The sequence below is a fragment of the Solanum stenotomum genome, chromosome 9 (genome assembly GCF_019186545.1).
Source record: "Solanum stenotomum isolate F172 chromosome 9, ASM1918654v1, whole genome shotgun sequence".
Taxonomy (NCBI): domain Eukaryota; kingdom Viridiplantae; phylum Streptophyta; class Magnoliopsida; order Solanales; family Solanaceae; genus Solanum; species Solanum stenotomum.
The window spans coordinates 38,164,457-38,230,018 of record NC_064290.1 but is presented as its reverse complement, the minus strand read 5'-3'; the positions used below and the strand labels follow the sequence as shown (position 1 = coordinate 38,230,018).

At 36.2% G+C, this 65,562-nt stretch overlaps 1 protein-coding gene and 1 long non-coding RNA gene across 4 annotated transcripts; one reads left to right on the top strand and one right to left on the bottom strand.

The window, feature by feature from the left end:
* Positions 1-17,494: 17,494 nt before the first annotated feature.
* Positions 17,495-21,456, bottom strand: LOC125875504 (pheophytinase, chloroplastic-like). 3 transcript variants are annotated; one of them, XR_007447425.1, is made up of 5 exons: positions 20,747-21,349; positions 19,528-20,104; positions 18,597-18,669; positions 18,341-18,497; positions 17,495-17,694 (listed from the first exon to the last, which is right to left on the bottom strand). XR_007447425.1 is itself a non-coding variant. In XM_049556483.1 (4 exons), exons 2-4 carry the CDS (start codon positions 18,599-18,601, stop codon positions 17,617-17,619), a joined length of 240 nt encoding a protein of 79 aa, XP_049412440.1. In that variant the 5' UTR covers positions 18,602-18,669; positions 21,379-21,456; the 3' UTR covers positions 17,495-17,616. The 3 variants fall into 3 exon arrangements, 1 of the variants encoding a protein (XP_049412440.1); XR_007447424.1 differs by having other exon boundaries at positions 19,553-20,104; XM_049556483.1 differs by lacking the exons at positions 19,528-20,104; positions 20,747-21,349 and adding an exon at positions 21,379-21,456.
* A 6,497-nt stretch (positions 21,457-27,953) lies between these two features.
* On the top strand, positions 27,954-28,993 carry LOC125877998 (uncharacterized). The gene is made up of 2 exons (XR_007447666.1): positions 27,954-28,127; positions 28,562-28,993. It is a non-coding gene; the product is annotated as an uncharacterized LOC125877998 (long non-coding RNA).
* Positions 28,994-65,562: the final 36,569 nt, after the last annotated feature.

Below are 65,562 nucleotides of genomic sequence, written 5' to 3'. Positions count from 1 at the left end.
TTTAATTTAAAATTTAATTACCTTTTATAAAATTCAAGAATGGGGTAAATGTTTTAATTGAATACCTAAAAGAAGTTGCTTATAGAGACATTAAACAAGCTTTTATTGTATTGTTAGAATTTTTTGTAAAAATAATAATAATGTGACATGTCATCTTATTAGGAGAGTTGCGTATATTTTGAGGAAAATAGGAATAGGAATAGTAATTGGGTGATATTGTGGTCCTAAAAGAAACAAAAGAGTGATATTACAGAAAAATTTCCAAACATGAATGACTATCTAAGATATTTACTCAAAAACTGAATGCAACACTAGTTTAAAGGAAGCCCCAATAAGAAAAGAAAAGTTGTTATGCTTCGTAACAACCTGAATTTCAATTGTGAGTATTTGTACTCCATTAAATTCGTGTTTTGAATAGAAGCCCGAGTGTGTAGGAAAATAAAGAGAATTGGGAAAATTTTCCCGTTGTTTTAGCTCTGTACAAAACTATGTAAAAATACAGTCTAATAAAAGTAAAAAGAGTGTTATATCGTAACTAACTGTCAGTTGTTCTTTTTCTTATTGGTTGTGATGCTAACAATCTTTTATTTCCTATATAAGAAATGAAATTATCACGATCCAATCCTCCGTGAGAGACACTTACACTAAACCCTTGGTGAGAGAATCAATTATTCGTTGAAATTGTTATGGAAAACACTTCATCAAGAATATATGTTAGGAATTTTCACAGCTTGAGGCATGTAAAAAAAAACTGTCCTTAAGGACATTTCACCTGATATAGGTGTATGCCCAAGATTCAACAAGCTCTACTAATATAAAACTAGGAGCCAAAAATTAACAAAGGTTCAATAGAAAAAAAAGTATACCTAAATCTCATAATGTAAGACCCTAAATTACATTCTATTCCTACTTTTTTCTATTTTACAAAAATCCCTTAAAAAATCAGCCATCCGGATACGTAAGTTTCATCCAGATATATCATATATGATACATTATAAACTTGTCGGTTGCTCTTAACATGGAATATTAACATAAAATTGATTTCTTTCCCACAAATCATGCAAAACTAATTTTCTTTTCCCACAAATCAGAACTATTTTTCTTTTCCCACAAATCACGCAAACTGATTAATATCATTCCATTCCAATTTGTAACAGCTTCACAAAATTCAAAAATCAAATTTTCATCTTCTCCATCAATTCAAAATCTTGAATCTCAAATTTGTCATTGTAGATGATTGGACAAATGCTTCAGGATTTCAAATCATCAATTCAAAATCGTCAAGTAATTTGAATTCAATGTATTACGCAAAAATGATTGGACAACCTACTAACATTGCTAACAAGATCCCTTTGTAAACTAGTAAGTTTCTATTCCCCCTTTTCATCATTCGTTTATTAAATTTTAGTCTGATTTCAGAAAAAAGTTATTTCATTTCTTGTTAAGAGAAAATTAAAGAATCCGAGAAGAAAACATTGATGAAATCAAGAAACAAAACTAGAAAACAATCAGCATTGATTGATATAATGAATGATTTCTCCATTGTTGGTCTTGCTATGGGGAATTTAGAGACCCCATCTTCAGAAATATCCAAAAAGGGATTACCAGTCAAGCCAAATACTTGGTTACTCCTGGATCTGACGAGGATTTATTGAGGTGACAAGTTAAGACTTTGTTGCAAAAGGTTGAAGAAGATGTTTTGTTTTATCATTTTGATGTGAATATGTAAGTCACGATACATTAGTAGTAAACGACGCGCGTGTATAGTAATTTTGTATCTATGGATTATGATGTGGTCATTATTTTGTATCTGGATGTGATTTGTATAAAAATGTATCAACATAATATATTATATATGATACATATAATTGAGATGGATCAAATATGTTTTGAATATTGAGTGTGTGTATCACAAATTTGTATAAATGTATCAGACAAGTATTGTGTATATTGTACACATAAATAGTGTAACAATCAAGAGATGTAAATTACTTGTTTTGATCAAGAAAAAATGTGGATGATACATTAATATATATCAATCTTGGATTTTTGTGAATGGTTGTATCATTGGTTATTGTAATGTATCTGGTACATGTTATAAGATGGCTACAAAATTATGTCGTCGTGTGTTACTTTGATGCTGGAAGAAGATACATTGTTTGCCTTAAGCGAAAACTATGTAATTGTGCTAGATTTCATCTAGACGAGAAACCTTGTGGACGTTGTGGACAAGAAGGATATATTGCTCATGATACATTATTATTTCTAAAATATTTAGTAAATTGCTAAGTATTGTAATCCTATCAGATACATTAGAGAAGTAAAGATTGTCCGTAAAATGTTTGATTTTAGATTGATACATTACTGTGTGGTACTTATTAAGTATCAGATACATATAGTTTTAGTTTGCCAAATAATGGATATGTATCATATACCTATTGTTGGATCTGATACACAGTGCTCCATTTATAGAACATTATGATTTATGTATCAAGATTATTATTGGGTAATATGTACATTTACATCGCATTCTAAGTTGTGTCAAACTGAACAAATATTAAAAAGTGCAGGTACATAACACACAACTGATTTGTTACTGTCTATATAGCCTTTTAAATTTGAATAAAATTGATGATACATTAAAGAACTTGATACATGTAAATGTAAATGATACATTATGTAGTGTTTATGTATCAACAACATTTATATTGAACATGATAAACTAATAGAATATTCAATAATATTAGGGTTATGTATCAACACCTTAAATATGAATATGATACATTGCATAAAACAAAGGCTACTTGTAACACCCGAAAAGTTTTTGAGCTAAGACTCGAACCATTCTTCATTGTGAGTAAGATTTTATCGAGAAATTTAAATTTTCTTGAGTGTTAAGGTCTTTAGATGTATCACCTTAAGTTCCAAAAAGAACTAAAGAGAATTCAAATCCTTCCTAAGTTCTTTTATGTTTTAGGTCAACTTCAAACGACCATAGCTTTTAGCACATGATGAGTTAGAATACCCATAAGATATCAAATGAAAGGTCTTCGAATCCTCTTTCCAATGCCACAAGTTTTGCTAAAATCTGAGGTCTGAGTAAAAAGTTATGACTGATTTACTAATGACGCTCAAACCTGACAGCAGCTCCGCGATGACTCCACGTTACAGAGCCAATACGGACCTCACTGCCTTCTGGAAAATTATTCTGACTCCCATCTCGTTTTAGTTATTTCTTAAAGGTTATTTTATTCCTAAAACCCTTAGGAGGTCATCTAAATTACCCTAAACGTATAGAAAAATCAGTTTTCATAAATCAAACCCTCTCATTCACTCCTAAAATTTTACGCTCAAGAAACTTCAAGAAACGCTAAGGCTTGGATTCATTTTCCAAGATTTTTCCTTCAAGTTTCTTTGAGACAATTGTTCTTTCAGGTATGTAAGCTTTCATAGTGTAGGGTTTGTTCGCCCTCACGTCAATTATGTATAATTCTATCGTTGAATTCATTTTTTAAATTGAATTATTGAGTTCTTGAGAAGTTCTTGAGTTTAGCCATTATTGAAGGTCTTTTAGTTCTTGAGGTGTGAGTTTTGCAAAGGAGTTGAGTTCCATGATAGATTTTTATATGTGTTTTATTGAAATCATTCTGTTTTTTTTTTAATTTTCGTGAATTTGGTCGATGAAACTGCTTTGGGTGCTAGTTGAGTCGAGTTTGGGAGAGGAAGAAAAGATCGGGCAAATAATTGCGCTCAGGTCTGCGTCGCGGAGGCGCTTAAGATTTTTAGCATCCAGTCGATCACCCCCTCTCCGTGTCGCGGAGAGGATACGGAGTCCTCTGTCTCAAAAATTATTTCGCGACCAAAAATTTAATTCATCATCTGTGTCGCGCCAGTTACCTCCAGTTTGTGTCTTCGCTCATTTTTTATTATCAACTATCTAAACTTCATTTAATCATTGAGAGATCCTATATCCTAATCATAATCCTTGAATTCATACTTCAAATTCGAGGTAGAGTTAAGAGTAAAGTTGGAGAAAGTCCTTTTGAGTCTTTTTCGAAGAGTCTCCTACAATTACTTATAATTTGTTTCAAGACTCGAGTAAGTGAGCATAAGAATGAAAATAATGTATTCATGAGTCTACATTATCATTGAGATCCTTGAGTGGAGTTGTTCATGCCCATAATTCTGCATGAACTCCATAAATTGAGTATCTTTGAGAAAAGTAGTATCTTCGAGTTCTAAGTTCTTGAGTATTGAGTTCCTCATCCTTTTGAGATTTTATTCCTAATTATGTGACTACTACATGTTACCCATGAAGGTCCTTGAGTTGAGTTGTTCATGCCCATAATTTTGCATGAAGCCTACGAGCATTCCTGAGATGAGTAGTATCATTGAGTCCTTGAGTTCTGAGTATTTTGGTTCCTTATTTCTATTAAGATCCCTGAGTTGAGTCGTTCATGTTCATAATTCCATATGAACCCTATGATTTGAGTTATAAATTTTGAAAAGCTTTTTAAAGCCAACACTTAAGTTCTTAAACTGAGTTTTGAGAAAGTAAAGATGAGCACTCAAGCTCATCACATCTCCTTCATCACTTATTCTCTAGAAAATTACTCCCAAGGAAAGCCATAGAAGCTCCAAGAGTTCTACTCTACAGCTTCACCATTAAAATCTGAAGGAAACATGTGTTTTTAAAGTACAAGTTGGTAGAACATCTCCCATCTTAAGGAATTCAAGTGAATAATCTGATTTAATATCAAGGTAAGGGGGAAAGGACAACCTAAACCTTGAAGAATCCAAGTCTTACCAAGTGAGGTTTCTTTCCAGCGAGATAAATAATTTGAAAGGAAGACGGTTAACTCATTGTAATATCCAATGTTGTGCAACAAGGTATGTAAGGCTATTCGATTTCCTATTTCTTTGGCATGAATCCAACACTTGTATTACAAAGTGAGCTTTCTAAGTGCCCTTGGTAGTGATTGATCCATAGTTGCAGCTCCTACTCCCTAGAGCATTAAAGTGAGTACTCTAATATGAGTTTATTACTAAATGTACGTGCTTACTCTACCAAGTATTAGCATGCAAGGTTTAAACTTATTTCATCGTCAAAGTACCCTTGTCACGTATTCCCCTTATATAAATCAAAATGATCCTAGATTACACATGGTACATATGTTTATATGTTGGATATACAATCTGCCCATATCTTGCCAACCTGCTTCAATTGTCTATTGCATCATATATGTCTTCTTTTCACATGTTCATATATTTCCTTTATTAGTTATTACTCCCATTGTGTAAGACTATAATGTTACCTCAGAAGATCCCTACTTGCTCTATTGTACATTTTATATGTACTTACTTGGAATATGTATCCGTCCTTAAGTTGAATTTGTTCACATTCTCCCTTGGTTCCACGTTCATGTATACCTTGTATTTGATATTAGTTAGTGAGTATTTGGCTATCATATAGAGTTCAAATCTCTTGGCTGAATGTTAAATGTGTTCACTAGATATGTGCTTTAATTTGAGATGTCAAAATGCTTATTGAGTCATATAAGCTTCTAAGTATTCGTTGGTGTCACATTTGCTTCCCACATCATTGTCATTATCGTAAATCCATATTTGTATGTCTTCTACTACTGGTCCATAGTGCCAAATCTCAACAATGATTATGACCACCAAAACAACAATCTCAAAAGAGTTATGATCATCAAAAGAACTATCTCAAAAGAGTTATGCACATCAAAACAACAATCTCAAAGATAAAAGAATTTAAGTGAAGTAATCTATATAATTATGGGTGGCAGCCTAGGGGAAAATGCCTAGCATGGGTCGATCCCAACTGGTATAGAAGGGCGGCAACTCAAGGTCGAAAGCCTAGCATGGGTCGATCCCAATTGGTATAGAAGGGTGGCAGCTCAGGGGCGAAAGCCTAACATGGGCCGATCCCAATTTGTGGAATTATGAGGACAATATCCTAGGGGTTAAAATGCCTAGCATGGGTCATCCTCTTCTACCACTGATAAGCTGGTCATTTGTATCATAAGTCTTTTCTCCATATTTATAGGATTTGTTCCTATATAGGACACTCATTCTTAGTTTGTGATATACATAGAATTTTCAGCATTACACATGTACTCAAAATTGATGTTGTTGAACCAGTTTCTTTTAGTTGGAATAAGGAAGTGGCACAATTCAAAATGTGAATGTATCAGTGCAATAGTGTTACTAGAGAGGTAGCTAATTGGCTGGCAAGGCCCAAATTCTCACCATATATCATCCCGAATATGTTAATAGTTGGCTTTTTATATGGTATGTGCCAACCACCACGAATAAGTACTAATAACATTTGTATTCTTTTCATGGGTATAATTAAAACTTAGGGATAATTGTGCTAATTGCTGCATATGATATATGTATTGTAGTTCCTACTATAATCTATGTTTTGGCTATAGAGTATTAGTATGTGACTAAAGGGTAAGGTTAACAAAAGGAAAATTGATTAGTTAGACTTAACTTGTGATTAGTTAGGTTGTACATAGTGGGATTGGAGTATATGAAACTACTAATTTTGATTAAAGGTCCTTGTTAGATATGAAGCATGTGAGAATGAAGGTTGAATTACACGGACCGAATATGTACGTAAATCTTCTAGTTAGAAAGAGATGGGACATGTCAAATCCCCTGAACATAGGAGTAGGGATGATATGAGGATGCTATAGAGGAGTGAGATAGGTGGCTATGAAATAGTGATTGCTAAGTGTAAGAGGCAAGAATAAGGTATCAACTCTTCAACCCTAACGAGTTATAAAGGCGCACCCGGGAACAACTTTGTGAACCTTTGTTAGACAGAAAAGTCATTTTAGTATTGATTCAAGTCTTGATATTTGGTCTTGATAACAACAAGAAAAAGAGGGAAATAGAAATGTTACCTAGATAGAAGATGCATGGACCTAGTTCATATACATAATTAGTACAAAAAAGAAGTAGAAAATTACACACATGTATAGAGTTCATATACATAATTAGTACAAAAAAGAAGTAGAAAATTACACACATGTATAGACTTCCATCAAATTGAATAGAGCTACTACAAGATTCATTTAATATATGCCTGCAGTAATTCATCAATCATAGTCCAGTTAGGGGAGAGGAAAAATTGATCATATACTAGTTATTCTTATTCGCTACCTTGCTTGGGAAAAGAGTCGGATCACCCTCACATGTTATAAAAAAAATCTATTAATATGGTCAGACCTATATAGTTAAGCCCAAAGCGGCAAACTCTCAAACGTTATGAATAATGATATAACTTTATAGGTACCTGACATTTACTTGTTATTAGAGGTCATGTTTTATGTTGTGTTCAAGCTTCACTATTATTTTCTATTTCGACCTTAAAAGAGCACCAGACATTGAGTGTGATATAACACAAGCTAGTAATGAAGGCAAAGTTGACATCGGCCTCCTACTCCAAAAGATGAGCTATTGAGGATTTTCTATTTCTATCTTAACTGTAGTATTTATATTGAACCTAGATGGAAGCCTAGTCCCAATATCAAAACACCTATAAGAATTATTAGGGGATTGAAGAGAGTAGATGGGGAAATCAATTGTATGTGCTTTGAGGTGATTAAGGAATATGAGAAGAACTATCCCACCTGTGACTTAATGCTTAAGACAATGTGTTTGTCGTTAATATGGTAGAGTGGTTCTATAGGATATCTTGTAGTTTCCAAAGATGGTATGTTATATAATTATACATGTTGCATATTCTATAACTTATCTATTTGTATATGATTTGCCCTTTGCGGATTACTTTCTCACATGTTACCTAATGCCATAGAATGTTTGCATGTAAGTGTTATCCGCTTCAGAGCACCCTTGTTTATTGCTATATATTTTCGTAGGACCTTTTCCTTACATGTTATTTAATGCACTGGTTACTTTCCACATGTCACTTGTCCATATTATGTGGGTACTGCATGCTAATTGAGCATATGCTATGGGTAAAATTAGCGCTCGTGGATTATACGACTCGCATATCACTTGTTTACATGTCATATGCATCATAAACCATTTCTATATATATTACATGCCTCATAGCCTATTTTCTTAAACAATACAGACATTATAGCTTTTCTAGCCATGTGTCATGTGCTAACTTGCTCATATTTTATATGCGTACTTATTGACATGTTAGTCCACCTATCCATGCGATATAATGTACTTGCTCAATGTGATTTGTATTCCGTTTATAGTCTACTTACTTACGTATTATATATTTCATAGCTTTAGTACTAATGCATCATGTGCTCATCTAGTCCACTTCATAGATTCCTTACAGTTCATTCGCTCACACGCTACCATATGAACCATATGCGCGCATACACCACATATTTCTATAGCTTAATGCCAGTATATTATGCACTCCCTTTTGTGCTAGTCTGCTTGTGTGTCATACCCAATGTGACTTATTTATCCGTATAGTATGCCCTTCTGTGCTTATCGACTTGAGTTTTGAACATCTTGGGAAAATATTTCCTTGTATCATTAGGTAGTGAAGATTTTGACCAGAAAAGGTTGGGCATATATGTAGGTTTTATCACAACCATAGATAAATAACTTAGCATAATGCCTTATCCGAATGTGCGGCGTAAAACTTTAGAGTTTATATTAACAGCTATGCGTTCTTATAAGACTCATCTCTGAAAAGCGTTATAAGATAAAAGAGAAGGAAAAGTAGAGCCCCGATAGGTTAGGCCTATGATTTTATGTGTCCATTCCATATAAAAAAATTGGGAGATACTATAGTTATTCTTGATTGTTAGGCCCGGAAGCTAAGCACAAAAGGTGTAACCTTCATTGAAGTATTGTGGAAGGACTAGAATATAACATAAGATACTTGGAAATAGATGATGATCGAGATCCTAAATACCCCTCCTCATTCTAAACATCAGCATAAAGATCTGAGATCATGTGGTCCCCTTATATGATCATAAGTCCTACTAGCATATGTTCATTTGATATGTCATTTGCATGTCTTGTGTTTAGGTATATTAAATTCCTTATTAGTATGAGTTCTACTTGTGTGTCTTCAGTGTATTACATGGTCAAGAAAGGGGTTTAATTTGTCATATTCTTAATCATGAACCGTATCTATTGAGACGTCCCACGAGACTTGTCTATACGTGTTTTAGGTTAGTCTATAGATTTTGGATAGTCCTACTTACAAAGAAACTCTCGCAAATCTCCAAATGAAATTCCAGGAACCAACTATCAACTACACTTATCATTCGAGGACGAATGATCATAAGAGGGGGAGGATGTAACACCTCATATTCGACGTGTACTAGTTCTATTTATATAACACTTATAAATTGCCTTGTGATATAGCTATGGACTCAGTTTTCTATGCAACTATTGACAATAGAATAGATTTAAAGTTGTAATACCCCATGCCTTCCAACACATATACGACTAAGTGAACTCAAAAACAATTCCAATTCGGGATAGTAAAAGGTGGTATTCGATGTAAAAGTCAAAGTGGTCAAGTGTGTATTAGTGTTACCGTCTTGTAAAGAAACTAAGATTGGGAAAATGGTGTAAAATAAGTGAGGTGCTTGCTTGACTAAACTATGCTACTAGGTGACAAGTAGGTGATGCACCTACTAAGAATTAGTGGACTGAATTTTAAGTTAAAAGGGTCAAGTAGGTAATGCACCTACTTAGAATTAGTGGACTGAATTTTAAGTTAAAAGGGGCAAGTAGGTGATGCACCTACTTAGAATAAGTGAGTTGCATTTAAGTGAAAAGAGAGGGTAGTGATGCACTTACTTAAAAACTTGTGGCAGAAATTAAGGAGGTGATGCACCTGCTTGCTTAAAGTAAAGGACCGTATTATTTCTCCATTTTATGAAGTAAAACGTCCAGAAGGTACCTGTAAAGCACTCAAGCTCATCACATCTCCTTCATCACTTATTCTCCAGAAAATTACTCCCAAGAAGCTCCAAGAGTTCTGGTCTACAACTTCACCATTAAAATCTGAAGGAAACAAGTGTTTTTAAAGTACAAGTTGGTAGAACATCTCCCATCTTAAGGAATTCAAGTGAATAATCTGATTTAACATCAAGGTAAGGGGGAGAGGACAACCTAAACCTTGAAGAATCCAAGTCTTAGCAAGTGATGTTTCTTTCTAGCAAGATAAATAATCTGAAAGAAAGACGGTTAACTCATTGTAATATCCAATGTTGTGCAACAATGTATGTAAGGTTATTTGATTTCCTATTTCTTTGGCATAAATCCAACACTTGTATTACAAAGTAAGCTTTTTAAGTGCCCTTGGTAGTGACTGATCCATAGTTGCAGTTCCTAATCCCTAGAGCATTAAAGTGAGTACTCTAATATGAGTTTATTACTAAATGTACGTGCTTACTCTACCAAGTATTAGCATGCAAGGTTTAAACTTATTTCATCGTCAAAGTACCCTTGTCACGTATTCCCCTTATATAAATCAAAATGATCCTAGATTACACATGGTACATATGTTTATATGTTGGATATACAATCTGCCCATATCTTGCCAACTTGCTTCAATTGTCTATTCCATCATATATGTCTTCTTTTCACATGTTCATATATTTCCTTTATTAGTTATTACTCCCATTGTGTAAGACTATAATGTTACCTCAGAAGATCCCTACTTGCTTTATTGTACATTTTATATGTACTTACTTGGAATATGTATCCGTCCTTAAGTTGAATCTGTCCACATTCTCCCTTTGTTCCATATTTATGTATACCTTGTATTTGATATTAGTTAGTGAGTATTTGGCTATCATATAGAGTTCAAATGTCTTGGATAAATGTTAAATGTATTCACTTGATATGTACTTCCATTTGAGATGTCAAAATGCTTACTGAGTCATATAAGTTCCCAAGTATTACGTTGATGTCACATTTACTTCCCACGTCACTGTCATTATCGTAAGTCCATATTCGTATGTCTTCTACTACTGGTCCATAGTTTTAAATCTCAACAATGATTATGACCACCAAAACAACAATCTCAAAAGAGTTATGATCATCAAAAGAACAATCTCAAAAGAGTTATGCACATCAAAACAACAATCTCAAAGATAAAAGAATCTAAGTGAAGCAATCTGTATAGTTATGGGTGGCAGCCTAGGGGAAAATGCCTAGCATGGGTCGATCCTAACTAGTATAGAAGGGTGGCAACTCAGGGGCGAAAGACTAGCATGGGCCGATCCCAATTGGTATAGAAGGGTGGCAGCTCAGAGGTGAAAGCCTAGCATGGGCCGATCCTAATTCGTGAAATTATGAGGACAGCATCCCAGGGGTTAAAATGCCTAGCATGGGTCATCCTCTTCTACCACTGATCAGCTGGTCATTTGTATCATATGACTTATAAAGATTATAACATACAACAAAGTAAAGAAAAAAATGTAACATACACGATTCCACAAGTTTAAGCAAAGGTGGTCTTTAATCCTTATTATCTATTGGTATTTGGTTTCACTTGATCTCTTATTTTACTTATGGTTGTATTATCCCTTACATATTTAGTACATTATTTCATACTAACGTCCCTTATTGGGGACATTGCATTTCATGCTGCAGGTACAGGTACTTAACTAATAGATCTCCCCAATAGAAGCGCATTATACTCAGCGATTGCTGGTGAGCTCCAGGTTTATTCGGGGCTTTGCCAAGTCTTTACTATGCGTATTTTCCTAGTGGTACAATCATGGATTCTAGTAGAGGCTTTGTAGACATTGTAAAGATATCATCTGTATTCATAGTTTCACTTGTCACATGATCGGTTCAGCTAGTCGACATGTATTGTATACGAAACTTCTCATTAGAAAATCTATTTGCATAGTAGTTTACTTTCTCATCATAGGTCACTTGTAAAGCATGTGTTCATATAGTACTTGTCTGCCTCACCTAGGGTTGGGGTGTGACAAAAGTGGTATCATTCAGAAAAGAGTTTCTAAAACATGATTAGTATGGGAATCGAGTATGCCATCAATGTATGAGCAGTATGGTTTCTATATCTACCATCAATGTTTATGCAGTATGACTTCCCGAGTCATCAATAATCGTATTATAATATGATTTTAAAATATTTTGGGAAAGAGTTTTCAAGTAGGGGTATAAAGGGACTATGTATTCCCAGAGGCATCAATTTTTACTTTGATAAAAGAGAAACTGAGATTTCTAAATGAGTTATGAGTTTAAAAGATATTTCAAGATTAGTTACCTCTTTTAAGAGGCTAGTTTGAGCAATTATCTCAAATCATAGGAAGAGTTATATTTTTTTAAACATATGAGCTAAGTTATATTTTAGGAGTAGTATTGAGCACCGATATGTAGGAGAGTTTAGACAACTCACATCCACCATAAATCATGTAGCTAACGTGGGTAGAAAGGGTCATACTTTTTAGAAGATTTCTTATTGCTTTCTAAGCATAGACTAGTGGATCCACTTAGTGAGTAGTTCTATACCCAGACAATGTATAGGACAATTCTGGCAGCGTGGGCTAGACGATGTATCATCACATAGCTCATAGTGATGATTGTCGGTTAGAGAATCTCCCAAATAAGATTTATTATTGTATTTTTACATACAATTGAGTAATTATTGCATCTTTGCATACAATTGAGTTATTATCTACTGTTTTTAAAAGCTTTCCATATGTTGCATCTTTTATTGTTGATTTATCTTGAGTTGAGTATTTTTAGTTGCGTGTCTAATCTTTGAGTTGAGTATCTTATTTTTTAGTCGAGTTGAGTTGAGTGAGTTGAGACGTGGTAAGTATGTTTCCTTTTATCAGTTCAAGCTTATGTTTATGCTTTATAATTCCTCCTAAATGCTCGTACATTCCATGTACTGACGCCATTTGGCAATGATGCAGATACATGTAGCTAGGATCATCAACAAGCTCTTCGTTGATACCATTTACAGTTCGAGTTAGCTTTGGTGAGCCTCCTTGCTTCTGGAGGATTCCTTTTACTTTTAAGTTTTGTTAGGATTTCGTGGGTCTTGTCTGACTTCCATCTTTGTCATTTAGAGGCTTCATAGATATATAGTAGAGTTTCAGAAGTTTGTTTCATTTATTTTGTTAAATGTTTTAAAGACTTGAGTTGCCTGTTTCTGGCTAGTTGAATATACTATTATATTCAGAGTTAATCATTTGAGTTAAAGCTTTGTATTTGAGTTTAATGAATTTTATTCAATTTTAAGCTTTGTATGATTGAGTTAGTCTTCCGCTTGTAGTCAGCCAGGATGAGGGTTCACTTGGGGACCAACAATGGTTCTCGAGTGCCGGCCACGCCCAGGGTGTAGACTCAGGTTGTGACAATGATGTATCAGATCAGTGATGACACTAACAAAGGGTAATTTAAGAATCAAAATAAATGAGATACATTTAAAAACTGTATCTTTTACAGTGATGACCATGTAATGGTAGATCCAACTTTTTCTCCTCTTTTTTGGGCAATTTTCAACGGTATATTTAGAGCTCGAGCATGTGTCCTTCCTCGACTTCTCCTCTCACAAATGTATCATGAATATAATTTGGTACTGTGTACGGATACATATTCTTCTAAATTTCGATAACCGTAGAAGATACATAGCAACACTTGATACATGATAAAATGATATATTTGGTAGAGACTACCTTTTTCCATTTCATAATGCAGTTTCACCAACAAAAGAGGATCCCCTGGAAATAATTTTGCTGCAAGGATCAATGTGGATACATCATCTCTTTCACCTTTCCCTTATGAATTTTGTGAAGGTGGAAAGGGAGGAGATCCGGTAGTTCTTTTGAAAAAATTGTGGAGCGAAGACTTACTTGAGTTCTTTGAAAAAAGTTGTGGAGCGATCTGAAAGGAGAGAGAACAAATTTGAAAATTAAAAATTGAAGGAAGTGAAGATTGAGGGAGTGAAAATAGGAAGAGATTGAGTGAGTGAAAATAGGAAGAGAAATAGGGAGTGAAAATAGGAAGAGAAACGTGTACTTGAGTGTTGCAACTTTATGTATCCAGAACAATGGGGTTTGGAAGGAAAAAGAGGGATTTTGGAAATATTTTTAAATGGTAGTAAATAATGGAAATTATGAAAAATAAAGTTTGTATATAGGTAATTTATCCAAAAAAAACAAAAAAACCAGCACAATAAAATAGGGAAAAGAATATAAGTTTAGCTCTCTAAGTTTTTCACTTCACCCTTCTCAATATTTACATAAACAAGATTATATATGCAAAGGACAATAAAATGACAACATCTCAAAGGAATAGAAATTAAAGTGTAAGAGTCAATGTCATAAAATATATTAAAGACAATATATATTACCAACTTTAATTGTGATTTATGATATAATCAAAATGATTTAACACTCAATTAATAAAATAAATATGGATAATAATATCAATACTTCTTTTTGGGATATTAGAATTATTTTTCCAACAATCCCCTACATATCTCAAAAGAATATTAAGAAATAGTATAAAACAAGAAGTTTTGCTGGGTTTTCATTTATGAGTACAATGCTTCGAATTTTGTATTGCGTAGATAATGAACCAGACCTAGGCAAAACAAGATTAAACTTACAGAACAATTGGTGAAGTTCAGAACTTCTATGAACCAATAATTCTTTTATAAACTTAGGGTCTTATTCTATCACATCATATTCACACAATCTTGTCGTTATCACGATTTTGCACTAAGAGGACATGTGCGTGTCCTAGTATTCATGAGTGCTCTAAAAATTTGTCACAATTTCATAGAAGCAGCACCACTTCACACTCATATAGGTCGAATCATCAAGTGTATTCTGCAGAACAATACACCATCTATAAGGGATATGAATTGGTTTAAAAGTTCTAACTCAACCTCACTTTGCCTTGCAGGTTGTTGCACTATGTTCACACATCATAGGAGGGACATAATTTTATAGTGCTTACTTGATCAACTAATGACTTGTTATTATCCATATGAACCTGATTCATAGGATCTCCAATCACATAGATAGGATTACCATCATTGTTGATCTTCTAAAATTGACTAAGGTCTTACTCCCTTTGATATTTGATTTGGTTTGTGAATTGATAAAATTCACCATTACTACACATAATAATTTCATGTCACAACAGTTGTTTTATCTTATTATGTCTCAAATACATGTCTTAATTTTTCATAGAATTTTTTTTTCTTTCACAACAAGTTTTATTTATGAATTTTGAAATCCACTTACTATCATTGTACCTCTCTAGTACAACAAAATATTCACTTTATTGGGTACTATACTTGTGGTACCTCTCATGCATGTATCACCAATGACTTCTTTCCAAAATAATGCATCAAGAAGGAATTAAATTTTCAATAAGAACATGAGGAATATAATCACTTTTTAAAAACTTAATAATTCTTTATTTATTTTTTCAAATCTAACGTTGAAGTCAACCATATCACAATTGATTACCACAAATCCAACATTTATTAGCATACAATCAAAAGCTTGAATCAATTTTTTTAATGTTTTTAGGATCATGTAGTATAACCTTAATAAGACACCCTTACACTTTTAAATAATTAAAAATAGTGGAGTAGCTTTTTCACAACACATAAGTATGTAACATGCATACTATACACCAAAACATAACAAAATTAAAATAAACAAAAAAATTCCGTCTCATTTACTGAAGAAGCAAAACAGTTTGAGAATATACACAATCAAAGATTCAACAAAATGGATAAGATTCCTTACCAAATTTTTTTGAAAGAAATAATTCTAATAAATTTAGATACTCAAAAACACGAACAAGTATTTTTCTATACACTTAGTTCAACACAAATTCCATTCTTAAAAGATGCGACATAGGCATCAATAATTATTTTTCTCTATACCATTTTTAAATAAAATATTTTCTTAACCTTGTAACAAATCTTTTATGTATAAAATTTGAACACCGTGAAGTACAATAATCAGTATTACACGAGTCAATCAACAAAACACAAATATAGCACTTATAATGCTTGAATAAGTAATATTAAAATCAATACCTTGCATTTTCTTACTATAAAATAAATTAAGTAGACTATAGGTCTAAAATGTCACAAGTTATATGGCTCAATCAATAAATATAAGCACTAGAATTTTCATTTATTAAAAATATTAACCACAAATAATTCATGCTTAAAATATTCATCGCCCATAACAACATTTGTTTATACATTATCAAACTCAAATTAAATATTAATTCAATCTTTTCTCACAATTCCACAGGCATCAACTTGCACAAATAATGTCAATATCTTTCATATGTGAGTTAAATAAGAAGAACATTTTCATTTTAAGAACTTCAAGAATCACCAGCATATATAATTTTTTCTTCTTCTACAATATGGGTGTAGAACACAAAAATTTTAGTTCACACAAATGTGTTCAACAACGTCAAAGTCTAACAACCAATCTTTCACATATTAGCCACAAGATTTCCTTAAAAACTGACCACAACAATTTATATCATCCGCTTACAAATTTTTTTTCTTAACGGGATTATCATTTCTCCGAATCATCTTCTACATTAAGGGGTATAATGACTTAATTAACTATACACATCCATTAAAACGGTAAAGAATTGTGGTACGTACCTTATTATTATGAACACAAATTCAATTGACCTCCTATTTGTTTGACGGAATGGAAATTTGACATTCCTATTAGCAATCAGTAATCTTAATTAGTACCTCAATTCATCTCACAATTCCTTTGTTGTCTTTGCTCAGTAGAAATGACCCAACTACAAGAATAACTAAAAATCATTCTTCAAATATTCTACCTTGTTAGAATTTTGCAGCCACCCATTTAACCGTCCACGCCAAAACTTTAACATCCCATTTTAAAGAGATAAAGGAGCACTGACGATTTTGCAAATAGTATTTTCTTAAGAATAAGTATAAGAATATACTTAAGATTGTTGGAAATCCTATGGAAAACACTTCATCATGAACACTTGTAAGAAATTTTCACAGCTTGAGGCATGTCAAAAGATACCGTCCTTAAGAATATTTCACTTGATATTGAGGTGTATCCCCCAGAATTCAACAAGTTATTCTAGTATAAAACTAGGAGTCAGAAACTAACAAAGATTCAATAGAAGAAAAACCCCGCACAATAAAATAGGGAAAGAATATAAGTTCAACTCTCTGATTTTTTCACTTCACCTTTCTCAGCATTACATAAACAAAATTATATATGCAAAGGAAAATAAGCTGCCAACATCTCAAAGGAATAAGAACTATAGTGTAAGAGTCAATATCATAAAATATATTAAAGACAGTTTATTTTGGTCAAAAGTAGACATTGCAACTGCCATATATATATACTACTAGATTGGATATGTCCCATGTTGAGCACGGGCCCAACATTTTATATTTTCAAGTAAGTTACATGAATCTATAATAAAGGGAGTAACGAGCCTCCAGGCAGAACTATAGTAACATGTACAACATTAATGTTAAAAGTTATAGCATAAACGAAGAAAAGAAATCAAATATATCTTGTAATGTTATTACAAGCCTGTTTACATATATCTAGAACTATCTTCTGCTTGAAATGTCAAAATACTTGATGGAAACTCTGAAGATGAGTTCTTTTTCTCCTGCAACAACTAACATGCAATGATAAATTGCAAAGTTTCAGAGTGGATGATTAGAAACAATATCTGTTGTACTCTGTCTAATTTTTTCTTTTTTAAAAAAGGATTCACTTTTACTTTAGTTTCTTTCAAAAAGAATCTCTTTCCTTTTCTAGCAATATTTTTAATTTTAGCTTTCCACTTCTGTTGAAAGAGTAGTTTAAAGAAGAGCAGGGGAAACACAATTATGTATTATCCCTTTCCTCTTTACATATAAAAACAATCAATACCTCCAAATGCAGTCACATTGAAATCTATCAACTTCAAACTTTCACAAAGCAAACCAAAGGCACAAAAACAAACTTGAACCGATATATATATAAACAAAATGAGAGATATCTGATGGTAGAAAAATAAATGTTTCTTGTTTCTTGTTAAAAGAATCAACTTCATCAAACTAAAAATTGGACAAATCCTAACAGCCTTAGTATATTAAGGACAAAGTATTGAAAGCTCTAATAAAGAGGTAATCTTATATCATGTTTAAACTTTTTTGCATATGTATACATAGTTTGAACAGGAAGTGAAGAAATGGAAACAATGAGAAAGCACATTGACTTGACAAGATCGAATGTCAAAAGCAGATGCATAGCTAAGTAAAACGGCGTACCTCTGGGACTTCGTCATGGGGGCAGTGAGCAACCGGACTAATCTGATAATATGGAGCTTTAGGGAACTGATGTTTCACTTGTAAACCCCAAATAGGCGTCCCCCATAGATCTTCTTTTCCGTAAATAAGACAGACCAGTAGATTGTTCATTCGACACCTAAATATAGAAAGGTGAAAGACTTAAGCTTTGCTACATTATAAGAAAACACATGCAAGCGAAATGCTACGGCTATGTAATACTACTTGCTTTACCTACCCCATCAGTGCCTCTTTGAATTTAGTTGTCCCCGAGGAGCGAACATCATTGAGGCAAGGGATAGTTGCACGCCCTGCAGAAGAGATAACAACATCAGAGGTAAGTGCATAACTTGATATACTTTCTTTATCACCAAAAAACATAAGAAAAGAACTTGAAAATTCCTCTGGTATTGAAAAAGCTCCCCTACAGTCATTTTGAATCATTATTTCATAACTACAATCTTTTGGCCAATAATCAATTTGTGTAAAATACAGTAGTAAAGTTTCAAAATCATATTTTATGTTACTATAAAGAATGTAGCAACTCTATCTTGAAGCACACCTCCTGGGTTGTAAGCCCAAAGAGTAGTTCCCTATAATTATTAGCTGAGTCACGATTAATTACTACGAAGAGTAATTTAATTTAACCATTTCTTCAACTGAATAAATTTGATTTATATTAGTGTTTCCTTTCCTTCAAGGTCATAGTTCACCAGATGTAAATATACACAATCACACTTAAAAATGCCACACAATTATCAAGAACATATAAAGACATCAAAATATACATTGCTCTATTTTAGAAATAAGACTTGAGGGGTGCGAACACCACTATATTCATTGTACAAAAAGTAGTAAAAATTTGTACTAAAGAGGGTATGAACACTGCTCTATTAGTTGTACAAAAAGGAATGAAGATGTACTCTCAAAATTATCCCCAACTTACTCGTAAGGAAGAATGAAGTTATTCCATCTATTCATCTATTGGTTATCAACAAAAAATACTTCTGCTTCTATGAATACTTTTTTTTTTCACTTTACAAATTATTATAAACAAAGATACACATTTACACCGAAAGGTCGAGAGGTAGAAACAAAGGTAAACATTGAGCACACTATAAATAAACATTAAAATTGATCCAAGTTAAATGTAGTTTATTGGATAATACTTATCACGAAAGTATTGTTTCTCACAACATTCAATGAGGTAACTCCAAAAAGCTTCTATGGATCAAAAGTTCATCATTTCTTCAAAGCTTCTCTTGCAACATGGACTGTATAATAAATTACTGATCATTTAAAAATAGCACTAGGACTACACTTAGTAATTCTTTAGTTCACAGAGGATCCCAACATATATGTATAAGTTTCAGTGCATAGTATTTACTTTATCAAGGTTATTCAGTAGAAAAATAGAAAGTACTTTTTTGAATTTTCTTTTAATCATGATGATGTACCTATCAAATGGTTGCACAATATATCAAAATATTCTTGAAATTTCAAAAGAAAAAAAACATTGTTAGTAGTATGAGACTAAGTTGCCCGAACTTTCAAAAAGTGTTGCTGCATTGGTGTGGGATCCTTCAAAAATATACTATTTTTGAAGGACCCGACACGCACCTGTCAGCATTTGTAAAGAGTCCGAACAACATAGGTATGAGGGATATCATCAAACACCTTGCATTTTCTGTCTATGGTAATGTTGTCCGGTCTCAATATGCTTTCCTTTTGTTATCTTCTTTCTCTCTATTATCAAGAGGAAAGTCTTATACAATGAAATGGACAATTTCTCACAAAAAAGATGAGTACGAATGGAGAAGGGAGAAAAAACACATGAATTTATAAACAATGAAGAAATGAAATCTTATTAAAATTATCTATCTAATTACAACATATGCTTTTGTTCCGTTTTGCAAAAGAAACCATCAGAAGTTACATTCAATAATTGTAGAAGCTACACTCAACAATTCTCCTGAAATTAGCTTTCTTGCTCGAAAGAAATGCAGGATAAAGGTATAAAACTATAAATAGTGAAATTAGTAGATTTTTCATTATGTTAGATCACAATGTTCAGGCACTAAATTTAGATATGCTTAAAAATGACATTCTATCTTAAACGGAAATCTATTTAAGCTCTAATACACACGACTAAAATTTAGAGTATGTCATGTCATAGGAAAGACTGACAGTTGGTAAGTTTATGAAACTAAACGACCAAACCAAACCTCATTTGGGCCTGTGTTGACAAGATATTTAGCAGTCAGTAGTAGATATTGTTGTTGAATAGATAAGAGATGCAGTGGAACCCAATGAACAAATTATCACAAAGAAGAGCTCATATTATGTTTATATTAGTACTCCAACAATATGAATTAAAGGGTTCAGTACCTCTAAATGCCCCAATTATTCTTTTTGGACGGTAGTTTTATCATGATGTATGAATCCTTGAGTCGATTTCTTTTGGTTATACTCTGTGATGCACAATATTTGTATTAGCTAGTACTCTACTCTTTGGATGTTTGCTTGGAAAATGTTCTCCTCTGTACCAATTTGGTTATTTCATTTATGATGATACCAAGCAAAGCAAAAGTATAAAAAAAATACATTCAAGCGAGCTATTTGGACCAAAGCATATTAAAACCCATACCAACACACACATCCAAACTATATGCTGTAGCGATATAACTAATGATTAGAAACACTTTGCTCAAACAAATATATATGCATGTCCAAAAGAAGAATAACAAGGCACAAGCGAGATAAACTGTGCAGAAACTTCTAGTATAGCCATAAGAACATGCAAGTAGAAAATTTTATAATAAACTAAGAAAAAAATCAGAAATCACCCAAGAATTGACAACAAATCTACCTCCAATAGAAACGAAATTAAGGGGAAAAGGGGTGAGAAAAATAAGAAAATCAAAATCTGAAAAATCAAAACAAAAGAGTGAGAAGATTAAGAAACCAAAAATTTATAAGAAGAAAAGCAAAGATTTTAATCTAAAGACCGAAAGACTTACCAGTTTAATCCTCTTCTTGAAAGATATTGAATTAAGAGCTCTAATTACCCTTAGATCAACCCAAAGCAATCTCAATTTCTCACACGTGGAAATAAAAAACCTTCAGTTGTTAATGACCAATCAAATTGAGCCACAAATGGCCAAAAATTATGAGGCTTTATACTACAACTTAAAATGCTTTTGATATTATAGTACAACTTGAAATGCTTTTGATACCACTCCTTAGAGCTGTGTTAGTCCCAACACTACTTCTAAATAAGGGTAATATAATATAATATAATATTATATATATATATATATATATATATATATATATTACCAACTTTAATAGTGATTTATAATATAATCAAAAAGATATTAACACTCATTTATATAATAAATATAAATGAATAATATCAATACTTCTTTTTGAAATATTAGAATCATTTTTCCAACATTATCTACTAACACGCAATCATCTAAAAAACTAGAAGTAACAATGTTCAACAATTAAAACAAGTTTCATCACTAAAACCCATTATGATAAAACATATGCGGACATAACCTCCTAAAATTTGAAAGTCATGTCCCGAAACATCTACATAGTCTAGAATAAGGAGATGCAACCCCAAAACAAAATAAGTCTAAGTCCAAAAAAATGGACTGAGGAAAAAGATGAACCCACAGCATCCCGAAAGAATTAAGCAACTCACCCTTGGACTCAGAAAGAGCCAAATTTACAACTGAGGTCGTGTAGCAACCGTTGAAATATGCCCTGTACTCAACAAAAAAGGAGAAAGTGCAGTAATCAGTACACAAAATTAATAGTATACTAGTTATAAAATCATCGGTCAGCTCCAATTATACTAAATATAAACAGTTAACAGAAACTTAGTAAAACAAGACAACATGATAATATAGCTACAATCAGTAACATAAACGTGACTCCCAATCCTCATCCTGATTTAACAATCACAAAAATATGCTCAATAACATTACAATAAAATCAATCTGATTCACTCATAGAACCAACACACAGAACAATCACCTGTACAAGACGTGACCCGAAAACCAATCGATATAAAACTTGTACCAGGCGTGGTACTAGAGACAACTAATAGATATTCTGTATCATTAATCAAACTTGGTACCCGAACCAACCGATGGCATGTACCATGTGTGGTACATCACATAATCACATTCACACTGCACATAATCACACTTGTAAAACACAATCAAATATGACAAGTTCATTATATGAGATTTTTTTTTTAATTAAATATTGGCCATGGGCCATTTTATAGATTAAGTGAAAAAGAGAGCAAAGATTTACCCAACCCAATAGTGGTGGACCCAAAAGCTAAGAAAAAGACAAACTAAAGCTAAAATAAAATAAAATAAAAAAATAAAGCCACAAAAATTATCCTAGAAAATGTCAATCTTTCTCCCATTTGAAATTAGGAAAGTCACGTCTCTCTCAAGATCGTGAACTTCTGCCGGTTTAACCGGTAAGTTCATCTTTTTCCTTTCCTTTCAATTCCTCAATCTGCATTTCTCAATTGTTTTCATTTTTGTTTGTCGATTTTCCAGGTAGTCCCTTGTTGTTGTATGGTTTCATCTATGACAGAGTTATCTTCTTTGAATCTTGTCACCATACCCTTGTTTTTCGCCTTACACTTATCTTGTGTTAGATCTGTAACCTGTGTTAGTAGTGTAGTTGTTGTGCTCTGGCTTTGTTTTCCGTGAGCAGCGTAGTTGTGTGCTCTGTCTTCGTTTGTCGTGCCTGTGAACTCTTTACTGTCTTGTAGTAATGTATCTACTCCTGACCATCAATTATTTGTGTGTTGATCACCTGATTGCCTTGTTCTTGATTCTTAAATTCGGTACCGAGTGTTTGTCCAAGTTGAGGATTTTCCTCCCCTGCAATGGTAGCTCGCTGTATGTATTAAATTGTTGTCTCCCTGTCATTTAAAATGCATAATTAGCTAAGTAGTCGGCTAATGTATTCCCTTCCCTATAAATGTGTTCAATATTAACAGTAGAATATTGCATCAGTGTTAGAGTGTCTTCCACTATAATTCTAATGTTCCATGGTATCTCCCAATTTCCTTGTAGTATGTTTTTCAATAGCAATGAATCGGTCTTTATTGTTACTCTCGAAAATCCCCTTGTTGTACAGTGATATATTGCTTCCTTTATTGCCACTGCTTCTGCTTCCACGTTAGTTGTTTCTGGTATCTCCTCTGCTTGTGCATAGATTAAATTTCCTTCCTGATCCCTTAGGCAGTAAGCATAAGAGCTCTTGCCTGGATTGCCCTTATTTGCTCCATCTGTGTTGCACTTTATAGTATTTGAATTTGGGGGCATCCATATGATCTTTTTGTAGTATATCCTTGGCATGTAGTTCTCTAAGAATTTTACCATATCTGACCAGTTGATGGGAAATTGTTTCATACTTGGAAAGCTTGATCTTGCAAATTGCCATACATTGAGGGTAACCTGATAGACAAGTTTATTATATGTCATGTTTCCCCATGTCTGATGATATTTCTTCTTTTCCATATTTCCCAAAGTATAATTGCAGGCATAATTTTCATAATTTGTTGGAGTTTGTGACCTGCCTGTGCTGTCCACCATGTTATTATCACTTGGTTTAGGTTTTGCCCTTCTAATCTTAGACCTGCAAAATGAGCAAACATCCTCCATAACTTATAAGTTATTGGAGAGGTTAAAAAAAGATGTTCCACAGTTTCTTGTGTTGGATTATCACAGCACCAACATCTTGATGATATGTTCACCCCCATTCTCATCAATATATCATCAGTGGGTATTCTATATTTCCAAACTCTCCAAATAAAGAAAGATATTTTGAATGGAAGTCTCTTTTCCTACATGTTAAGTAATCTACTTTGCCTCTCTTTCCTCTGTCTCACATACTCCCAGGCACTTTTAACTATGAATTTTCCACTTTCTTCAAGCATCCACCATGTTCTGTCCAGTATACCATCAGAAGTTGGACTTGGGATTGTTTTCAGTATGTGTTGTACAATATCTTCTGATAACCACCTTCTTAGTTTGTCTACTTTCCAACCCTGTTGATTTGCAAATTCCTTGACCTCTATCTCTTCCTCTTGACTGGTTTCATGACTGAACTAATATAGCGCTCCTTGAGTTGTCCAGTTATCAAACCAAAAACTTGAGTCTCCCCCTTTAATTTGCCACCATATTTGATGTTCTATCAACTCTCTAATCTTGATCATTGTTCTCAATGTGGCGGATGCTCCCGTACTTTGAGCAATTACTGGATGTAGCTTTTTACAGTATTTATACCCATGTAAGAGCTCCAAAGTGTAGTCTTTGTTCTGAAAATCCACCATAATATGCAAAATAGAGCTTTAGATATATCAGCAAGAGATCTAAAACCAACTCCTCCTTCCTCCTTAGGTAGACATAATTTATCCCAACTTATCCAGTGCTTCCTTTCACTGTCTGTAGTGGTTTTCCAGAAAAATCTAATGAGCATCATATGTATCTGTCTTATCACTCCTTTTGGATGAGATAAATCAGACAATAAATGTATAGGAATACTCTGCAACACATGTGAAATTAAAACAACTCTTCCACCAAATGATAACATTTTTCCTTGCCATCCCTGTATTCTTTTTCCCACCTTTTTAATCACTGAATCATAGTGGGAAATCTTTTTTCTTCCATAGAATATAGGACATCCCAAGTATGTGAAAGGGAAAGCTCCATGTTTTATGTTGGTTAGTCTTTTGATGCTTCCTATCAGTCTTGGATTCACCTTTTCATGTACATAAAATGCACTCTTCTCCAAATTAATTAGCTGACCTGAAGAGTTTTCATATCTTCTTAGTACCCTAATTATCATCTTCATTGATTTCTTGTATGCCGATACAAATAAAACTGTATCATCTGCATAAGAAAGATGGCTAATATTTGGGCTCCATTTGGGTAGACCATATCCTTTGAATTCTTAATTTTCCCACAGAGCATTTAAACGCCTCGTTAGTGTTTTTGCTGCAATTATAAAAAGAGCCGGTGATAATGGATCTCCCTGCTTGACTCCTCTAGATGACTTGAAAAATCCATGAGTCTGCCCATTTATCAACTTGAGTACCAGTTATTGTACAGAAGTCTATATACCATATCAATTAAAACTTCAGAGAACCCAAATTGTCTCAGAACTTTAGTGAGGAATACCCATGATAGCCTATCATATGCCTTGGTCATATCTAGTTTTACTACCACATTTGCTGTTTTTGTCCTCATCCTGATATCCCTTATAATCTCCTGTGCCAAAAGAATATTTTCCACTATATTTCTTCCTTTAACAAAACCTGTATGGTTTTCCGAGATGATTGTAGGCAGAATATTCTTTAATCTCTCATGTATAACTCTAGAAATTATTTTATTACGGAAGTTACTCAGGCTAATTGGTCTTACATCTGCATAGGTATGCACCTGGTCCTTTATTGGTATTAAGACCAAATTTGTGAGTAATATATCTGGGAATCTCTTGGCCTACAAAGAAGGCCCTTACCATTCTAATTATGTCTTCTTTTATGATGTTCTAGCATGTATGATAGAAAATACTTGTAAATCCATCTGGACCACATGCACTTTCTTTATTTAACCCAAATACTGCTGCTTTAACTTCTTCTGTTGGCAATTCCTCCAGCTTTTGATTCTGCTCCTCTGTTACCAAACTAGGAATATGATTTAATAAAGAGAATTCTTTTTGAGATTGATCCTCTGTAAATTGCTCCTGAAAGTATCTTATGGCTTCAGCAGCTATGTCTCTTTCCTCTGTTAGCCAATCTCCTTGAGTATTCTGTATTCTATTTAGCTTCAACTTTTCCTTTTTCCCCTTACATATGAATGAAAGAATTTGGTATTCTTTTCTCCCTCTTGAAAACATTTCAGACCTGATTTCTGTCTCCAGTACTCTTCTTCAAGATGTAAGTATCTGCTTAATTGTGCTTCAGCTTTATGTAACTCTTCTCTGTTATGTAAGGTTGGAGATTCTTCAAATCTGACTTCATGAGCCTGTATTACATCCTCTAATGTTGCAATTTGCTGAAACACATCACCATATGTTTCCTTACTCCAAGATCTGAGAGCATAATTCACCCTCTTCAATTTCTGTTGTACCATGTAAAAAGGGTTACCATAAAAATCAAGTCTCCAATGTTCCTCTACTAGCTTTTCAAAAGAGGAATGTTTAGCCCAAAAGTTTAAGAACTTGAATGGTTTGATAATTTCCTCAGTATTCTGTGAACATTCCAGCACTTATTGAGAGTGATCTGACCCTTTTTTAATAAGATGCTTGATCTTCATAGTTGGAAACAAGTTCATTAATCTTTGATTTCCCAAAATTCTATCTAACCTTTTGAAGATGCATGCATCCTCTGATCTTCCATTCCACCATGTGTAAGTGCTTCCAATGTATCCCAGGTCATATAGACTACTAGTAGCAATACAATTGGCAAAATCTTCAGTTTCCTGACAATAGACCGGAAACCCACCCAATTTTTCTTCAGGAGAAAGTATTACATTGAAATCACCTCCTACCAACCATGGTAAGGAAATGTGACTAGAGATATGTTGTATTGAGTTCCATAGCTCTTCCCTGTTAATTGCATTACAAGATGCATACACTACAGTGACCAAGGCCTCAACTCCCATGTTTTGATGTACCACTTTTAACGTCATTTGTTGTGTAGAATCTTCATTAACATCTACATGTACACCTTTTGTGAATATCCATATTTGACCAGAGCAATTTACCAAAGCAGTATCATGACCCAATCTTCTTCTATATCTCTCCAAATCAGATAAATCTTGAAAAGGTTCCATCAGACCTATTAACCAGTAATTGTTTCTTCTATTTTAATTTGTCAGTCTCTCAAACGCTTGTTGAGTATTCACTGACCTAATATTCCATAGAAGGATCTTATTCATCATTAATGACTGTGTTTTGAGGCAGCTTGCCTCTTTGGTAGTTGTCTTGTTGCTTGTGAGGTATCTTTTGAGATTTTCCACCTTTGTTTTTTAGATGACTCTCCTCCATTGCCCTTGTATGTCTTGGTGAAATGTCTCCTGCTTTAGCCACCTCTTTTATATTCTTCTCCAATGTTTCCTTCTCAATGTTCTCACGTCTAATGTTGTTGTTTTGCATTTCTATTTCTGCCAAGGAAGCATCAATTTCTTCCTTGTCAGGATCTAAAATGACCCGTTCTGTTGTATCTATTGCCTCTATCCTTTCTTCATCATGTGTGTTCTGTTGCTTTGTTAATTCTAGCTGATTCTGACTTGTTGTCTGCTCTCTGTTCCCTAACTCATCCGTCTTATTTTCCCATTGAGTTTTCTTTTTCTGAATGACTCTCTCCTTTGAACTTATCTCACATGTGCTTTTCTCTTGTGTGCCTGTGTTATTCGTAGGTGTTTCACTGCCTACACCGTGTTTACTGTTAGAACTAACTTGTGGTTGTGTTATCTGATTCTCCTTTGTCCCTTTGTCTTTTTTAAAATTAATATCCACCCATTGCCTTGTTCCCATTTGCTTGTTTGTTGCTGCTAAGTTCTTCTTCCCTGTCCTTGTTCTCTTCAGTCTCCTTGGTCCCCTTTGTTGCACTTGTAGCATCCCTTGTATCATCTAATTTGTCATTGTTTTGCAGAGTTGCAAAGGCATTATTAGTGCCGACTCCTTCGGTATGTTTTTCAGCTTCCACTTTATTTTTGCCATTGTACATCTCTGTTATCCTTCCCCTTTTATCTTTTGCATATTTATTTCTTCGCTGCATCCATTCCTGCTTTCTTTGTGTGTTACCAACAACTTTACCACTACTTAGTATTTTAGTCTGAGTTGCTGCTGTTCCCATTTTGTCCTTATTTTCCTCAAGGTTTTCTCTAAATTGCCTTTCCAGCTCTGGGTGTAATGCACGACATTCAGTTTCTCTATGTCCCTGTAGCTTACAATGACTGCAATATTTTGGCAGATAGTCATACTTGATTGTGATCCATTTAGAATTTACTTTTCCTCTGACTTCATCCTCTTCTGCAATTTTAATCCTCTGTGGATGTTGTGCTAATAAATCTACCTCCACTTTAACCTTTGCACAACTAGGTCTAGTCTTGTTTTGTGTCGCCATATCAACTGTTAATGGTTTTCCAACTGCAGAGGCTAGTGAGAAGACGGCTTCTCTAGCAAAGAAATTAGGCGGCAAGTCTGGAAAACTAATCCATGCTACTGCTATTGATGGCTCCTCTTCTGGAACAAACCAAGGATTCCACTTCAATGGTCTCATTTGTCAGTACAAGTTGTGCACCTTCAAATAGTATGCTGGGGTCGACATCATCTTCACATAATCCTCCAATAGAGATAATCGTATTAAAACATGTCTGTTTTCTAATAGTCCTATGTTGCATGGCCCTTTGATCTCGCATTGCACTGGGATTACTTTACGTAATTCATGTAAATCTGGCTTATCATAAGAGAACTTTCCTAGAATTGCATATTGTAAATTCTCTTGTATGATCATCTGTTGAACTTCTGATGACTTCCAAGTGATTTGTGGCTCAGCATGTAGGTAAACCACTGTCTTCCTCTGAATTGGCATTGTGTTGTAATCTGATTTTAATACTTCTGAGAACTTTGTGGTTAGAGGAGAGGGTTGTATTGTGGATGTGGAGGGAGCATTCTCCAGTGGAGGCTATCCGCCGGCCACCAGGGCCATCAATGGCAGTAAGTGGTGGTTTTAGGTCTAGTGTTCAAAAGATGCGTCCTTTTCTTGTGTTTTGGTCTCGGGTTATTATATTATATGAGATTGACTAGGGTGGCAAACGGTAAATTGGATCAGGTTTGGATGAATTGAGCCAAAATTGATTGAATTACAATCTATCCTATAAAATATGGGTAATTATGAATTTGGTCAAATATGGTTTTGGTAAAATGATTCTAACCCACTTTAATCTCCTAAAGTCAAAAAACATTAAATAAAAGTAAATTGTTAATACTCAACCCTATCACCCCGACCCCACTCTTGAATAATTATATTGTTTAAAAAATAATTTTTCGTACAAAAAAGAATTTATTTTTTTCCACTTCCATACCCCATTCCAGCCCACTCCCCACCCACACCTCTGCCATCCCAATTTTTTTAATAAAAAAAATTCGCCCACCCTACACGGGTAACAATTGTTTTTTAAAACAACAATTAAAATAATTTTTTAAAAAAAATAAAATTCCCCCCCACCTCCACCCTACCCCCATCCAGACCCTCCTACCCCCAATTTGTTTTTTAATGACAAAAAAGTTAAATATTTTTCACACCTTGCCCCTCCCTCCCACCCTACCCCCACTCGAACCCCCTACCCCCACCCCACATAATTTTTTTTTTAAAAAAAAGTTAATTTTTTTTCATCCCCCACCTCCACCTACCCCCTACCCATGCCCCCACCCATATTTTTTAAAAGACAATTAGTTTTTTCTCCCACCCCACCTCTACCCTACCCTACACCTCCACCCGACCCCCTAATGTTCTTTTTTTTAAAAAACAAAATAAAATATATAGATTTATAAAGTTTTAGTGCAATTAAGGATATTTTTTTTTATTATGATTGGGTGATCTATGAGTCTATATGAATTCTCATATTTTACCCATTTTGTCCATATTTGTATGATCTCTTAAATATATATCAAAACATATTTACCCATTTAAAAAAGGGCAAATTACAGAAATCACATACTTTTAAGGCAAAATTACAATCTATCCCTTAAAAGTTTATAATTACAGAAATCCCTCAAACGGATACAATAATATAAGCGCTGATACATTAATCTGATGCGCGAGATACATTAATCGTTAAGTAAGATACATTACATTTTATACATGATACACTAATCTGATGTGCGAGATACACTAATCTGATGCGCGAAAATGAGGGATTTTGGAGATTTGTAAAACTTATAGGGGATAATGGTATTAAGTAAACTAAAAGGCGGGATTTCTGTAATTTTTCCTTTAAAAAATATGAGTCATCCATTTAAATAAATATGGATTAAATGGATCCTTTTCACTTTATATGGGCAAAAATTGCCACCCCTAAAATTGACAACAAGATATCATTTCAGTTTCATCCCTTTCTAACTCCCTAATCACGTATTGTACAAGTAACACTTACAAAACAATTAACATGAAGATACAATGTAAACAAGAAACAATTCACCCATCACCTCCTCAAATCAAGCCTGAAAGCTCTATTGAACTTGAACCTTCCCCTTGTTGTGAAACCTAACTTGTTCTTGCTCTATAAACAATAATGCAAAACAAAAATTATACTGGAATTATATCCTAATCTCAAAGCGCAGGACACTCTCATGATTATTCCACCTAAACCAGGGTTTTCCACGGTTAAATCAACTCAAACGCTCCCCTAAAGTTACCACCACAGATTCTCATTCCTAAGAATCGAAATACCAAGTTAGGCGATGATTTACTTGCCCTTACAGATGCTTTTGTAGTAAAAAAATTAAAATTACTCTAGGCGCCCCTGCACTTTCCTAAAATGCTCTTGAATGATCATCGGAGGTTTTTGGAGAATTTTCTACATTATTAGCAACTTACCCTACCATAGCGGTCTTATCTCGCTATAGCGACATCGCTGTGCCGGGATATTCCTCTACGGAAGGAATCAATTCCAATACTGTGGCGGCATGTCACCCACTATAACTGTAATATTCCAGAAATTTCATGACTAAACTAGTAGCTAACCTAAAACTAACTAGGCTAAGTTAAAGCTTGATGTAAGAATTAAAGCCTTAAATTTACCTTAAGATTTATGGTTTGGTGCTAGGAGGTCAAGGCCTAAGCCCCAAGGACCAACCAAGAGTCCTTGGGGAAAAGACCCTTAGGGCTGCCGGGTAGTGACCCACGAGAGGGTTCCACGCCACGTGGATCAACCCACGCCCCGTAGGAGGGCAGCGTGGGTGAAGCCCCCTTGGAATCTGCCTAAGGCAGTAGCCATGGGCAGGACCCACGTCTCGTGGCCTGCCTCCGTAGGTCAAGGACCCAAATGGCAACTCTTTGAAGCAAACCACAAATGACTAGCATGGGCAGTGGTCCCACCCATGGTCCATGGGTCCCCCAATCGTGGATCACCCCTGAAACAGCCTTTTGGCAGTTGAGTCTAGGGGTTCTTTAGTAATTTCCTAATTGATTAATAGTTATGTGGTGTCGTTTTAAGCTTATTTTAAAGGACTATATAAGTATTTTTCCCACCCAAAATAACCCATCTAAAGTCATAATCATAAATTCCCAAAACCAAATCAAAACCTCTCTAAATATTCTCTCTCTAGAAACTCCATTGAAGAAGAAGAACAAGGTCAAGTCTAAGGATCAAAAAGCAACGTTTTCTCTCCAATTTTGTGTGGAAAATCTCCCTAAGGTATGGTGGCTTTCATTCATGGTTAATATTTCAACCATGGAGTCCTTAAATTCTCTATTTTCAAAGTACATAAAGTCTCCAAAAACCTAGGGTTTCTATTCTAAGCCATTGATTCTTTTCAAAACGTTTTCATTGATTTTGTTAATGTATATTATGATTGAATTGTTGATTATCAAGGCTTATATGAGAAATCCCCCATAATCTATGCTTTCCCCATAACCCTAGTTTGTGACTTGTGAATTGGGTGAATTGTAGTAATTATGAAATTGTGCTTATAGTAGATTAGTTCATTTAATCATGTCTCCATCTATATCTAATGTAGTAATCTTAGATTGATTGGTTGGATGTGATATATAGCCTTGAAGGGAAAACATGAAAATTGACTATATGTATGAGATTTGTGTGTATACAATTGGATTGCTTTGGGATTAAAGTAACTAAACTGTAATCTAATTGTTGTGTTGATTGGATGATTATCCTCATGTACACACTTAGGTAAGAATAGAATGCAATGTGAAAGGTTTGTCACATATAGTGATTCTTAGGTTTGAAGACTAGTCTCACCTATTGAATCTATGAGCAATAGTATGAGTTTGTTGGTTGAGTGTCAAAGACATTCTTCTTTAATTATCAACTTAAGTCAAGACTTAATATAAACTCGATGGGAGTTGATGCTTAGCACTGAGTGGATATGACTATGAGATGGAAACTTTTACACTAGTTGAGTCCGGCCTCCGAAATGGGTTCCTTTTACACTAGTTGAGTCCGGGTTCCCAAAGTAGTTGTCTCATGAGATGGAAACCTTCTACCATAGTTGAGTCCGGGTTTCTAGATGCAATTTGTGTATCCCATAAACTATGTGCCCACATAGGTCTTTAGCTAGTGGATCCACGTAAGCTAAGAGTTTTAGTTCTACTAGGCAAGTAGGACAACCCCTTTTCGGTGTGGGGTAGACACCGGATTCCATGACTAAGCTCTTATGGTCTATGTCGGTTAAAGCTAATCCCACTATGATAGAATGAACTAGAATTGGAGTTATGAACTATAATCACTTAATGAGTATTCCTTAGTGTGGATAGGGGTATGTGACCTTATCCATACATTGCACATGATTACTTTGATGGTTCTTATGGTTTGTTTCCTTTATGTTGAGATGATCAATATGTTGAATATGTATGTATCTTATGCTTTTGCACTTGTTTCTATGATAGTTCATAAACTTGATCAAATGCATAGTTTTCTGCTAAATTGTTCCTTTTAGCATCTTAAATGGTTTTTATGCATAGTTGCCATACTTAGTGCATTTTTGTACTAACCCATATTTCTTCTATATTTCTACTAAGTGTAGGTTCTGGCGTTTAAGGCGATTCCTTCCTGTTCAAGCTTGGGTTGAGTACTCTTCAAGCTTGTGGTATGTCCTTATGGATCCGAGGACAAGAACTTTATTGTTGTTTCATTTCTTTAGTTGTACTAGACATTTTTCATATTCTCTATTGTAAGGGCTGTGACCCTAGTATCTTGAGACTCCGATTGTAGTAGACGGCTTATCGAGACTATGTCTAGACTTTCGCTTTACTTTTATGAAAGATTTCTTAAAGACTTGAAATTGTGTGTTATTCTTTATTATTCTATACTTATGTGATGATGATAAGCTAAGTGGCTTACTTGGGGCCCTTTCAGGATTCCATTTGCCATGATACGTCTAGGGGGTACCCTTGGGTCGTGAAAAAACATAGTAATCAGAGCAAAAGGTTTAGAATGATTCTAGGATTATGTCTCATATGCCACGTCTAGTAGAGTCTTACTCATAGTGTGAAGCACGCCACATTTATGAGTGAGAGGCTATAAGATGATAGGAACTTACACTTCTTTCATTACTCTTAAGTTGTGCCACATTGTTTAACTCTATAGAGTATTCCTTCTAATCTTTCTCCTGACATGTGCCATGTTATGTCTAAGGGGTACCCTTGGGTCATGACAATAACAGATTGCACAAGATAAAATCTCATAAGTCCTCCCGAATTAGCCTATTTCACAACACACATTCAAACCAACCCCTTCACGCCAAATTCGATATCGAGAGTTCTATTCACCCAAATTCACTTTTGAAAAGTCCTACAGACTCCTTAACATCTTAGTAACAAGGAAAACAACTTCTACTTAGACATGCCACCCAATCCTTTCCATGAATTGTCCTAAACCTCATCTTGCTTAGATTTTGTCCAAGCCTAGCATAGCCTAAAATTTTAAACTCAATAATCAAGAAGTTTTCTCACTAGATTTCTTTTATGATTAGCTCACCCATAATGACATGAAGGATCGTTACAGAAATGAACACTACAAATATTTACAAGTTCTGGATAAAAGAAAATAGAAAAGTGTAAAGGTGAAAATATAAATGGACCGTGTTTGGAAATTCTTAACTTGGCCCAATCCATATTCCAAAATGGCTGTCCAGAAGCTTAGGCCCAAACATTAACTCAAGAACCCCAAATTAGGTGAAACTTCTTCGAGCAGCTTCTTCTTCACAAATGAGGAAAGCTCATGTCCAAAACTCACCCATTTATGTTGGAGGGGTGTGGAAAAGCCACTAACTTTCCAAGAAAATGACGATGAGGAAATATGGGAAAAGGTTTTGTGAAGATGTCAATCAATTAAGAGATGGAAGAAAGGCAGGGCAGAGAGATAAGTCCGACAAAAAATTGATGCCGGCCAAAATGACAATCCAACTCAATGTGTTTGATTCGCTCGTGAAGACACGTGTAATGTCCCATTCCTTGTGATTTTGTTTTTAATTGTGAAATGACCATTTTTCCCTTCTCCGTAGTATTTTTATGCTTAGTTTGTGTTTCAGGAATGATTTATGTAGTCCTTGATGCGATTGGGTGTGTTTTTGGTTATTTGACCCCTTTTGAGTTGAGAATTTTTGATAGGGTTTACTTTGGTCAATATTTTGAGTTTTTAGCATTGGATGAAATTCCCTCAATTCCATCACATGCAGAACGTCGATTTTGAACTAGTAGAGTGGTTGGTAAGGTTTTTGAGGCCTTAGGTTGAGAGTTGGGTATTTCGGCGAGAAATTGAGCTTTAGGCCTAAAGAGCGGTCTAGGAGCGTATTTCTCTCATAATAATCTTTTTTTTAGAAATCCGACAATTCCATGAAGTCTAAAGTATCAAATTTATTGGGGTAGCATATTTCACTTATTTTTATCGGATCCCAAATGAATCCCGAAGGTCCGTTCAGTGACTTTAATAAGATAGATAAAAATGGTGTTGTTGACCGCGGTCAACACTCAGTCAACACATGGTCAATAGTCAAAGGCGGTCAACAGAAAGTCAACAACCCTTTTCTTTGGTTAAAACAATCCCCTTTATTCTCATTTCACTTCTTTTCACCATACTTTTCTTATTAGGAGCTTGGGATGGAGACTTTGGAAGCATTTTCGTGAGAAATATTTGTGTGGGTAAGTCCCATTATCGATTTTATATCTTTTTCTTCCAACTTCATCTTCCAAAACACTTAAAAATCAAGATTTCAAATGTGGGTTTTGAGACTTTTTTCCCCAAATTGATAAATAAGTGATTTCATAATTTGGAGCCCGATTCTTGTTTTTTTAAATATTTTTTTAACCACAAACTCCTCTTGACTTGTAGAACTTGATTTTCAACTAAAAATATGATTTTACCCTTTCTATTTGTGATGTAATTTTTGGACTATTTCACCCTCGATTCCAAATCCTATCAATATGGGTATCATTGGACTCCTTTTGATGAAATCTTTCCATTTTGATAGTTAAGGATCGTTCTGGTGATTGTGTGATTGAGGAAGTGCTCCGATAGAATTATTCGTGTAAAGTTTCGGCCTTAAGGTAGGTTTGGCTATTCTTCTTATAGAGTGAGATGAGTAATTAACCTGTTCTTACGAAGTGAACTATGAAATGAGTTGTAGTATGTGTTTTAGAGGTTGGTAAGTGTTGATCTTCCTGTTTTAATCTGTATGATGCCTATTTGTTGCTTAGCCTATGTGGAGGATTGTGTGATATCTGTAATCGTTGTGGGAATTCTGTTATATTTGAGTATTGTCTGAGAGAGGGGTTGTGTGACTTATCTTTATATTTGACGTGGAGATGCCCGAGTAGGGGTTTGAGTTGATTTGTGAACCACTTTAAAAAATGAGCAAAAATGCTTTCTAAGTGGTAAAAGGTTGATTTTAAATGGTTTCCTCCACTACCCCTATCCTTTGATAAAATATTTCATGATCTGTTGAGTTTGGAAACTTGATGCTCTTTGAAATCCTTGATGAGCTGATTAAATCCTTGTGTTATATGTGTGGTGAAGCATTCATCCTCATGCAACATATCATGGTTCATGGAAATATGAAAAAGTGGAGAAATACTATCTTTTTGAGAAAGAAAACGTGACACTATACTTATATCCTTGACAATACTGAGGTGGAAAATTGATGAGACATTGAGATATTGATAGTGGTATATGCACTATGAGTCCCCCATGAGTCCTTGTCTAGAATCTAGAGGCTCGGCAAGGTGTATACAATATGTTGTGCAGCCACCTTGGTACCACCACATCATTCTATCATTTCATCATCTCATTGCATTGCATTGGCCAATGTTGTTGTGTTGTTTTATGTGCTGATTCAATTATTATATGTATTCTTATTTTCTTACTATATTTGCACCGTTCTATATAAATTGGTGGAACCGATGCCGGAATGAGACTTTTTTTTTGCGTGATTGTGGTCCTACGGGCCATAGATGGCAACTTTAGGTGGTGGCAAAAATAATTTTTAAAAGTCAAGTTCCAGTACCCTTTTTATGGTTTAATAGGACGGTCCATCATTCCTCTAACGAATTGCAGCTAGGTCTCCTTGGTCACCCCCAGACTTAGTGAAATTTTAATGCTCAAAGTTGGGTTCTACAGATGGCATGTAGGGACCGTAGGAAGACCTATGAACCGTACACGAGATCAGTCAAAAGTGGGTCAAATATAAGGTTCCAGTAACCCATCAACGATTGACTAGTACGGTCCATCTAAGGACCTACGAACCATAGGTCCAACTGTCGATAGGGTACGACATTTATTTTTAAAGGGATTTTTGGCCTTTTCCCTAATTTATTAGTTCCTAAACTATGTCATTTTAATCCTAATCTTAGACCCTATATAAGTATTTTTAGCCTAAAAGCTAAATACTCTAAATCATTCTTCAAATTTTCTAAAAGTTGATCAAGCTTTTCCCCAAAATTTCTCTCCCTAAAGCTTGAAGAAGAAGTCTAGGGTTTCAAGATCAAATCTCCAAGTTCACGATTGATTGTGGGATTTTGACATCAAGGTATGATAATATTCACATATGGAGTCCTTTCCTTCACAGGGTTCCTAAATTCTCCAGTTTTTTAAGTTAGAATCTCTGATTCAAATTAGAGTTTTATTCAACTTGAATATGGGTACGATGAACCCATACATGATTGATGAGTCCACAGTTTGGACTCATTTAGGGCTATATTTTAATAGAATTAGTGTCCTCAAATGCATATTTTGTCTCAATAATTGATGTAAACCCTTAAGTTTCAGGTATTTGGATTGAGAGACAAAGCTTGGATGCTATCAAGCAAAAAGGAACAAATCGGCTAAAAGAATGGAGAAAAGACTTCCCGAGGATCGCCTAAACTATTAGGGGAGTCGCCGAAAGGTCCTAAATTTCGCTGAATGTTCCAGTGCGCTGAGCCCTGAAGGAGAAGGTCAAGTCTGCGGTGAAAAGAAGCACTCGACGCGTCGCCGAGAAGTTCCACGAAGCAACACTCTATTGCCCAATGCCTCAAAACGCGAGAATGTTGAAAGCAAAAGCAAAAAGGAGATGAACCAGACCAAAGGGCGGATCACCGAGTGTGTCGGCGATCCCGACTAACTGTGCCGAATGGTCCTCCGCAGCATAAATTTTTGAACACTATAAATACTTGTTTAAATTGTTAGATCAAACATGAGACTTTAGAGAAATTTTATTTTGGAGAATATTTTCAGTTTTAGTTCTTAGAGTTTTTGGAGACATTGCTTGAACTTGAAGATTTGAAGATTTTAAATTCCAAGAAATTGGAAGTGGGTCTCGAAGAATCTTCATCCTTGACGTGTTTAAAGACTTTATTCATCGTACCCACTTGATGGAACACTTTTTGGTATCAATTTCTATCTCTTTTTCAAGTCTAGCTAAAATCCCAATTCTTGGGATGTGATTTTGTGAACATGGGTTAAATTTACTGTTGGATGTTGCTTATTGTTGGTATATTCGCTGTTTAAATGTGATTTCGTTTAGTAGTTGTGTTTGAACTTAATGAGATTGTAGTTGCAAATACGATTTCATCATAGTGTTTTTGGCTTGTTCGAGAAAGAGATTTTAAAACTAAGACTACTAAATTGATAGCCGGTGGTTATTGGGTCGTCATGGGTTTAGCTCGAGAGAGCGAATCCTAGGCCCTCTCCCACACTTTCAGCTCAAAAGAGTGAATGGGCTAAGGCGGTGGCTGTGCTTAAATGCGGCAACTCGGTGTTCGAGAGAAACCGAGTTGATTTGGGGTAAGTTGCTCGAGAGAGAGAATTTATAAAGTCTAGCCTAGTTACAAATATTCAGCGATGTACTATCAATAACATTTACCCAATAGTGTCTTTTATCCAATATCTATATCACATCCCAAGAGTCCCGTCTCCCTATCTCATTTTCTTATCTTTTTTGTCATTTTTCTTGATTAGCTAATACTAACCCCCATTGATAATTGATGCTTGTGTCACCTCTTAGATTTAGTATGTTTGTATTCGATAATGTTTATAGCTATGATTGACTAGAACTAAATTTTATTTTTATATTAATTCTCGAAACCACTCCCTGTGGGAACGATCCCAACCCTTGGTTGGGTAATATCACTACACGTGATCATTGGCACTTGAACTGAAGTAGTGTCCTAATACGTGAAGTCAAAATGGAGCCGCTGCCGGGGAGTGGTGTTAGTTGAGAATTTTTAGCTTTGTAAAATTTTTGTTCTCTGTAGTCGTAGTTTACTTACGTAATTTTTAGTTTAGTTTCGTTTGTTTGTGACTATTTTAGGAAAAATGAATGAGAATGAAAGTTATGGGTATCAAACCGATCACCCTCTTCTGAAATTGTTGAACCTTAGGGACAATCTCCTGACATTTCAAGCAAGTACGGGGTGAAACCATCCAAGGGATGTGGCTAAAATTCCAGGCAATGCTACACCCATGCCCAAATCATGAGATGTCTGATAAAGTGCTACTAGAGTGCTTCTATAGGGGTCTTGGACTCGAAAATAGAAGTATCGCTGACCAACTTTTCTAGGGTTGCTTGCTACAACAATCCTATGAAATAGTAGCCAAACTCCTCAACGACATGGTTAAGACTAACAAGGAAACAAAGAGAAAATAATAGTGGGGTACCATGCTAACTCAGCTGAATTTCTTAACCAAGAAAGTCACGGAATTGGAAGAGCAGTCCACGAAAAAGGACAAGCACTTTCCCCTTCATAAGTGTGAAAAGGGAAAGAAACAGGAAAATGGGCAAAATGAAAAAGTCCTCTCACTCCTTCAACACAAGATCGATGAATAATATAAGGTGTTGAAAGAGATAAAAGAGAATATCAAAATGCTGAATCTGACGACAACTTCCTATTCCATGATTAATCAGCTACAGGACGCCCAAATAAATCAATTAATAGGAAGAATCTTCTTACAGAGCAGTGAGGAGTCACCTAATGACACCATGACTAACTCCGAAGATAAGGATTATGTGTTAACTTGCGTCGTACCACGACGTTAACTAAGGCTCTTCTTGGGAGGCAACCCAAGGTTTTATCACTTTAAATCATTTTCAGAAATAATAGTGTGTTGATTGTGCAGGTTAAAGTGTGGAGAGTGTGTGGAAATTGCGTTTGGCGAGCTAAAAATTCCATTCTACGAATCGCCAAACAGGTCAGCGATCCCAATGTTGTCCGCTGTTTGGACCCCCAAGTAACTGAAAGTCCTGTAAAAGTCGGCGGGGTAAGTGACCACTCGGCGGATCACTGGGTGGATCGGCGAGTGCGAGTAATGTCCCCGAATGGATGCGAACTGGACGGTTATAAAAGGTTTTAGAATTTCAAACTCTTCACTTTCCCTTGCTTTTAAACTTCCCAAACTCACACAAAGTTAGTATTTTCAACATTCTTGCATTCCATAATTATTTTGGTTGTTGATTTGGGCTCGGAGTTGGAAAACTTGCCGCCTAGCATCTCAAATTTATATTGTTCGGCATAAAAGGTTGGTTTTTCGAATCTCGTATTTATTTTTATCACATTTTGTACTCTTTTGCAAACGAACTTATCTTAGTGATGTGTGCTGGGCCTCTCTGATCTTAGTTGTTTTGAATATGCCTAGTTTTAAACTTGACAGTCTTGCCCGTATTGTTTTGATTGTCGAATGCCCGTAAATTTGCGTCTTAAATTGAGTAAAATCTTGTGGGGGTATGTTTGCATATTGATTAGATTGGTAGGGTGAAATCTAAGTAGCCTGTATTTGTGCTAAATGACGTAAATTGCACAATGATAGAGTGGGTGACACTATTCTTAAGGGCAAAAGTCGTCAAATGGCCAAATTTGGTAAAACCGGGAAAATCTGAATATCCCGTGGTGATGGGTGCTATGGGTCTAAATTTAATTGTACTAGTGTATGCTTTAATTTTCTTTGCGGGGGTTGCAAGGTTGAATTCTAGAAGTTGGGTTGAAAATAGGCACGTTGAACCGTTTGGTGAGCTGGGTCGAGCTAGCCAAACCACTCGGCGGTTCGCCTAATGTCCCCATCTCACCCTTAATTCATGCTTCATTTGATGAATGATTCTGTAACTTTCGGCGACCAGCTTGATGTCGCCAAAAGCACTTGGCGACTCGCCGAAAGGATTCTTGTTCTCCCCTTTGTCTGCACCCCCGAACCTTTGTTGCACTATAACTTTCGGCGGACAAACCCTTGCTCACCAATAGCTTTCGGTGACTCGTTGAAAGGACCCTCCGATCGCCAACTTGCTATAATTTTTGAGCCAATCCCTTCGGCAAGCCTGATCCAGCCCGCCAATGAGATTCAGAGATTCGCCGACTTGATCAGCGAGTCTGTCTGCAATTAATTTTTCTGTGCTTTGATGTGATTATTTATTAACTTTTCTCTAATATTTTGCAGATATGGTGTGAACAAATCTAGATAGGCCACCCAAGAAGAAAGCACGGGGCGTTACTATAAACGAAGGGGAATCAGGTCCTCCAAAGAAGAGAAGGCAAGAACTTCCACCGGGAGACAAAGGCAAAAGAAAGAAGCACACAACTGACAGAGTGGCTGTTAACACCCAGGCTGATTTGTCTGAGCCTGCAGACGAACAACCTTTGATCTCCAGAAGGGATGAGATCCGGGCTAGATCTCAACCCACATCCACCAGAGTTCCCTCAACTGCCACTTCTCCTGCAACAGAATCAATGCCGGCTCAGGCACCTCCTGTAACCCCTGTGCTCCCTGTGATTCCTCCTCCCAGGCTTCTGAATAGATTGAAAGGAGATGGGTTACAAACTATCCTCGAGGAGAAATTACTTTCGATAGAAGGCTTGGAAGGGAAGTATCCAGATGCGAAGGAGACCCTCCACTTCCACAGGTTCAAGCAGTTCACTCGGCCTCAAGGACCCTATATTCCCTCTTCGATTCGTGAGTTTTACACAACTTATGGTGATCTGGTTCCCAAGAGCAAGAAGAAGGCAGTAAGTTCAGATTGGTTAAGGTGGTCATGGTCCGAGGCAAGGAGGTTGGGTGTAGCAGTGAGTACATTAATGTTGTACTAGGTAGAGATCTGCACTTTACACACCCGTATGATGGATTGCATGTTGCTCAATCATTGGATGATTTGAAGGGGTGGCTGGCACCTTTGATTTCTGATACTACCCCGAGGTGGATCTAGGCGGGAACCCCTATTGAGAAAAGGGATTTGAGTATTGCTGCAGAGACATCTTCACCTACTCTAGCCTCTAGGCCATCAGGTACTTCTGCCACTTCTACTTTTTCACAGATTTTGGGCACCTCCACCTCTTCCCAGCCAGTCAAGATTACTAAGGCGATGATCTTGAAGATGGGGAATCTGGCCTATTCAGCTGATGCGAGGGTGACTCAATTAGAGAGATCCATTCCTAGGAAGATTGAGAGTGTTATTTTGGCTGCACTGACCCCTCTCCAGGCTTCTGTTGATGATCTAGCTACTAAAGTCATAACTTGTGAGAGTAGATAGAGGGAGACCTCTGAGGTTCCGACTTTGAAGGCCGAGGTAGCAGATTTGAGAAACGACGTAGACTATTTGAAGTCTACCGACTTCAATACATTGATTCAGGATGCAAATGATGTGGATGCTCCTGATACCTCGAGGATTCCTCCGAATACTGTGTGATGCACACCGGGATGAGTCTACAGTTGAGGAGTCGGATGCTGAAACTGACGAGGAGCAAACTAGGGTACATGAGGAGAACATATTCAGAGATTTTCCAGATCTTGCAAGGACCGCTGTAGCTGTCTCTAGTGGAGTTGTTGCTTATGAGGTGATTCCGGGCACTGATGCCCAAGTACAGACTGCTGCACCGGGCACTGAGGCCCAGACAGCTGGAGAGACTGCATAGACAGGATCCCCTCTTTACCTCCCTCTCTCTCTTTCTTTATTTTAAATTCTGGATATAATGTTATTTACATTTGAGGACAAATTTTTATTTGTGGTGGGGTGAGGCCTACCTTTTGTGTGAATACTGATGTTCGTGTTTTGTTGATATATTTGGGTCATTGTGTTTTATACTGCTTTTTGTGGATGTTTGAGCTTGTATATACTTGAATGTGGCTGTTCTTCAGCAAATTTGAGTCTCGATTCTGATCAATATCGATGACTCAAATAGTGCTCATAATCGAACGAACATAAATGTTCGGCTAAAATGAGACCAAATGAAGTTGCCTAGTCAATATGTGAACTCTTTGCATCTCGTTGTGACTATGCAATTATAGAATTGATTCTCTTGTGATGATCGTTGCACACTAGCGAAAGTGTGGAGTCTTGTTTGACTGTGATGTCGATACCTTGAGTGATGAGCTTACTGTGAACCATGCATGATAACACCTAGAATTTTCCCCGTTGGTCCGGTCGACTAAGTAAGGCTATCTCTTGATATGATCTTAGGCAACTTCAAAGAGTGTGAGCCAATTTGACATATACCTCTTTTATGGCCTACCTTGTGAGTGTGTGAACTTTTTTTGAACACCCCTTGAGCCTCACCTTTCTTTGGAAGAAACTTGATGAAAACATGACCTTTCTTAATCCGCTACCTATAATCCTCTTGAATTGTGGTTGATCAAATAACCAACTTAGGCTAAAAGCCTAAGTTGGGGGTGTGGTGAAAAGAAAAGGCAAAACAAGAAGTGAAAGAAAAGTCCCCTTTCACCCATGATGTTGAGAAAAATGGAACCCCTCGTACAAAAAAAAGAGAGAGAAAAGAAAAGAAAATAAAAAGAAAAAGTAAAAAAGTTGTGAAATAAAGTTATGAGAAATGTAAAAAGAAAGGGGGTTCTGAACAATCCACGGAAGTGAATAATGCGATGACTTATGATCACTAAAGAAATTGATGAAAGAAGAGGAAAAGGAGTGTTGAAAGCACCACATTTCATGAGGATGAAAGTCACTGAGCCTAAATGACCATACCTTTGCACTCAGCCCCATTACAAGCCTTGAAAAGACCTTTTTGATCTTGATTGAGCTGAAACAATTTTTGATTGGAAAATACGAGCAAACCTATGGGTGAAAGCATGCATTGTGTTCTTCTTTGTGAGGAGTGAGCATTGCATTTGATTCCGGAACTTTAAATGATTAAACCATTATGCGTGAATATGGAATCATTCTTGTGTGAGGGCATTTGAATACCTTTGTTGAGCTCGAACTTGCATTTGAAGCAAGTATAGTGAGCTTGAGAACCTTTGATAATGGTGTGTCACAACTTGAGTCTTTGAGTATACAATTGATCCTTGCATGAGTAAGTTGAGCCTTGTTGTGTACATTCATGATTGAGTCTTGTGTAGAACTATTTGAGACATCCATTTTGAACTGCTGAACTTTAGTTTTACTTGAGGACAAGCAAAAGCTTAAGTTGGGGGTGTTGATGAATCCATAATTTGGACTCATTTAGGGCTATTTTTTATAGAGTATGCATGGACTACCAGAAGTTAAATACATGGACCGAGAAAGATAATTTTCGAATGCCTTAAATGGACCAAACGCTTGATAGGCTTGCGGAGTGTGGATGGTACCGCTTTTTGGATGGTTATTTCGGATACAACCAGATTTCCTTTGCACCGGAAGATCAAGAGAAAACCACTTTTACATGTCCCTATGGGACTTTTACTTTCAAGAGGATGCCTTTTGGGTTTTGCAATGCTCCGACAACATTCCAACGATGTATGCTTTCTATTTTTGTAGATATGGTGGAAGACGAAATAAAGGTGTTCATGGATGATTTTTCAGTCATTGGTGATTCATTTGAATTATGTCTTGAACACCTTGGGCAGGTACTACAAAGGTGGGTGGAAACCAATCTAGTTCTAAATTGGGAGAAGTGTCATTTCATGGTAAATGAGGGAGTTTTTTTGGGGCATAAAATTTCAGGAGAAGGAAGGCAAGTGGATCAAGCGAAGGTTGAGGTTATTGCCAAGTTTTCTCCTCTTATTTCAGTAAAAGTGTCGGGACTTTTCTAGGCCATGCGGGTTTCTAAAGGCGGTTTATCAAAGATTTTTCCAAAATAGTTCTCCCTCTTTGTAAATTTCTAGAGAAGGAATCTACCTTCCATTTTGATGGCGCTTGACTCAAAGCATTTTTGTACTTGAAAGAAAAATTGGTGTCAGCCCCGATCATTATTGCCCCTGATTGGAGTATCCTATTTTAACTCATGTGTGATTCTAAGGGGTTGTTCTTGGTCAAAGAAAAGAGAAGCTATTCCATCCGGTTTATTATGCAAGTAAGACACTTAATGTGGCTCAAAAGAATTATACGGTCACAAAGCAAGAACTACTAGCAATGGTGTATGCATTTGAAAAATTCAAAGCATATTTGTTGGGAACTAAAGTGGTGGTGCACACGGATCATGCTGCCATTAGATATTTGATGGCTAAGAAAAATGCAAAACCAATACTGATTCGATGGGTGTTGTTGTTACAAGAATTTAATTTCGAGGTAAGGGATCAAAAGGGTGTGAGAACCAAGCGGCAAATCATTTGTCTCGGTTAGAAACCAGTCTTGTTGATCCCTATGACAGGGACATTGAGGCTGAATTTTCTGATGAAATAGTGATGAGGGTAACCCAAGGCAACTTACCTTGGTATGCTGACTTCGCCAACTATGTAGTGTGTGGAATAATACTCGAGGGCCTGAACTTCTACCAACAAAAGAGGTTTTTGTCAGATATAATGAAGTTCTGCTAGGATAAACCATATTGATTTAGAGAATACACAGATCATATAATTCGAAGATGCATTTTGAAAGAGGAAGTCAATGCAATTCTCAAAGCTTGCCACGTTTCACCTGTGGGTGGTCATCATAGCGGGGTGCAAACAGCCGCCAAAGTGCTTCAAAGTGGCTACCATTGGCCATCACTATACCAAGATGCTTGTTAAACAGTGCATACAATGCCAAAAGCAAGGAGGAGTATCAAGAAAGCATGAGTTGCCTCTTAACCCCATCCTCGAGGTTGAACTATTTGATGTGTGGGGAATCGACTTCATATGACCGTTTGTGAGCTCTTTTGGAAACAAGTATATGTTGGTAGAGGTTGATTACATCTCCAAGTGTGTAGAGGTTGTAGTTTTTCCTAACAATGAAGGAAGGAGTGTGGTGCATTTCTTGAAGCGATACATCTTCACAAGATTTGGGACCTCACGTGCTATTATCAGTGATAGAGGGTCTCATTTTTGCAACCGGTTGTTTACCACACTGTTGGGAAAATATGAAGTTAAGAATAAAGTCGCAATGCCCTATCATCTGCAAACGATTGGCCAAGTTGAAGTGTCAAATAAAGAAATAAAAGGTATTCTGGTAAAAATAGTTAATGCAAATAGAATCAACTTGTCTGGGAAGTTGGATGATGCCTTTCGGGAATATCACACCGCTTTTAAGATGTCAATTGGCATGTCTCCATACCAACAAATATTTGTAATGTCGGGTCACCTACCAATCAAGCTTGAACACAAAGCACTATGGGCATTTAAGGCATTAAATTTGAATTGGGGGAACGCTTCCAAAGGGAGAGTAAATCCACTCCATGATCCGTCGATTGGCTCAGCGAGCCTGTCTTAATCTGCCTTTTGGTCTGGACTAGAGAGCCAACTTTTTGGAAATTTTGGCGAGCCTCGTTCCTTTCGGTGGCTCGTCGAATGGTTCGGCTAACTCATGCATTTGTCGCTGATTGGGCATGCAGTGACAGGGTTTTCTTATCCTACTCTTTTCATTCAGTTCTCATTACTATCTAGTTTTCTCCTTTACTATTATTTCCGCATTGAGGACAATATTGAGTTTCAATTGGGTGTGTGTGTTGAGGTTTGTTCATACCCTATGTTTGTTGTTCTCTTAGTAATTTGAATGTTTGTTGCAATCAATACCGATGACTTGAATAATGCTCTTCATTGAACAATATGTGTGTGTGATTCCAATGAGGCTAATTTGAGTTGCATAAGTCATATGTGAACTCTTAGAATCTCATTGTGACTAGCCGGTTGTTGAAATGAATCTTATAATGATCGTTGCACGCTAGCTAAAATTGTACAGTCTTGTTTGACGATTGTGTTGAATGCCGTGTGTAGTGAGGTTGTCTTGGAATGTGTTCTTGATAATACCTAGCACTTTCCCCGTTTGTCCAATCGACTAATGTAGGCGAATGATAGAGATGATCTTAGGCACCATTTGTGGAGAGTGGACCAAAATTGTCATTATACCTCTTTGTGACCACCTTGTGAGAGTGTGAACCTTACTTGGCACCGTTTTAGCCTATCCTTTTTTTTGGATGAAACTTGAACACATTTGACCTCTTTCTTTCCCGCCTAAAATCTTCATGAAGCATTGGTTATTTTGACTAGCCAACTTAGGTCAAAAGCCTAAGTTGGGGTATGGTGAAAAAGGAGGAAAGTCAAGAAATTTGAGAAATTCGCCCTTAAAGAATCATGTTGAAAAAGATGGAACCCCTCCATAAAAAAATAGAGAGAAGTGAGAAGAAAAAGATCGAAAAAGAAAAGAATTATTAAAATAAATTTTGTACAACGGACAAAAGAAATGGGGTATCCAATGAGTCATGCTTAAAAGAACATAGGGTGGATTGAGAAAATAAAAAAAAGTGAAAGAGAAGGAGAAAACGTGAAATGCAGGCCATGCTTCATGAAGGTAGAAGTCACTAAGCAAAAAATGATCATACCTTTACCCTCATCCCCATTACAAGCCTTGAAAGACCTTTGTGATCTTGATTGAACCTAATGTCATGTTGATTGGAAAGTACGAGCAAACCTATGGGGAAAATCATGCATGTGTTCATCTTTGAGAGTGTGAGAGTTATTTTGATTACTAAATTTGGAAATTTTGATGAGCTTTGTGTGAGCATGGAATCATTCTTGTTGTGAGGGCATTTGGATACTCTTGTTGAGCTTGAATTTGCATTTGAAGCAAATATTATGACCTTGAATTCTAGTTGATGATGGCTAGTCACAGTTTGAAACTTGAAATGCAAAATTGAACATTGCATGGGTAGATTAAAGCTCATGTGCATTCATGTTGAGTCTTGAGTAGCACTATTTGTAGGCATCTCTGTTGAACTGATTGATCTTGTGTTTTACTTGAGGACAAGTGAAAGTTTAAGTTGGGGGTGTTGATGAGTTGGAGATTTTGACTCATTTAGGCTTAATATTCATAGTTTTAGTGTCCTCAATGCCTACTTTATGCTCTAAAATGATGTTAAAATGCTAATTTGCAACAATGAAGGCAAAGAGAGCAAGGAAAGGTCATTACCGGGCAAACGAAATGGAAAAGCTGAAAAACTTAAAGGAAAGGAAGGTTGATGATCGCCAAGACCACTCGGCGAACCGCCGAATGGCTCTTTAACTCACCAAAGATTCCAGAATGCCAGTACAAGGAAGGTCCAACTCGGTGATCGGAAGGAAAGATTGGCAATTCGCCAGCTGGATCGACGATGGAGACATAGCTTGCCCAAAAATTACAGAATGATTTGTAAAAAGGAAAAGCGAAAAGGCGAGGTGAAGGAATATTTGGTGCATCACCGAACAGGTTGGCGAGCCCGACCTGGATCGCCTAAAGTTACAACAAGGGAGTGATGACAATCCTAGCCAAGAAGGTGATAAAAGGCACACTCGTCACAGCATCACCGACCTGGTCGGCCCCACATGACTTACTCCGTCGATCTTCCCTGAAGCTAAAAATCTGGAAGAGTATAAATGCGATTTTTAAAATATGAAAATGAGTTCTTCCAGTTTCGATAGTTCCTACACATTATAACTTTGGGTTTTTGATCTAAACACTATTTTTAGTAGTTTTTGAGTAGAATTTTTAGTTGGGTTTTGATTTTGAACTGATACCAAGCATTGTGAAGACTTGATATTTGTTACCTAGCTGATGGAGAACATAATTGGTAACATTTTATTTCCTTTTATGATGTGTGGCTAAAACCCCTATTCTTGGGGTGTGATTATATGATTAAATGTTCTAATTAGCTTATGGGTGTTGGTATTTACTGATTTAAATGTTGATTTGAAGTGGGTTTGATTGATAGTTGTATTTTAATTCATGAATTGTAGTTGCAAATGCAATTCTAACTTAGTATTCTAGGCTTGCTTGAGAAAGAAGTTTTAGAATTAAAACTATTTATTGATGATTTAATGACTGGTTAATGTTGATCAGCTTGAGAAAGTGAATCTGAATTCAGTCCTACCAATCTAGCTCGAGAGAGTAGATTGATTGAGGTTTTGGGCTGTTCATATTGTTATCCTTGTCGAGGTTCGAGAGAACTCGCTTGAATCGTGGTAGTTGACCGAGAGATGGCAATCACATCTAAAGCCTAGCCTACCCACTAAGATTCAACGTCTTTTAGTAGATAATAATCACCCATATAGAGAAATTAACATTTAATCGATCACATCCCCAATGATCCCCCTCTACTTGATTACTACCCTGTATTCGTAGTTGTTAACTGCTCACTCTAATCCCCCCCCCCCATTTGACACTAGTTGTCAACCCCTGAAATTTACTTTAACTTGTTTCGATAATGTTTACTTCTACAAACGACTAGAACACACCTTTTACTTCATAACTGAATTCTATTTCGTATGACTCCCCGTGGGATCGACCCCAATTATTCATTGGGTTTATACTTGATTGCGACAACCTACACTTAGAATTGGATGAAGTGTAGTTGAGTGTTATCAACGTGGGAGGTGGAGTCTGACATGCGTCATAGAGACCCTCAACTTTTCATTTCTTCAGGTATCTTATTTTCCTTTTCATTTGGAGACAAACACATGTTTTAGCGGTGGTTAGTGTAATGTCTCATTTCTTCTAATTTTGCTTTTTATTGTGGAATCACCTTTTTGCCTTCCCCATAGCATTTTCATGCTTATTTTGTGTTTCGAGAATGGATGGTGTGGTCCCCGATATGATCGGGTGTGTTTTTGGTAATTTGACCCTTTTTGAGTTAAAAATTCTTCATAAGGTTGACTTTGATAAACATTTTTGAGCGTCGGATGGGAATTCCGTCCGTTCCGTCGTGTTTGAAATGTTGAGTTTGAGCTAGTAGAGTGGTTGGTAAGGTTTTTGAGGTCTTAGGTTGAGTATTTCTGTTATAACAATCTTTATTTTGAAATCCGATGATTCTATTGAGTCACGAATGTCGAATTTAGTGGTTGTGTATTTGGTTTATTTTTATCGGGTCCCGAATGAACCCTCTAGGGCCGTTCTTAGACTTTAATAAGATAGAAAAAAAATGGTGTTGTTGACCACAATCAACGCTCAGTCAACAGTCAAAAGTGGTCAATAAAAAGTCAACAACCCTTTTGCTTTGGCTAAAACAATCCCCTTTCTTCCCATTTCACTTCCTTTCACCATTCTTTTCATATTAGGAGCTTGGGGGAGAGACTTTGGAAGCATTTTCTTGAGAAAAATTTGTGCGGGTAAGTCCCTTTATCGATTTTATATCATTTTTTTTCAAATTTCATATTCCAAAACACTTTTAAAAATTAAGATTTCAAATGTGGGTTTTAAGACTTTTTTCCCCAAATCGAAAAATGAACAATTTCTTGATTTGGAGCTCGATTCTTGCTTGTTTTCAATGAGGTTTCTAACCACGAACTCCTCTTGACTTATTGAACTTGATTTTCAACTAGAAATTTGATTTCACCCTTTCAATTTTTGAATTGATTTTTAGACTATTTTACCCCCGTTTCTAAATCCTATCAGTATGGGTATCATTGGACTCGTTTTGATGAATTCTTTCTAATTTTGATAGTTGAGTATCGTTCCAATGATTGTGTTGTTGAAGAAGTGCTGTGATACAGTTGTTCGAGTGAAGTTTCAGCCTTGAGGTAGGTTTGGCTATGGCTCTTTTAGACTGAGAAGAGTAATTAACATGTTTTTTGGAAGTCAACTGTGAAATGAGTTGCAGTATGTGTTTTAGAGGTTGGTAAGTGTTGATCTTCATGTTTTAATATGTATGATGCCTATTTGTGTTGCTTAGCCTATGTTGAGGCTTTTGTTATATCTGTAATCATTATGGGAATTTTGTGGTATTTGAGTAATTGCCCGAGAGACGGGCTGTGTGACTTATCTTTATATTTGATGTGGAATTGCCCGAGTAAGGGTTTGCGTTGTTTCTTAAACCACTTTAAAAAATGAATATAAATTCTTTCTAAGTGGTAAAATATTGGTTTTAAATGGTTTCCTCCACTACCCCTATCCTTTGAGAAACTATTTCATGAGCTGTTGAATTTGGGAACTTGCTACTATTTGAAATCCCTAATCAACTGATTATATCCTTGTGTTGTATGTGTTGTGAAACATTCATTCTCATGCAACATATTATGGTTCATGGAAATATGAGAAAATGTGACATCTTAGTTATATCCTTGGCCATGTTGAGGTGGCAAGTTGATGAGACATTGAGATATTGAGATCGGTATATGGACTGCGAGTCTCCCATGGGTCCTTATCTAGAAGGTATTTTCTCGACAAGGTGTATATGACAAGTTGTATGACGACCTTGGTACCACCACATCATCCCATCATTTAATCATCTCATTGAATCATATTGGTCAATCTTATTGTGTTGTGTGACTTGTTTATGTGCCGATTCAATTATTATATGTACTCTTATTTTTCTTACTCTATTTGCGCCTTTTATATAAATTGGCGGCACCGATGCTGGAAAGGGACTTCTCTGCATGCAGGTGGAAACATTTCATAGTTTCTTTCTTAAGTCTATTTAGTTGCTTATACTAGTTGGTCCAACCTTGTGTGTACTCACCCCCTACTTCTGTTATCCCTTTGATGCAAATTCTAATCTAGGTGAGCCTAGTAGCAATTGATTGAATCCAGCAATTCTAGAAATGTTTTAGATGCTCTTTATACTTATACTACCATGTTTTGGGATATTCTTTATTGTTTTTCTATCGTTTGTGCACTAACTTCCCTTCGAGAGTCTCGTATGTGTGATTATTTTGGCTTACACACCATTTTGGGGTTCTCGGGGTCTGTGCCATCATGACCTCGACATTTGAGTTGTGACAACATGATTTTTGTCGATATGAATGACAATTTGACTATTTGAATTAAGAGACACAAGAAGTGGTGGTGAAACAATGTGATCTATAGTAGGTGAACAAGAGAAGTGATCTCGGCAGTGACCCAACACATCAATCTATATTCAGCCTCTACAAATGAGAAATCAAAAGTTTCTTATTTGATTTCTAGGAGATAGGAGTACCCAAAAAATAGATGAAATAACCAATATCGACAAACAAGTTTCCGGGCAAGAACTCAAGTCAGGCTTGAAGATCAAAAACTGATGAAGGTTTGAAAAGGAGACCAAAACCATTGTTGCCCTGAAGGTAACAAAGACAATGAAGTCAGGCTTGATAATAGGGCATGCGAGGAGATTGTATGTATTGACTAAGGTGTTGCACAATAAATGAGTGATTCAACCATGTGTGAGTAAAAAAATTGTGTTTGCCAACATGTTTTCTATAAACAGTGGGATTAGGAAGAATCAGTTGCTCGTTTCGTATCTTGAAGAAAGAGTAGGCTTAAGTAATAGAATAGGGGTCAGGTCAATAATAGCTATGCTATTGCCCTACTGATTTAAGGTCTCCGCCCGATCCCGAATGCAGTGTTTTTCCAACAAACAGCGTTGCGTGGGTGACATTGAAACTCGGCTAGGTTCTATTAATTTTATAACAACTATCTTCAACATGCGTGGACCTGGAATGACTATGCATAGATCAGATAAACATCGGCAAGATAGAAGGATCCGGGTGAAGTAACAAATATCTTGTTAAAACAGTCAAAATCAGAAAGGCGATCCTAGGTAAAAAAAATTGAGTGTGCAACCAGCCCTTGTTTTTCTCTGATCTACTGTAAACCAAAAAGATAATAAAAAAGACCTAGGTATTTGATCTAAACCTCAGAGTGAAGAAAAGAGTTCAAACTAGATAATTAAGTCAAATCATCCCTGTAACTATAATATCATAAACATAAACTACATGGATGCGAATATCATTAGCTATTTTCTCGAAGAACAATGATAACCATTCGAAAAATGATTATAACTATTGAATTGAAGGGCTGTAGTAAGCCTAGCATACCATTAATGAGAGGCTTGTATGAACCCATAAATAGATTTATTGAGCTTGCAAACTAGATTAGAATCATAGACTTGTAAGCCCACAAGGATCTTTATATAAACTTCCTCTTATAAATTTCCATGGAGGAAAGCATTATTTACGTCCAATTGAAATAAATCCCAACCTTTTTCAATAGAAAAGTTAGTTGACATCTCACAGTCATCAACTGATGAGTTGGCATTTTACCAACTTATTAGACTCATATTTATGAATTATTGTGCGCTTTTACATGAGTAGATCTGATTTATTTGAACATGACTGAATAGAAAGGCATGTGAGAACTTGTTTATAATGCTTAAAATTTGACAATCTTGTTAGCAAATGCATTGACATCAGGAATTTGATCATCTTATTGCCCAACCTTTATGTATTTGAGGTAATGCACTAGGTGTGATTTTGATCTGGAGTGAGCTCTCTGCCAAATTGAGTAAGATCTCCACTAGTAGCTGAATGGATAGTGGTTGAATCAAAATCAAGGGCACTATCAGTGCTATGAGCAGAAAACATGTCTTTCTTTGACATGGTAAACTTACAATAAGGTGAAAAACAATTAACCTATACAATTTAGAAACCTCATGAATTTCATCTTGTAGTAAATGCAAAAGAGTCCTATTTTGGGTTTGTCAAACTGAGTCCTGAACCTCTCATTGTGATTTACTAACACTTCTTAGTATTGTTGAACCTCTGATTATTGCCAACCTTCTGGTGTGACTCCATGAAATTACCATGAGAGGGGATGGATTCCATATGCATTTCTCTTTACTTCTCATATTAAATGAGCAAAGAGTAGGCACGACTAACAGAAGACAAAGGATCCATATAAGGATACAACTCTTAACACTAAAGTAAGAGCTATTGATTACTGTATGAGTCGAATCAACCTCCCATCCTGATGGGACTTGATGTTTTTCACCTTTCCTCCACATATACAAGCACCAAAACTATGATCAACAGTAATAAGAGCATCAAGTTCATCCCTTATTTTCTTAACTTCTGTAAAATAACATGTTATATCTGTGTTTCATTGTAATGGATTTGAGAGTTCTTGTTGAAGCTTATATAGTTGTGCGAAATTAAATTGCCCAAATCGAGTTGCTAGTTATTTCCATATTTCCTTTACAGTCTTAGAGTAGAGGACAAACTCAATAATGTACTTTGAAAGGGAGTTTAGGATCTAGGAAATGACCATGTCATTATACCTACTCGAAGACCTATGAGTAGGATTTGAAGAAAGAGGTTCAACTAAACTTCTATCAATCATGCCAAGCTTGTTCGTGGCTGACAAAGAAATCACAAGAGCACAACTCCCTCGAACATAACTACTTCTATCAAAAGGAAAATTAAGCAAAAGCATTCCTAGTGAATCAAAAAAATGAAAGTTGAAGGGTTTGACAATTTCATTGAGAGAATTGGAATTTGTTCAAGTCTAAATGGCTGAGGTATGAGAAAGATCTTCCATTTCAGGGAAAGGAAAAGGGAAAAACTATTTGAAAATGAGAGAGATAAAATGGAGAAGAGAGCGCGTATGACTCTGATACCATGTAAGAAAACAAAGGAAATTGGGAAAATTTTTCTTGTTGGAATGGCTCTATAAAAAATCATAAATAAATACAGTCTAATAGAATAAAAAAGAATGTTCTATCCTAACTAACTCACAACTATCTCTTTTCCTATTTGTTGTGATACTATCAGACTTCTATTCCCTATACAAGAAATGAAATGAATACTAGAAATATTTACAAGTTCTGGACAAAAGAAAGTAGAAAAATGTAAAGGTGAAAATATAAATGGACTGCGTGGGAAAATTCTAAACTTGGCACAATCCATTATTCCAAAAATGGGTGTCCAAAAGCTTGGGTCCAAACATTAATTCAAGAACCCCAAATTGGGTGAGACTTCTTCAAGCTCATATCCAATGTTCAAACGAGTTTCAGATTAGTTTGGAACCAAAAATAATCATAGATTTTCACTGAATCTGGTACACCATTATTTAAGAGTAACAATTCAATTCTCCCTTCATTCCAAGTTAAGGGTCTTTGTTTGTTTGAGCATAGAATTTCAAAGGTCTTAGTTTGATTGGATAGGGAGTTTAATAAATAAAGAAAGAATTTTAAATCTTGTGGTTTTAAATTAAAGATGTTTGCAGTCCTTTAAATATTGTGGTCTTAAACTTGTCAAGTAGGATATTGGAAAATTTACAAAACATAGAAATATAAACTCTTTTCTAGACAAACCAAAAAAAAAATGTAAGATACTTAAATTGTGACAAGAGAGTATTTTTACTTTAGGACACACAAATTAAAATAAGCAGATGGTAAGATTAGTAATGCTCTATTACTTGTTAAACATGATTAAAATAATAAATGAGAGTATTAATAAACAAACAATTGACATGATGAAATTGAAAAATATTTTTGGCTTGATTTCTGACATAATTGTCTGACAATATTACTGTAAGAGTAAGTATTGAGTAAGTTTGAGAACTTCAAAGTAATGGCCAGTGAGTAATGAAGTAAAGGCAATATGATCCTCGGAGCATGAGGACTCAACAACTCTACGAACTTCAAGTGATCACCAACTAGCCACGAGCAAGGAGATGAAGTGTAACACCTTAAATTATTAAACAATGTAGGCACAAGTATGCATTAGTAATATACTATGTATGAGGGGTATACATAAACACGTGAAATATAATCATAAGGGGACATAACCGAACACATGATATGCATGATCAAGCTTAACATAGTGAAATAATTTAAAGAGGAATCATAAATCATGAATTTAGTAAATGCATCTTAAAGTCATAATGAATTTTCATAAAATCCTTGATAGAAAACATATATCATTTTGTGGGATAATCGCTTTAACCGTTATGCGAGCTATAACATGGAATCCGATGTAACTTACACATCAAGAAGGAAGAGTCTACTTCCCAAGGTAGAACTCCGTATCATATCATATGCTGTAAGTGGCTCCACTAGCTAGGCCATTTAAGGTAATCCTACGGGCACGTAATTTGGAACTAGAGACTACCCTATTTGAGCCTCCACCTCAAAGTTCTCATAGTGCTAAGTTAAATCACAAGGGAATAGTCATTTTCATTAAAATATCATGATCCATTGAAAAGAACAATTCAAATACTAATCAAAGCTTAAAACATCATAAAGTAGCTCATTAAATCTTGAATCAAGCGCATATGTGAGAAAACCTTTCATCAAACCATGATTTCTTGATATGTAAGAAGATTTATTTCCCAATTTTATTGATGCTTATTTTAAAGCATCCTTATTCATAAAACCTTTCTTCTCATAAATCATACATAGCTTCAATCATAGGTTCATAGTTTCTTCATAAATTCATGTCTTTAAAGTTCATAGTTAAAATCATGAACAATGCATGGGTTCATGTAAAATAAATTGGAAAACATGTAATTGAGTCAAAACAATCATAATATGATCAAAATTGGATAATTGGATAAACACAATTAGAATCCATGAATAATTGAATGAAAAAAAAACTAATCACTTTGATTGAAATTTTTCTTGGAGAATTCAGAAACCTTGGGACTCAATGGGTGAATGGAACCCATTGATATAGCAATGGTGACAAGGAGACTTGACTTTGAAACCTAGCTTCTTCTTCTTGACCTTGAGAGAGAATTGGAGGAGATGAATGTGGTTGAGATTGGGGGTTTGAGTGAATAATAGAATTTAGGAAGTTTTGGAGTAGAAGGGTAGTTATAGGTCTTAAAGTAGGGATCAAAACAACATAGTATATGTATTAGATGCATTGAAAAAGACCCAAAATTCCTTAAAAATAACTGTCAAATGGTTCCTACAATTTGGACCTAAGATCCATAGAACTTTCTACGATCCGTACTGGTCAACTGCAGAACAAACTTTAGTAACCAACATTTAATCTTACCTCCCACGAGACCTTTCTACGGTGCATAGAGCCCATCCGTAGAACCCAAGTTTAGGTTCGAAGTTTCACCAACTCTGGAACCTTCCTGCAGAACCCATGTATGACTTGTCAACCAAATTTGTCTTGTTCATTCGTAGGTCAAACTTTAGAAACTTGAATATGTGAAATCTCAACCTCATTAATACGACTTCCATCTACGATCCATAGAACTTTCTATGAACCATAGATTGTCTCGTAGGACACAATCATTATCCCAAAATAGGACCTTTCTTTTCCAAATTTGGCTTTCCAACTTCTGAGATGTTACAATATCTCACCATTGAGAACATTTGTCCTCGAATGTGACTCGAACGAAATTAACAACCCAATTAGAAGGCAAATCTCATTAAAATGCACATAAACATGGAGAATCACCGATGAGACGGGAATTTTGACTCATTTGGTGCTTATTATTTAATGATTTAGTATCCTCAATGTCTCTTTTGTGTTCAAAACTGATGTTAATTTGTTGATATATAGAAATGAAGGTTTAAGAGTGAGGCAAGGACATTCCGATGCAAAAAGGAGTGAAAAAGTTGGAAAAACTGAAGAAAAGAGAAGCTGGAGCTCGCAAAAGTCACTCGGTGACTCATCGAATGAGCCTCCAGCTCGCCTAAAGATCCAGCAATGTAGTCCATGGACCAAACCAACTTGGCGAGCAAAAAGGTAATTCGGTGACGCACCGAATGGATTGGCGAAAATGATCAAGCTCGCAAAAAGTTCCAGAATAATTTGATGGAGAAACCAAGCCAAAATGCGAGAAGAAGAGCAACTCGGTGGATCACCGAATGGGTCGACGATCCTGACTAACTTCACCTAGTTGACTCCATGCTGAGTTTTTGGGAATGCATAAATATAATTTTTGATAAAAGAAAAGGAGTTCCCCCGTTATGTATTCCTAAGTCGTAGAGAGTTTGTACATTTTTTCACATAATTTCAACATTTTGAGAGAAGTTTGGAATTTAAAATTGGAGATTTGAGGATTCTAGATTAATTTCAACATTTGGGTATTTGCAGATTATTAGCAATTCAGATGGATAATCTATTTGGTAACAATTTCTTATTTTCCACTAATCCCTTACCTTAGGGGTGTGATCATGTAGTTGAATGCATTAATTATCTAATGAGTGTTATTGATTGTTGATTTTGTTGTTGTTTTGAAGTGGGTTCAATTATTTGTTCATGATTTAATTGAGGAATTGAAGTTGGAAATTCGATTCCAACTTAGTTCTCTATACTTTCTTGAGAAAGAGGTATTAGAGTAGAACAATTGATTGATAATTTTATTGATTATATCTTTAAAATCTAGCTTGAGATAGTGGGTTTGATTGCGTCTTTATAGAGCTAGCTTGAGAAAGTGGGTTAATTAAGGAAATGAGTTATTTGGTAATGATAAACTTGTTGAGGTTCGAGAGAACTCACTTGAAACACAATAGTTGATCGAGAGATGACTATTATATCCAAAACCTAGACTACTCGCTGAGACTCAACCACTTTTAGTAATCAATTATTACTCATTACACTAAATTAGTATTCAACTGATCACATTCCTAAGGTCCGATCTCAAATTGTTTAATTCCCGTGTTAGTGATTCTTTGTTTACAATTGGTTACTATATTACCCCCATTTGATAGTGCTCACTAAAATTTATTGATTTAATTTATGTTGTGTGATTCCTTATACCTACAAAACATTAGAACACGTCTTTACTTCATAATCAAATTTTTTACTGTATCAATCCCTGTGGAATCGACCCCAACTCATCGTTGAGTTTATACTTTTTAGCGACTGCCTACACTTCTAATAGGAAGAAGTGTAGTTGAGCGTTATCAAAAATGGCACCGTTGCCGAGGTATGATGTTTATAATTCTTTTATTGAAGTGTTCTTGTGGACTAATTTTATAGTAGTAGAATTTTCTTACTTTTTTTCTTGTTGGCTGCTCTAAAACAGGTGAACAAATGAGTGTGAATGGGAGCAATGCAAGTCAACTTGGGACCAATGATGACATCGGGAACTTGCATGATATCAATGTGGATTTAGTGGGAAATGTTGGTGCTCTTCGGTTGCCTCCAATTGTGGGCAATGCGGTGTTTCATGTGACCAGTAGTACTATGTTGAAGCTTTTGCAAATGAAGGGTCTCTTCAGGGGGATTTCTCATGAAGACCTTCATGACCACATTCGCAATTTCGTGGATGTGTATGGACCATTCTCATTCAAGAACATCACTCAAGAGTCATTCCGACTCAGTTTATTTCCTTTCTCGTTAATGGGAGAGGCAACAAAGTGGTTAATTGAGTTACCAGGGGAATCAATCACTTTTTGGGAAGAGCTCCCAAAAGTGTTTTACGAAAGATTTTTCCCTCCCTCGAAGATGGTGAAGTTGAGGGATAGCATCCAAAACTTCAAGTGGGTTTAGGGTGAACCCATTCATGAAACATGGCTGAGGTTTCAAAATTTTCTTCACAAATGCCTTAATTATAGTTTGCCAGATAATGTGCTATTACAATATTTCTACCAGAGTCTTGACACTGTAAACAAAGGTGTCACTGATCAACTCATTCGGGGTGGTATTATAAGACAACCATTTGACATAGCGTCTGCGTTGCTTGATGAGATGGTGAAAATTAATCGTGCATGGTACACAGGAGAAGATCAGGTGTCTCCTTTGAATCTTAGGCTAACAAAGGAACAAATGGAAAAGAACCAAGAATGAGATGAGAATATGGCCAAGATAATGACCAAAATGGACCTATTGACGAAGCATGTCATGGGAGGTGGTTATACGGTTGTAAATGCAGTTGAGGCTAGCAGTGGTGCAAGTCTTGATGATGCATAATTTGAGTCCATGTAGAAACGAAGAATTGTAGTTCTTGTCAAATCAAGCAGGGGGTTCTCGTCCGAGCTATTCAAGGTCGGGCGGGAATCAAGGTTGGAATAGAGATCATGATGATGGTTGGAGAGATGGAGATCGCGAATGGCATGACTGCGGTACAAATTGGAGAGATAGAGATGGTGACAAAGATCACTATGTGCCTCCTCATGAATGTCAAAAGCCAAAAAAATCATGGGCTGATCCCGAAAGCTTCCAGATCGAGGATATGCTTGATCGTATCTGGAACAAGGTGGAAGGATCAGACAAGGTGCTCAAGGAGATGCAAGATGACGTCTCTTCTCTAAACCAAACAGTTACATCACACTCGATGTCCATTAGGCAGCTTAAAATGTAGATGGGTCAGATCTTTTCTCATTTAAGTCCAAGACCGAAAGGGGGTCTTCCTAGTGATACTTTGGTAAACCCAAAAAATGAAACATGATCACATGGCCATGTCGTGCCACGACGTTAAATAAGGCACTTTTGGGGAGGAAACACGAGTTTTTTTTGTGTTGGTTGAATAAAGTTTGTTGAATTTGTTGGTTGAAATTCGAATTTTGGGAGGAAAAGTCAAATAGGTGAGCTCAGAACTCACTCGACGGGAACGATCAAGATTGCCATTTATACAAATGGAAGGGCTAGTGTTCTGACAATTTCGGTGAGCCAGGGTCCACTCAGCGACTCACCGAGTGGATCGACAACATTAGTACCCATCACCGATCGAGGTGCAAACTAAAGGTTCAAAGGCGTTTAACCGTTTTAAAATCAAAACATTCCATTATTTTGAATTTTTGGACTCCTATGCTCTGTCAATCAAACTCTAGAATTTTTTTTTAGTTTAATTCTTGTGGGTGTCCTCTTGTGGTCGGAATGTGAAGTGTTTCCCATTCCTCTGTCCTTGCTTTCTCGATTTTTTGTCTTCAATTGAGGTTGGTTTTCAAAAGTTTTTTTACACTGTGAATTTTGTTGAGCATGCGTGTGAGTAGTTTGTAGTTCTGTTGTTTGCCTTGACTTTGTGCTAAATTGATCATTGCAATCTAATTTGAAGTCACGCATGTTCGATATTGTCTTTAGCCTAATTTGAGGTGAGTTCTGCGATTGAATTGTGGTTGTAGCATGTTGGGTTATGTGTGGTAATGTCTAAGTAACCCGATAGCAATCAAACTACTTGACTTTTCCCAATGATGTATTGGGTGACATCGTTCTTAAGGGAAATTCTTTAATTGGTTAAATTTGAATCGATTAGGGGAAGTTTGAGTACCACGACTTAAATTTTCATAGTGGGTAGGCTTGAATTGCATTGAATTGGGTTATCATAGGTTGTTGGTTGAAAATTGAAAATTGGGCTGGGAATTTGACACATCAGGCCATTTGGCGAGCTGAGTCGAGCTCGCCGAATGACTCAGAGGTTTGCCTAATGACCCCCTATCACCTACTTGACTTGAATTGTTGGTGGTGTTGTTCTGTCACTTTCAACGATGTGTTGTTGGTCACTAAGTTGACTCGGTGACTCGCCGAAGTGCTAGGGCATTGCCTTTCTCAAGCCTATTTTGCTAAATTGTTTTGTGATTTTCAGTGAGACCCCTTTGAATTGCCGACTGACATTTGGTCTCGCCCTTTTATGCTTAATGTTTGCTGAAATTTGCAATAACTTTCGGCTAGCCCCTTATGGCTCACCGAATGATCTCGGCGACTCGCCAAAGTGGTTTGGCGAGTGTTTCTGCAGTTATTTTTTGTTGAAATTGTTGTTTCACTAACCCTTTGCAACTACATTCATTTTTGTTTGCTCAATTTGACTGTTATGGCCAGACCAAAGGTTCTACTAATGGGTACACCACCCTGGAAGAGGGCGAAATGGGTAGTTATTACAGCGAGGGTTACACCTCCTTGATCCACGTGTCCTAAACCCCCTCAAGCAAGTGGTCAAAAAAAGGGTAAGAAGCTAGTGGTCTCTAGTCCTAGTTAGAGCAGTTCCAGTTCCGACAACATGGGCATAAACCCTACCCATTTGACCACCTTTGATATGGAGAATGAGGAAGCTACGAGGTCTAGGACCCCAATTCATACATCATCACTAGACAGAGAACCACTTAAGAAGAGGCGATTAGAACTGTGCTCTAAAGCAGTTCGTAATCCGTTGGCTCAACTGCCAGCATCTATAGTACCTCCAACACAGCCAGCACCTCCAGTCTCTCAGGCACCACAAGTGCCTCCTGCCCCAGTTTCTCCTCTGCGTTCTATGAACAGACTAAAGGCCGACATCATATAGAATATTTTGGTGGAGAAAATGTTGTTCACATACGGTGTGGTGGAGAAATATCCGATGGTGTGAGAGACGCTCCGCTTCCACAAGTTTCAGTACTTTACTCTACCCTGGTGCCCATATGTTCCTTTTTGGGTACGAGAATTCTATGAAGGGTACATTAAGCTGATTCTGAAGGGTAAGAAGAACGGTGGATAAAGGGCACAAGTTGATTATGTTGAGGTACGGGGCAAACAGGTGAAGTGCAGCGAAACTGATATTAATGATTTGTTGGGTTACACAACACGTACTATCCATACACTGACGGACTGGGTTAAGACTTAGACTATTGAGGATTTGAATGGGTGGTTGTCCTCATTGATAAGTGACATTACACCTCCTTAGCTATAGATGGGAGTTGTGATTGAAAAGAAAGATCTGAATGTTGCAACCCGATATTTGTTTGGTTTAATCTCCAGCCCCCCGATGCCTTCATAAAATGAGTCAATCATCTGGCATCCAAAGGTTGCAATGTTGGGGTGTGTTATTGCTAAGGAGCGGCCAAATCTCGAGGCTATAATTTCATAGGAGATGATGATGAGGGTAAAGCAAAACCATACCTCTTTACCATTTCCAATTCTTATTACAGATTTGTGTCACCGATATGGTGTTCCATTCATGGCAAAGACTGATGTTGAGGTGACTCCTACCTTATCTACTGATATCTGGAGGATTGAGGTTGTGTACACAAAAGATGAGGCTGAGTGGAGGAAGGCAGCCTCGATAGACACCTCTCATATTATCGTTGTAGGGGCCATAGTGGCCAACACTACTCAGTCTACTCTAGTAGTTGAGACAACAGGTATATCCATCTCCTCCAATTCTACTACACGTGCTCCTGCTACTGCTTTCCGTCCCCCCATTGACACTTGTTATGATTTACAAAATGGGCAATATTTCTTATTCGACCGACGTTAGGGCTTCTAGAGTTGAGACAATTGTTCTCTCCATGATTGAGCGGGCTATTGAGGCTGCACTTGCTCCAATTTTGGAGGAGTTGAGGGTACAACGGGAGTTGACTACGTCACATAGGCATTGGCCACTCTCACAGCTAGGACTGATGTATGTGAATAGAGTGGCAGACAACCCACCGAGTTGAGAGCCTTGAAGGCTGATGTTGCTGGCATCCGATGTGATGTAGACGAGCTGAAGTCCACAGACATAACTATGTTGTGGGATCAAGTGGATGTTCCTGAGGGACCCAGTTCTGAGTTGCCAGCTATTTCTGAGATTCCTCCGACTTCTCTGATCGGAGATATTTCTATAGTTGATGGGGATGAAGAGTCAGATGCGCGAGAGATGGATGAGGAGGAGCAAGAAACTCATGAAGAAGCGGTATATGAAGATCTAAAGGACTTTGAAGGTGACATAGTCCAGATGGTTATAAGGCTTCTATGCGCGACACATCGATGATAGGTACTGGTAGGTCTCAGCCCACAGAGGAGGACGCTGCAAAGTCATCTAATGTTGGAGTAGATTCGGGCACTGATGCCTTGGTTGATTCCTCTCCAGTGAGTCAGAGTTCACCTCAGGCCTAACATGAAAAAAGGATTATTTTCTCTCCCTCTATTTCCTGCACTTTTGATACACTTTTTATTTCATATTGAGGACACTGTTTAGTTATTTTGGTGGGGTGAAGGTATTTTGTTACCTATCCTCTTGGTTGTATTTTGGTTTGTTTTGGATATTCTGTTGTTTTGTTATGTTTTGTTTATGTTGTATTTTGTTAAAAACTGCTCTTCTAAGTGCTTGAATGTGGTTTTATCTCATTGATTACTTGAGATGATTTTTGAAGGTTGTTGATGTTCTCTTGTACATTTGAGTGTCGGTTAACTTGAATAGTGCTCCTGATGAACGATATGTTTGTGCAAGTCCAACGAAGTGAATTTGAGTTGCATAAGTCATGTGTGAATTCTTAGTATCTCATTGTGACTAGTCGATTGTCGAAGTCAGTCTTGTAATGATCTTTGCATGCGAGCTTAACTTGCAGAGTTATGATCGATGATTATGTTCAATACCTTGTGTGGTGAGGTTTGCTTGAAACATGTGCATGGTGATATCCAGAACTTACCCCATTGGTCCAATTAACTAATTTTGGTGAATGAAGGAAATGATCTTAGGCATGAATTTTCGAGAGTGAACCTAATTTCCATATCTTATGTGACCACCTTGTGAGTGTGTGAACCTAGCTTGACACCATTTGAGACTAAATTTTTCTTTAGATGAAACATGAACACAAAATGGCCTTGTCCTCCCCACCTAAAACCTTCATAAAGCATTGGTTTGTTTGAATAGCCAACTTAGGACAAAAGACTAAGTTGGGGGTGTGGTAAGAATGAGGAAAGAAATCAAGCAAGAAGTTCGTGAAATTCATCCTTGGAAACTTGTGTTGAAGAAAAAGATTTAACCCCTCCGTATAAGAACAAAGCAAAAAACAATAAAATAAAAAAAATAAATGAAAAATTTGTATTAAATATGCATTGTGGAAAGAAAAGGGTTATCCTATGAGCTATACAAAAAAATTTATGTGCTATGAATATGCCAAGGATGAGTTGTGAAGATGAAAAGAATGAAAGAAAAAGAGAAGAAGTGCAATTGGAGCAATGCTTCATGAAGGTAGAAGTCACTAAGCCGAAATGATCATACCTTTACCCTCAGCCCAATTAGAAGCCTTGAAAGACCTTTTTGATCTTGCATGAGCCGAATGATGTGTTGGTTGGAAAATATGGGCAGGCCTATGGGTAAAAATCATGCATGTTTTTCTCATTGGGAGTGTGAGAGTTGGTTTTGATTCCTTAAATTGTAATCCTTGATTGGCTCTGTGAGATCATTAAATCATTCTTGATGTGAGGGCATTCGAGTACTTTTGTTGAGTATGAATTTGCATTTGAAGTGAGCATTGTGAGCTTGAACTCTATTTGATGATGACTGGTCATAGTTTGAAACTGTTAGTTCACATTTGAACATTGCATGTTCGGATTGAACATTGTGTACATTTATGTTGAGCCTCAAATAACACTATATGTAGACATCCCTATTGGCCTGAATGATCTTTTGTTTTACTTGAGGGAAAACAAAATTTTAAATTGGGGGTGTTGATGAGTCAAGAATTTCAACTCATTTAGGGCTTATTATTCAATGATTTAGTGTCCTCAATGCCTATTTTGTGCTCAAAACTGATGTTAATATGTTGATATACAGCAAAGAATGTTTAAGGGTGAGGCAAGGACATTACGATGCAAAAAGGAGCGAAAAAGTTTGAAAAAACTAAAGAAAAAAGAAGTTGGAGCTCGCAAAAGCCATTCGTCGACTCACCGAGTGAACCTCCAGCTCGCCTAAAGGTCCAGCGAAGTAGTCCATGGACCAAACAAATTTGGTGAGCAAAAACGTGATCCGACGATGCGTCGAATAGATCGGTGACAACGATCAAGCTCGCCAAAAGTTCCAGAACAATTTGATGGATGAACTAAGCCAAAAGGTGAGAAGAAGAGCAACTTGATGGATTGCCGAATGGGTCGGCGATCCCTACTAACTTCGTCGAGTTGACTCCGTGCTGAGTTTCTGGGAACGTATAAATATAATTTTTGAAAGAATAAAAGGAGAGTTTTTGG

Coding starts and splice junctions, on each gene's coding strand:
- LOC125875504 (XM_049556483.1), bottom strand. Junction 17,695..18,340: donor CCCATGACGAAGTCCCAGAG/GTACGCCGTTTT, acceptor TAGTTGTTGCAG/GAGAAAAAGAACTCATCTTC.